Source organism: Hordeum vulgare, chromosome 3H (assembly GCF_904849725.1).
Source record: "Hordeum vulgare subsp. vulgare chromosome 3H, MorexV3_pseudomolecules_assembly, whole genome shotgun sequence".
Lineage (NCBI taxonomy): Eukaryota > Viridiplantae > Streptophyta > Magnoliopsida > Poales > Poaceae > Hordeum > Hordeum vulgare.
In genome coordinates, this window is record NC_058520.1 from 602,183,843 (window position 1) to 602,255,931 (window position 72,089).

The 72,089-nt window shown below is 45.7% G+C and overlaps 2 protein-coding genes and 3 pseudogenes across 2 annotated transcripts; 3 read left to right on the forward strand and 2 right to left on the reverse strand.

Annotated features, from left to right (window-relative positions):
- Positions 1–29,616: 29,616 nt before the first annotated feature.
- On the reverse strand, positions 29,617–31,026 carry LOC123442205 (60S ribosomal export protein NMD3-like). The gene has a single exon (XM_045118262.1). It carries the CDS (start codon positions 31,024–31,026, stop codon positions 29,617–29,619), a length of 1,410 nt encoding a protein of 469 aa, XP_044974197.1.
- A 776-nt stretch (positions 31,027–31,802) lies between these two features.
- On the forward strand, positions 31,803–33,983 carry LOC123442206 (annotated as a pseudogene).
- A 4,339-nt stretch (positions 33,984–38,322) lies between these two features.
- LOC123442207 (protein RETICULATA-RELATED 4, chloroplastic-like) lies at positions 38,323–42,405 on the forward strand. Its single transcript, XM_045118264.1, has 8 exons — positions 38,323–38,859; positions 39,034–39,102; positions 39,820–39,951; positions 40,043–40,096; positions 40,180–40,224; positions 41,543–41,682; positions 41,885–42,010; positions 42,095–42,405. The coding sequence occupies exons 1-8, from the start codon at positions 38,323–38,325 to the stop codon at positions 42,147–42,149; spliced, it is 1,158 nt and encodes a 385-aa protein (XP_044974199.1). The 3' UTR covers positions 42,150–42,405.
- Positions 42,406–42,607: 202 nt separating this feature from the next.
- LOC123442208 lies at positions 42,608–47,697 on the forward strand (annotated as a pseudogene).
- A 20,001-nt stretch (positions 47,698–67,698) lies between these two features.
- Positions 67,699–70,405, reverse strand: LOC123441008 (annotated as a pseudogene).
- Between the last annotated feature and the right edge of the window lie 1,684 nt (positions 70,406–72,089).

Genomic DNA, 72,089 nt, shown 5'->3' on the forward strand with positions numbered 1-72,089 from the left:
GACCCGATGCTCAGATCAACTTGATGTTAGCTTACATGAGATGTCATGTTGTGGTACTGATTTGTATCTAGGACAGTGTGTGAACCTTGCATTCATAATGAAATTTGAATAATTTTCCAAATTCCATTTAAAAGTAATCATAAGAATTGAATTATTCCTTATTACTCATTTTAGGGTTCTGTAACTTTTTCAGACATAGTTGAAAATAGCATAATCAGAATCCTTGAATTTTTCTGATACTTTTTCATATATAAATTATTTTCATTGGAGTTACAGATTAATTTCTATGATTTTTACAAGTTTTAGCAATTTCCTGGAATTAGTTTCATACTGGAAATTCTAATTATTGCATCAGACTGACGTCAGCAGGTCAGCCGACCTGTTCAGGTCAAACCTGACAGGGGGGCCCCACTGGTCAGCCTCTCTGGGACTAATCCCGCGCTGACCAGCCCTAATTGAGGTTTGACTTGGCCTTGGGCCCACTTGTCAGCGAGTGATTAAGCCCTGAGATGCTGGGTTAGCTTTGCCACGTCGACCCCCACCGGAGGGTGGTCGCCGGCGACCAAGCCCGCGGCGGAGGGATCGTCGGAGGCGACCTAAACGGCGCTGCACAACACCAAAACGCACGCGGTTGGCAGCTACAGCATGCTCGCGAAGTGGCCGATCTGGCAGGACCAACTGGGGAGGCTAGGGTCGCCGGAAGAGGCGTCGGCGACGAGCCGGAGCGGCGGCCGAAGCTCGGGCGTCATCGGGGGCTTTGAACGAGAGGGATCTACGCTCGGTTCTTAGCTGCTACGGCATCTACGCGTCGTCCTGGAGCTGCTGGTGCCCTCGGAAGGACGAGCTGGTCATCGGAGGGCTACCAGCGACGAGCGGCAGCGGCGGTCCTCGTCGGGCTCCGGTGAAACTAGGGCTAGAGGAGGGGATCGACGGGGAAAACTTAGGTGAAACGACCGCATGCTCACGGGGAGTGCAGAGCAGAGCTTAGACGGCTCGGGGAAGGCCTGGGGGCGACGAATCGACGGGAGAGGTCCGGCGGCCGGAGGTGGAAGACGACGGCGTTGCGGGCGTTGCAGGGCTCGAGGAAGCTTCGTCTTCTGCAGAGACGACCAGGGCGACGAGGCGGAGCTAATGGCGTTCTCTGGGAGGGGATCCTATGGCCAGGGGCACGGGCAGCTCGAGCTCGAGCTCGGCTCTAATGGCAGCAGCAAGGAGGAGGAGGAGATCCGGGAGGAGGAGGAGAACCGAGGCGGGGAATGGATAGGGGAGGCTCTGGGGAGCTTATCCCCGTCGTCGCCAGCGCGAGGCGGCGGCCAGGCAGGCACGCAGGTGTGTGGCCGCGCCGGAGGGGCCGGCGGCCACCTCCTGCTGCCTACTGGCGCGAGGGAGGGGACGAGCGGGGAGATGGCCCGGGCCAGGCTTGGGCGACAGGTAAGTTTTTTTCCATTTTCTCTGTTTTGTTTTTCTGTTTCGCTAATTATTGTTTTGCCAATTAATTCAGCTCCAAAACAAAAAGTAAAAACTATTTTAGACCTCCTGAAATATTTGTTATAATATCCCCACCCATTTCCAAGGTTTTCAACATTTTTGGAAAATTATAGTTTCTGATTTCAATTTTTAAATTTGAAACCAGTGGCTTTTGCATTTAATTAAAATGCTTAAAGTGTCAAGAAAATAGTTTTCTCCAATGCTCATTTACTTTCATGATTTATCATAAAGTTTGAACATTTCTTGAGGCCATTTTGGGTTCATTGATTTTGAACTAGGTTGAGATTTCCTTTAATTGAAATGGTGGCTAGGGTTTTGAGTTTTTCCTTTGCCACTTTGTTGTTTTTGTTGAAACTTCTTAGATGCAAATGCAAAGAAGACATGAGCACAATGCTATCTTGCTTAAGGGTTAGGGATGTGACAAGTCACCCCCACTCAAAAGAATCTCGTCCCGAGATTTAGAAGTCGTCGGGAATAACGCAGGATATTCAAGTCGGAGACGATCCTCTCTTTCCCAAGTTGCCTCCTTTTCAGAATGATTTGACCATTGAACTTTAAGAAACTTGAGGTTTCGACGTCGAGTGGTACGCTCAGCTTGATCAAGAATACGCACGGGGTATTCTCGGTATGAAAGGTTATCTTGTAGATCAAGCGTTTCGTGGTCCACTTCACGGATAGGATCCGAAAAGCAACGCCTGAGTTGCGAGACGTGGAAAACATCATGAACCTTGGAAAGATGCGGAGGAAGTTCCAACTGGTAGGCAACTTCTCCTCGTTTGGCAAGAATGCGAAAAGGACCAATGTAACGAGGAGCCAATTTGCCCTTGATACCGAATCGATGGGTACCCTTCAAAGGTGTAACCCGAAGGTAAGCCTTCTCGTCAACTTCAAAGGTCACAGCCTTATGATGACGATCATATTGGCTCTTTTGACAAGACTGGGCTATTTTCAACTTTTCACGAATAATGCGAATCTGCTCTTCTGCATCCTGGATCATATCCGGACCAAAGAGTTGCCTCTCTCCGGTTTCTGACCAATTAAGAGGTGTTCGACATCTTCGTCCATAGAGAACTTCAAAAGGGGCTTTGCCCAAGCTTGATTGATAACTATTGTTATAAGCGAATTCGGCGAATGGAAGGCACTTCTCCCAATTCATACCGAACGATATAACACAAGCTCGGAGCATATCTTCTAGGATTTGATTCACTCTTTCTACTTGACCACTTGATTGGGGATGGAAAGCAGTGCTAAAAGATAAGTGAGTCCCCATGGCATTCTGAAAACTTTCCCAGAAGCGAGAAGTAAAGATACTTCCACGGTCCGAGTTAATCTCCAGGGGAACACCATGAAGAGACACTATTCGAGAGATATATAACTCTGCTAGCTGGCTAGCTGTTATACTCTCTCGAACAGGAAGAAAATGAGCCACTTTGGAAAGACGGTCAATGACCACAAAGATAGCATTATTTCCTTTCTTGGTCTTGGGAAATCCGGTAATGAAATCCATGCTAACTTTATCCCATTTCCATTCAGGAATAGCTAAATGTTGAAGGGTGCCAGCAGGCCTTTGATGTTCTGCCTTAACTCGGCGACAAACGTCGCAGTTAGCAACAAACTCAGCAATTTCTCTCTTCATCCTAGTCCACCAGAACCTCTGGCGTAGGTCCTGATACATCTTAGTACTACCGGGATGAATGGTGAGAGGAGAATCATGAGCCTCCTTAAGGATTAACTGCCTTAGATGTGGGTTCTTAGGAACCACTAAACGATTCTGGAAGAACACAACACCTTGATCATTCATGGAAAATTCTTTAGCGTTTCCGCTAAGAATATTCTCCTTGATCCGTGATATACCCTTGTCACGCTTTTGGCCAGCTATAATTTGATCCTTAAGAGTAGGCTTCGCCACCAGGGTAGAAAGGAATCCTTGAGGAACAATATGAAGATTCAACTTCCGAAAGTCCTCATGGAGATGTGGTTGACCTGGTTGTAGCATCAAATTGTTACAATAAGATTTACGACTTAGTGCATCGGCCATAACATTGGCCTTCCCCAGGGTGTAAGTTATCCCTAAGTCGTAATCCGAGATCAACTCAACCCACCGTCTTTGCCTGAGATTCAAATCCGGCTGGGTGAAGATATATTTCAGACTTTGGTGATCAGTGAATATTTCGCAACGATTACCCAAAATATAATGTCGCCAGGTTTTTAGTGCATGGACCACAGCTGCAAGCTCAAGGTCATGTGTGGGATAATTATCCTCATGTGGACGCAACTGTCGAGATGCGTATACGATCACATGACGATCTTGCATGAGAATGCAACCTAATCCTTGTCGTGAGGCGTCGCAATAGATAACAAAGTCCTTAGAAAAATCTGGTGGTAGCAACACAGGTGCGGAAGTCAGGCGTCTTTTCAGTTCCTGAAAACTATGCTCACACTGTGGTGTCCACTCGAACTTTTTATCCTTCTTGAGGAGTTCAGTCAGAGGCTTTGCAACCTTGGAGAAATTCTCGACGAAGCGGCGACAATAGCTCGCTAGACCAAGAAAACTCCTAACTTGCTTAACCGATTCAGGTTGAGTCCAATCAAGGACAGCTTGAACTCTCTCGGGATTGACAGCAATACCCTTACCAGAGATTACGTGTCCTAGATAGGTCACTTCTGGTAACCAGAATTCACATTTTGAAAACTTGGCATAAAGGCGATGCTCTCGAAGTTTCATCAATACCAGCCTTAGATGCTCGGCATGTTCTTGTTCATTCTTCGAGTAGATGAGAATATCATCGAGGTATACCACGACGAATTTATCCAAATACTCCATGAAGATTGAATTCATCAGCCGAGAGAAGGTGGCTGGGGCATTGGTTAAACCGAAGGACATAACGGTGTACTCATATTGGCCATAACGAGTAACAAAAGCCGTTTTTGGAATGTCCCCGTTCTTAATCTTGATTTGATGGTATCCCAACCTCAAATCCATTTTGGAGAAGACTGAGGATCCAGCAAGCTGATCGTACAGATCGTTGATCCTGGGGAGCGGATACTTGTTCTTTATGGTGACCAGATTAACTGGTCGATAATCTACAACCATCCGATCCGTTCCGTCTTTCTTCTTGACGAAGAGGACGGGGCAAGCCCAAGGAGAAGAGCTAGGACGAATGAAACCCTTGTTCAAGGCCTCATCTAGTTGCTTCTTAAGTTCGGCTAGCTCCAGGGGTGCCATCTTATAAGGTCTTCTGGCTATTGGAACAGTTCCCGGAACAAGATCTATTACAAACTCTACATCTTTGTCAGGTGGAATTCCTGGCAGTTCCTCTGGAAAAACATCCGGGAAGTCACGGACTACCGGAATGTCTTCAAGTTTCGGAAGAGGGTTGGCATTTAGGGAATAGAGTTGGCATTTGGCAACTCGAGTGGAGACATTTATTATCCCACCCGAGGGATGGGTAAGCTGGACATTTCTAGAGTGAGTATCAATCTTGGCATAGTGAGCTGACATCCAGTCCATGCCCAAGATGGTATTAATATCCGAAGATTTCAAAGCTATCAAAGAGGCTAGAAAAACTAGCCTATCTACTAGAATTTCATTGTCATAGGTTATCCTAGAGGTTTGCCATTTACTACCAGGGGTTTGGATAACCAATGGGATTGGCATATCACAAAAAGACATGTTATGCAACTGTGCATAACTTTCTGAAATGAAGGAATGAGAAGACCCAGTGTCAAAGAGAACGGATGCTGGGTGATGATTAACAAGAAGCGTACCCAGCATGACGTCGGGATCCTCTGCGGCTTCTTCTGCTGACACATAGTTCACACGGCCACGTGCAGGAGTTGGCTTCACGTAGAAAGCTTTGCCCGACTTGGCTTGCCCGACGGACTTTCAGGGTTGCTTGGCACCCACATTCTGAGGACACTCACGGGAATAATGCTCTGGTTCTCCACACTTGTAGCATATCACCTGGTTGGCACGTGGTGCAGCATTGCTAGCTGGACCACCATAAGCTTTTGCTGGAGGGTTGGCCTGATTCGTCTGAGGCGCCACATAGGATGGCCTCGGAGTGTATCTTGGCGGCAGAGAACTGTTTGGAACCCACAGCCTGCGTTTTGGAAACGCGGAACCAGAAGACGAGCCAAAGTCACGGGAGTGCTTCCTTGTGGCTTCGAAGTCAGAATGACCAGTCTCCGCACTGATCACTTTGTTGACTAGGGCTTGAAAACTTGCACACTCATGGAGGCGCAGGTCACGACGGAGCTCAGGGCTCAGACCCTTACGGAATCTTGCTTGCTTCTTGGCGTCAGTAGACACCTCCTCTGTTGCATAGCGGGCGAGGTTATCGAACTCGCGGCTATAGGCATCCACAGACAACTTGCCCTGAGTGAAGGCACAGAACTCCTCTCTCTTTCTGTCCATCAGGCCCTCTGGAATATGGTGCAGACGAAAAGCTGCGCTGAAGTCTGCCCATGTGGCCACTGGTTCAGCGGGACGCATAGCTTCAAAATTCTCCCACCACAGATTGGCAGGTCCTTCCAGGAAATACGTCGTGAAGGTCACCTTGTCGTCCTCAGACACATTCGCAGAGCGAATCTTGCGTGAGATGTTGCACAGCCAGTCATCAGCGTCGAGGGGATCGACGGAATGATGAAACTTTGGAGGATTCAGCTTCACAAAGTCATTGAGGGACACTGCAGCATTCCTAGGCTGTCGAGCCGTATTCTGCTCAATACGCTCTAGCAGTCGGTTGGTCTCCCTTTTGTTTCTTTCTGCCTCAAGCATCACTTCTACCAGAGAAGGTGGGTGAGGCAGGTCTTCCTGCGATGCTTGACTACCCTCACCTTGCTCATGAGCAGGGGCACGGTTCAACCTGGTGAACACCATCCTGACAAACAAACTCATAGCTTAGACCAACATCATATCAATACTAGCTATGGATTAAGAATGTACTGAACACACGGAATGCGGAAATTAATATCCGAACAGCATGGTAACAAGCAACTGCTATATATACACCATGGTTCATACACACCCTTACATAGTTCAGTACACCCTTAACCGAAGAGCAAACTACTGAAATTGTGAAACTACTCATCAGAGGCTTACAAGCTTCCTATACATTATTTATCTAGGCCTCCGGAATTCATTTCACATTACAGGCATACTTCACAAATCACGCAGGACTGTGAACGTACGGCTACTACCATGCTATCCTTCCGCTCACAGCTCAGGCATCCGCATAGAACATCTCATAGAGATTACCTCCATGACCTGGAAGCTCAACCTGCGGATCAGGAAACACTCGAGCCTGAGATCCCTGGGATCCATAAGGACACGGATGTGGCCTTGGTCCCCTGACTGGTGGTAAGAGGGGTCCCCGAAGAGGTGTGACTCCTCCTATAGCTGGCCAGTCAACGTGGGCCGGAAGATGGGTCCTAACAGGGTTCAGCATCTCCATCTCTCCATACCCTGTCTGGACTACCGGTGCCAGCTGCGTCAAAGCTGTCCACAGACGGGCACGGGTAGCATAAAGCTCCATACGGAGAGCACGAGCATCCCTGTCTCTGTTCTCTAGCATCTCAACAATGGACTGCAGAAGTGGATCCTCCATAGAAGAATCAAAATAGACTCCACTGAGGTATCCCTCTTCACCAGGCTGAGAGGCCGGAACATAGCAGAACTCTGAATTCTGCAGCAGTGCATGTCTCGCTCTCATAATAGTCAGCATTGAATAGGCAGCATCTTGTACTGCCATGTCAACAGTGACTCCCAACCCATAGGACCAATGGATTGGTTTCTCAGCTCCAGGGTAATCTGGAAATACCCTAACAGTGCAGATGTACTGGCTCTGGTTGAAGTCTCGGTACTGTTCCTCCACTGTGTACTCGGGGTACCAGCGGTAACCGCACACCGACATCACCCTGACCAGCATGGCCGTATGACCCGGCACATCAATGCACCTGGTCAGACGTACCACCTGACGAGAAGGACGGCCAGGCATCTGTAAATAGAGAGTAATGCAAAAGCATTAGAGCTCTGAATGCAAAATTGGGCAGCATAACGGCTGTAAATGCTCAAAAATAAATTTTGAGACAACCCAAAATGGAATAGCGTAACCACTCAACTATCAAGTTCAACTCTCTGGTCACCAAACTTACTTCCTGCTTCCTAGGAATAAAAGAAACCCAATATCTCTCGATCCATAGTCCTATAAGCTACCGATCGGAAACACGAGCCTAGGAGAAGATGAGCAACCTAGTCCTTAATTCCCGCAGAAGAGACGAGGATGACCAGAATAGAATAACTTGAGAAGAGAACAAGAGTCTTCCGTTCCCTTCCACAAACAATTCCCTTATATATAACTAAAGCAATTCTAGACTCAACTTCGACCAGTTTGGCTTAGTAATCCTACAGTCAGTCAGGCTCTGATACCAACGTTGTCGGGACCCCGATCCTAAGCCATAGGAATCTAGCCTGTAACACATCGCATCCCTTTGTGGTCTCACGCACGGTTAACTCCACGGCTGCAGCCTTACCTTAGCCGGGACCGTTTGCGTCTTTTGACTCACGTATGCGATAGTGTCGCTAGCAATCCAATGTCAAAGAACCCGGATCGACATGTCTAGTCATGAATCAAAGTGGCAGTACCGCACAAGGACAGGCATACATGACCCAACAAAGCAGGTGTCGGTCATCGGCGAATGTAGACGAGTCGTAGCAAGCTACAAGGACTCCATTACATCACGTGACATTTCCCAAAGGGGACAGACACATCAGCTAAGAAGGACACATGCCGGTCAACCAATGTGTCCGGAGCAGTAGCGAACTACCAAGGCTCGTTGGATCACAAAGGGGCATTTCCTTGTAAGGAGTGCTACTAAAGTTCACGACTAGGTATTCGAACCCCATACATACCAAGTAAGACACACGTATGCATGGCATACCGATATGTATAGATACATCGATGGAATCACAACATAACCATAAACACACAAGCTTTATTTAAGAGGCTCGGAAGAGCCACACACATAATATTACACATTAAGGGTCTCACGACCCATAATAGCAGTCATACAAATACAAGCCAGCGGAAGAGTTATAAACTGTCTGGGTACAGACAGGGCAACTAGAGGGCACATGGCCTGACTATAATACAGAGCCGACGTAGGGCCAGATCGTAGCTGGGACACCAGCTACTCGTCGTCGTCGATGTCTACGAAGAACCCTCCATTAGGGTCATTAGCAACCTCTGCAACATTTATTAAGCAAACATGAGTACGAAGGTACTCAGCAAGACTTTAGGATGACTAACTACTCATGCAAGGTATCAAAAAGGTATTGTAGGGTTTCATGCGGAAAGTCAGCATTTGACTCGTGGCTAGACACTTGCATTTTTAAATAATTTTGACAACTTGATTTCTCGCACACGAGTCCACTAACACCACAACAATACACTATCGTGGAATCATTCCGTCTCCGTACGGAAATGCCGTCCACGACACTCACGCTTATCTTGGCAATTTTATGAGTACCATTGAAGTTATCTATGAACAACATATGTCTCCAAGTAGTCCATATCCGTGGACGCGGCTATTCGAATAGATCATAACCCTGCAGGGGTGTACTTCGTCACACATGCTCTCGCCACTTATCGCCATGTGCACGTCATGCACCTCGGCAACCTTCAAGCGGAAGCCCAGCGAGGGAGTCGGCCACGACCGTAACCACACTAGTACCTAGTCGAGGTTTATCGCCTATCTGAGAGTAACCCGTACGAAAGTCCCGCCGAGGTTTCCGCCACGGCCTCAAACGATGTGTGCAGGGTTCCCAAGCCCACCATCCGGGTGCCACTTGGTACACCGTGCCACTGCCTACCGCATCACGGTCCACCTCTCAGGTCAGCGCCATGCACGGCCTCCAGCATTACTATAAACACCAGAAACTACTTGCAACTCCTGGACCGAGTACTACGCGATTAATAGGCCGAGCGGGGTCATATTTCAGGGCCCAGCATGTGGTAGTATCTAGTCTTGGATTACATACACGGAACTCAGTTCCTATGGACGGTTCCAATGAAACAAACCGCCATGTACTCCTACACAGCCTTTCACCGGTACCTTTACCAAATCAAGTTCAACACACAACCTTTGCTCACCGAACACATTCCACATTTCTGTTCATCTCCCAGATGACAGACCATACACAACTCTAAGCATAGCATGCATAGCAGGATAAGGCACATCATAGCTCAAGCAACTACCAGGTATGCTAGGTTGCAAGGTTCGGCTATTTACTGTGACAAGGTTAGGTCATGCAAAGGAAGTGGGTTCAACTAACGTGGAAAAATAGTTGAAGCATTTGATCCTAATGCAATAAATAAGTGCAGGAGCAAAAACATGGGAATTATCGGGATGATCAAAGGGGTTGCTTGCCTTGTTGCTCAGAGGAGGAACGATATCCGTCGGACGAATATTCGGTCGAATCCGGGGGTGCGGAGCCTACTGAAATGAAAGGCAACATTCAATAACAATCATATGCAATCAAAATGATGCATGAGAATGCAAAGTGATAAGTTATTATTTCCAACATGTATTAGGTTTAGAGTTGATTTGAATCACGTTCGAATAGCAATTCAAACGGGGTATTCTCGGATACCGGTTTAATTGATTCGACCTGATGCTCAGATCAACTTGATGTTAGCTTACATGAGATGTCATGTTGTGATACTGATTTGTATCTAGGACAGTGTGTGAACCTTGCATTCATAATGAAATTTGAATAATTTTCCAAATTCCATTTAAAAGTAATCATAAGAATTGAATTATTCCTTATTACTCATTTTAGGGTTCTGTAACTTTTTCAGACATAGTTGAAAATAGCATAATCAGAATCCTTGAATTTTTCTGATACTTTTTCATATATAAATTATTTTCATTGGAGTTACAGATTAATTTCTATGATTTTTACAAGTTTTAGCAATTTCCTGGAATTAGTTTTATACTGGAAATTCTAATTATTGCATCAGACTAACGTCAGCAGGTCAGCCGACCTGTTCAGGTCAAACCTGACAGGGGGGCCCCACTGGTCAGCCTCTCTGGGACTAATCCCGCGCTGACCAGCCGTAATTGAGGTTTGACTTGGCCTTGGGCCCACTTGTCAGCGAGTGATTAAGCCCTGAGATGCTGGGTTAGCTTTGCCACGTCGACCCCCACCGGAGGGTGGTCGCCGGCGACCAAGCCCGCGGCGGAGGGATCGCCGGAGGCGACCTAAACGGCGCTGCACAGCACCAAAACGCACGCGGTTGGCAGCTGCAGCATGCTCGCGAAGTGACCGATCTGGCAGGACCAACTGGGGAGGCTAGGGTCGCCGGAAGAGGCGTCGGCGACGAGCCGGAGCGGCGGCCGAAGCTCGGGCGTCATCGGGGGCTTTGAACCAGAGGGATCTACGCTCGGTTCTTAGCTGCTACGGCATCTACGCGTCGTCCTGGAGCTGCTGGTGCCCTCGAAAGGACGAGCTGATCATCGGAGGGCTACCGGCGACGAGCGGCAGCGGCGGTCCTTGTCGGGCTCCGGTGAAACTAGGGCTAGAGGAGGGGATCGACGGGGAAAACTTAGGGGAAACGACTGCATGCTCACGGGGAGTGCAGAGCAGAGCTTAGACGGCTCGGGGAAGGCCTGGGGGCGACGAATCAACGGGAGAGGTCCGGCGGCCGGAGGTGGAAGATGACGGCGTTGCGGGCGTTGCAGGGCTCGAGGAAGCTTCGGCTTCTGCAGAGACGACCAGGGCGACGAGGCGGAGCTAATGGCGTGCTCTGGGAGGGGATCCTATGGCCAGGGGCACGGGCAGCTCGAGCTCGAGCTCGGCTCTAATGGCGGCAGCAAGGAGGAGGAGGAGATCCGGGAGGAGGAGGAGAACCGAGGCGGGGAATGGATAGGGGAGGCTCTGGGGAGCTTATCCCCATCGTCGCCAGCGCGAGGCGGCGGCCAGGCAGGCACACAGGTGCGTGGCCGCGCCGGAGGGGGCGGCGGCCACCTCCTGCTGCCTACTGGCGCGAGGGAGGGGACGAGCGGGGAGATGGCCCGGGCCAGGCTTGGGCGACAGGTAAGTTTTTTTCCATTTTCTCTGTTTTTGTTTTTCTGTTTTGCTAATTATTGTTTTCCAATTAATTCAGCTCCAAAACAAAAAGTAAAAACTATTTTAGACCTCCTCCCCACCCATTTCCAAGGTTTTCAACATTTTTGGAAAATTATAGTTTCTGATTTCAATTTTTAAATTTGAAACCAGTGGCTTTTGCATTTAATTAAAATGCTTAAAGTGTCAAGAAAATAGTTTTCTCCAATGCTCATTTACTTTCATGATTTATCATAAAGTTTGAACATTTCTTGAGGCCATTTTGGGTTCATTGATTTTGAACTAGTTTGAGATTTCCTTTAATTGAAATGGTGGCTAGGGTTTTGAGTTTTTCCTTTGCCACTTTGTTGTTTTTGTTGAAACTTCTTAGATGCAAATGCAAAGAAGACATGAGCACAATGCTATCTTGCTTAAGGGTTAGGGATGTGATACTCCACCCAGTACTTCTCCGAGTGTCCTCTCATCTTCGGGTCCAGCTATGTCGAGCTCCATATCATGAAACCCCGTCATGATTTCATCCACCCCGACTTTAGCAAAGCCAGCTGGAATCTCACGGCCATGCCAGCGTGCATCAGGGCCAGAAGGTAAAGCTTGTCCGACGACCACCTTCATGGATATGTTCTTGAATTTCTGATGGAGTTCACATGATGTTGACTCCTTGATTCCATCCACGGGATAGCCAGGACCGCCCTCTATCATTCTTCGTGCATCGTCGGGCGGGGCCTCAGATTCAGCCACGCTGCTTTTCCGCTTAGATGGGACGCCGGTAATATCAAGTGCAGGATCTTCCTGGCGCGGTACTCCTCTAAGCTCATCAATCTGCTTCTGTTGCTCGTTAATCCTGGCAAGCAACTGGTTGAACTTGTCATTCTCCTCATCCTGCTGCCGCTTCTTTGCTCTCTCTCGGCTTCTGTAAGTGTCTTGGTCTCTGGCAAACCCAAGCCACCACGGGTAAGAAGGACCGAAGCCTCGCGTTCGTCCTCCATGTTCGTCATTGCCGAGGACCAGTGTGAGCAAATCTTTATCTCTATCTCGAGTGAACTTTCTTTTTCCCTCCTTAATTTCTTTCACTATCCTTTTCCAATTCTCCCTAGGTATCCTAAGACCGTCACTTCAGATGAGGTCCCATGTTTCTTCGTCGTACGAACCACCATGCGCAAGGAACCAATTTCTTGCTCTCAATTCCCACTCATCACGGAGTGGTTCAGGTACGATGCCTTTATCTAGCAGATCTTGCTCTTTCTTATCCCACTTTGGGATGGCAGTCTCATAGCCCCCTGGCCCCAGCTTGTGGTGATATTTCTTCTTGTCGGCATTTATCTTGTTCTTTTCTGATAATGCCTGGGCATCTTCTGACTCCTTGTACTATTGAAATGCCTTCCAGTGATTCGCCTGCTTGGCTAGATACCCCTCGTATACTGGCACTTTCTTTGTCTTTAGATAGTTTTTCCATAGCTTCTTCTTCCAGCTACGGAACAGTCCGGCCATCTTCTTTAGAGTCCACTGCTTGACTTTGGCCCTCAGTTTGTCTGCGGCGTCTTCATTCTCACATTCTGTCAGGTTGAAATGTGACATGAGATCATTCCAAAGATTATCTTTGTACCTTTCGGCAACATAGTCACTATCGGCTGCCCCTTTGCGCTTGTTCCACTCCCGAACACTGATCGGGACGTGATCCCTAACGAGAACTCCCCATTGCTTCTTGAATGTGTCAGCAGCATTCTTAGGAAGCTTGGGTTCGCTCGTAGGCAATATCACCTCAAAGGTGTAATGCGTCCGTGCATCCAACTTTCTAGTCGGGCCTCGTTTCGTAGCTTTGCTCGATGTGGAGGCCTAAGAGGGAGAAACATTCGTCAAATGAATGTATATGTATACAATATAGAGTTATCTCCAATATTTTTCACATATTACAAGTGATTGTCGAACTTCATATGTATACCTCGCCGGACTTTATTATTTCTTCACCGGCTTCTCCACCGGCTTCTCCATCAGTGGAGTTATCACCTTCTCCGTCATTGGACCTATATCCTGCCCCATCGGCTTCATCTTCGTGTCGCTCGACCTCCATTCCATATCCGGAGGGGTTTAGATATGACGACGGACATTCAGCTGGTTCACCGTCGGGGCCGTCTTTGATTATATCTTCGAGAAGTTCTTCCTCTTCGAGGTTCCTGATATGTGGATCCATAGTTCTGCAAAAAACGGACATTTGATTAACTAATAAACTAACAAACTATATAAGAGGGGTTGGAAACTTCGAAGTGTCGTTTTATATAGGAGGACCTTTAGTCCCAGGTCTTGGCTAGAACCTAAACTCTAAAATACCAGCCGGGCGGAGCCCAGTCCCGGACACTTAAGCATATACAATAGCAAAATTAAACTAGTTCTATTAATTTTCTTGCTAAAAATAAACTATTAACACTTAGCATATACAATAGCAAAATTAAACTATTAACACTTAAGCATATACAATAGCAAAATTAAGCAATAATCTAAGAAACACTATTAACACTTAAGCATATACACTATACAATAGCAAAATTAAATGATAAAAAAAATATTTCTTCTTCTTGTAACCCTAAACTAATTTTCCTCTTCTTCTATTTCTCCTCTTCTTCTACTTCTTCTTCTACTTCTACTTCTCCTCTTGTTCGACTATTTCTCCTCTTCTCTTCTTCTATTTCTCCTCTCCTCCTCTTCTAATTTTTTCTCTTCTTCTACTTCTCCTCTTCTTCTATTTTTCCTCTTCTTCTACTCTCATCCTCTTCTTATTCTCCTTTTTCTTCTTTTCTTCTCCTCCTCTTCTTATTTTCCTTTTTCCTAATTCTACATATTACTAACCCTAATAATCTAGCACAAACCTAATAACAATAGGAATTAAATGACAAAAAAAAATATTTTTCTTCTTTTCTTCCCTTTTTCTTCCTTTCTTCTCCTTTTTCTTCCTTTCTTCACTTTTTCTTCTTTTCTTCTCCTTTTTCTTCTTTTCTTCTCCTTCCCTTTTTCTTCCTTTCTTCTCCTTTTTCTTCCTTTCTTCTCCTTTTTATTCCTTTCTTCTCCTTTTTCTTGTTTTCTTCTCCTTTTTCTTGCTTTCTTCTCCTTTTTCTTCTTTTCTTCTACTGGCCGGAGTGTTGGGGAGGAGGGGGCGGCGGGCTTACCGGCCGGAGGTGTCGACGGCGCGCGGCGAGGAGGACGGCGGCGTGCGGCGAGGAGGACGGCGGCGGCGAGGAGGACGGCAGGCGTCGGTGACCAGGACGGCGGGCAGCCTGACAGCGTCATCAAGTTCGTCGCTGTGCCACGCCGGGCAGGAGAACGAGGAAGAAGGAGAGAAGGAAATGCGATTTGGGTTGGAAATTTTCTAACTCCCGCTTATATAGGTGGATCTTTAGTCCCGGTTCGGGGCTCGATCCGGGACTAAAGACCCCCTTTAGTCCCGGGTGGAGCCACGACCCAGGACTAAAGGCCCTTTTTCGGCAGACCAAAAGGCGGGAAGCAGGGGCCTTTAGTCCCGGTGCGGGGCTCCAACCGGGACTAAAGGTTAGGCTATTAGTCCCGGTTTTAGACAAAAGCCGGGACTAAAGTGTTGCCTATATAAACCCTCGCCCCTGCCCACCCTCTCCCCTGTTTTTTGGTTGTTGAAGTGTGACCATGCCATGCTCTTGCCACTCTAGTTCATGCACATGACGTATTCGATGAAATGCCCGAGCCACTCTACTTAAGCTTTCTCCTCTCCAAGCTCGACCTCCAAGCTACATTTTCCTTAATATTTGTCTAGGTTTGGCCGTGCACCAACTGCACAAGTGTTTTAAAAGGTTAGCTACTTCATCCTTTCATTTGTCACTGCTAGTGTAGCTCATTTCAAATGCTCAAATTAACTTCTAAGAGTCTGCACATGCGTAGGGTGTCGTCCCGTGCCCGTCCTCACCATTGTCGATCGCCCCGCGCCGATCTCGTCGCGAGCACCACCGTGGTGAGCCTCTTGTTCTTATCTTCTTTTTAAAAGAAAAAAAAAATCTTACTTGTATGATTTAGATACATACTTGTATAAATTACTCACTTTCATTATTTTTTGTTATTATATAGTGCGATGGTTTTGGTATCCGCCTCCGTCACCCTCGTCATGTCTATGATTCGGATGTGGTATATATTATCTTTTATAACTATTTGTTTATTTAGTGTTTATGACAATTATGACGACCGATGTGACATATATTTTTGAATCTAGGAGGTATGTGAACCGGAAATTCCAACCCACATAGAAATTCTTGTCGAGAAGTTAAATTTGGTTGAAAAAGAAAACAAATACTTGAAGAAAAAATTGAAAATAATTAAGGATAAGAATATGGAACTGAAGTTGCATGTCGCCGATGTCATCGATGATCGCAAGATGAAGATCGATGCGATGCGGTTGAACATGGATGCAATGCGCTTGAAGATGGATGAAATGCGCTTGAAGATTTGGAATATTAGAAAATATGCCATTGGTAAAGAGGCTTGGTATCATTATGTTGTTGGGTCAATTGTTACCTTAGTTGCGATTTTGATCGCATTTTTTGTTTTATTTAAATGTTTTACATAGTTGTATGTTGTTTTATGAGAGAACTTTATGTATTTAAAGGCACATCACAAAATTTCAACAATTTCTGACTTCATTTGGTATTCTTCGTGCTTTTACTTTTATTTTCTTGAGCTAGTTGACCCTGAAATTGAAAAGCATTACAAATGAACTCTGAAAATGTTGAAAGTTGGCATGCTATCGTCATTTCACCCACATAGCATGTGTTAAAAAGTTGAGAGGGCTACGACAAAAACTGGATGCACTTCGTGTACAAAAGGGACAATCTCTCTCGAAGTATCAGGGTTTCGAATGAGAACTCATCTCTTACAAAAGGATTTCATTTTTTTTTGAACTTATTTGAACTCCATACTTTTTGTGTGTTCAAAATGCACCATCAAAGGCACATCACAAAATTTCAACAATTTCTGACTTCATTTGGTATTCTTCGTGCATTTACTTATATTTTTTTGAGCTAGTTGACCCTGAAATTGAAAAGCACTACAAATGAACTCTGAAAATGTTGAAAGTTGGCATGATATTACAATTTCACCCACATATCATGTGTTAAAAAGTTGAAAGGGCTACGACAAAAAATGGATGCACTTCGTGTACAAAACGGACAATCTCTCTCGAAGTATCAGGGTTTCGAACGAGAACTCATCTCTTACAAAGGGATTTCATTTTTTTGAACTTATTTGAACTCCATACTTTTTGTGTGTTCAAAATGCACCATTCAAAGGCACATCACAAAATTTCAACAATTTCTAACTTCATTTGGTATTCTTCGTGCATTTACTTATATTTTTTTGAGCTAGTTGACCCTGAAATTGAAAAGCACTACAAATGAACTCTGAAAATGTTGAAAGTTGGCATGCTATCATCATTTCACCCACATAGCATGTGTTAAAAAGTTGAGAGGGCTACGACAAAAACTGGATGCACTTCGTGTACAAAAGGGACAATCTCTCTCGAAGTATCAGGGTTTCGAACGAGAACTCATCTCTTACAAAGGGATTTCATTTTTTTGAACTTATTTGAACTCCATACTTTTTGTGTGTTCAAAATGCACCATTCAAAGGCACATCACAAAATTTCAACAATTTCTGACTTCATTTGGTATTCTTCGTGCATTTACTTATATTTTTTTGAGCTAGTTGACCCTGAAATTGAAAAGCACTACAAATGAACTCTAAAAATGTTGAAAGTTGGCATGATATTATCATTTCACCCACATAGCATGTGTTAAAAAGTTGATAGTGCTACGACAAAAAATGGATGCACTTCGTGTACAAAACGGACAATCTCTCTCGAAGTATCAGGGTTTCGAACGAGAACTCATCTCTTACAAAGGGATTTCATTTTTTTGAACTTATTTGAACTCCATACTTTTTGTGTGTTCAAAATGCACCATTCAAAGGCACATCACAAAATTTCAACAATTTCTAACTTCATTTGGTATTCTTCGTGCATTTACTTATATTTTTTTGAGCTAGTTGACCCTGAAATTGAAAAGCACTACAGATGAACTCTGAAAATGTTGAAAGTTGTCATGCTATAATCATTTCACCCACATAGCATGTGTTAAAAAGTTGAGATGGCTACGACAAAAACTGGATGCACTTCGTGTACAAAACGGACAATCTCTCTTGAAGTATCAGGGTTTCGAACGAGAACTCATCTCTTACAAAGGGATTTCATTTTTTTGAACTTATTTGAACTCCATACTTCTTGTGTGTTCAAAATGCACCATTCAAAGGCACATCACAAAATTTCAACAATTTTTGACTTCATTTGGTATTCTTCGTGCATTTACTTATATTTTTTTGAGCTAGTTGACCTTGAAATTGAATAGCACTACAAATGAACTCTGAAAATGTTGAAAGTTGGCATGCTATCATCATTTCACCCACATAGCATGTGTTAAAAAGTTGAGAGGGCTACGACAAAAACTGGATGCACTTCGTGTGCAAAACGGACAATCTCTCTCGAAGTATCAGCGTTTCGAACGAGAACTCATCTCTTACAAAGGGATTTCATTTTTTTGAACTTATTTGAACTCCATACTTTTTGTGTGTTCAAAATGCACCATTCAAAGGCACATCACAAAATTTCAACAATTTCTGACTTCATTTGGTATATTTCGTGCATTTACTTATTTATTTTTTGAGCTAGTTGACCCTGAAATTGAAAAGCACTACAAATGAACTCTGAAAATGTTTAAAGTTGGCGTGCTATCATCATTTCACCCACATAGCATGTGTTAAAAAGTTGAGAGGGCTACGACAAAAACTGGATGCACTTCGTGTACAAAACGGACAATCTCTCTCGAAGTATCAGGGTTTCGAACGAGAATTCATCTCTTACAAAGGGATTTCATTTTTTTGAACTTATTTGAACTCCGTACTTTTTGTGTGTTCAAAATGCACCATTCAAAGGCACATCACAAGATTTCAACAATTTCTGACTTCATTTGGTATATTTCGTGCATTTACTTATTTTTTTGAGCTAGTTGACCCTGAAATTGAAAAGCACTACAAATGAACTCTGGAAATGTTGAAAGTTGGCATGCTATCATCATTTCACCCACATAGCATGTGTTAAAAAGTTGAGAGGGCTACGACAAAAACAGGATGCACTTCGTGTACAAAACGGACAATCTCTCTCGAAGTATCAGGGTTTCGAACGAGAACTCATCTCTTACAAAGGGATTTCATTTTTTTGAACTTATTTGAACTCCATACTTTTTGTGTGTTGAAAATGAAAAGTGTTTGAAATTTAGTACATTCCATACATGCTTTACATAAAAGGTTTAATACATTATTACATTATTGCACCAATATTCATATCTATTATTTCTGTTTTCTTCTGGGTCGTAGCCATGGAGAATCTTCATCATTCAGTAGGATGCTTGGGTCTGTTTTCACTTTGAATGGCGGAATTTCATGAAACTTATTATAATCTTCTGACATGTCTGTCTTGTCATCTACTCCCACGATGTTTCTTTTCCCTGAAAGAACTATGTGGCGTTTTGGCTCATCGGACGATATCTTCTTTTGCTGATTTCTTTTTCTCATTTTTGTAGACACGTCCTTCACATAGAAAACCTGAGCGACGTCATTGGCTAGGACAAATGGTTCGTCCATGTACGCAAGATTGTTGAGATCCACTGTTGTCATGTCGTACTTTTGGTCTACAACTACCCCGCCTCCTGTCAGCTTCACCCATTTGCACCGAAACAAAGGGATCTTAAAAGTAGGTCCATAGTCAAGTTCCCATATCTCCTCTATGTACCCGTAATATGTTTCCAAACAGTGCCCATTCTCGTCTGTTGCATCAAAGCGGACACCACTATTTTGGTTGGTGTTCTTTTTATCTTGGGCAACCGTGTAAAATGTATTCCCATTTATCTCATACCCTTGGAAAGTACATATAGTCGAAGATGGTGGCCTGGCCAAACAGTACAGCTGATCTCCAACGATGTCGTCATTCATGAGATGTGTGTGCAACCAACTGCCGAAAGTCTTCTCGTGTTCCCCTTTAATCCAAGAGTCAGCCTTCCCCGGGTTTTCGGAGCGTAGAATATTCTTGTGTCTCACGATATACGGAGCCACCACGGTGGAATTGTGTAGAACTGTGTAGTGTGCTTGAGAGAAAGAATGCCCGTCCATACATACTTTTGCTTTCCTTCCTAGTGTGCCTTTTCCTGTCAGCCTACCCTCATACCGAGATTCAGGAACACCAATCGGCTTAAGGTCAGGAAGAAAGTCCACACAAAACTCAATGACCTCCTCTATTCCATAGCCCTTGGAGATGCTTCCTTGTGGCCTAGCACGGTTATGAACATATTTCTTTAAGACTCCCATGAACCTCTCGAAGGGGAACATATTGTGTAGAAACACAGGACCGAGAATTCTAATCTCTTCGACTAGGTGAACTAGGAGGTGTGTCATTTTATTGAAGAAGGATGGCGGGAACAGTTGGGGAACGTCGCATGGGAAACAAAAAATTTCCTACGCGCACGAAGACCTATCATGGTGATGTCCATCTACGAGAGGGGATGAGTGATCTACGTACCCTTGTAGATCGTACAGCAGAAGCGTTAGTGAACGCGGTTGATGTAGTGGAACGTCCTCACGTCCCTCGATCCGCCCCGCGAACAATCCCGCGATCAGTCCCACGATCTAGTACCGAACGGACGGCACCTCCGCGTTCAGCACACGTACAGCTCGACGATGATCTCGGCCTTCTTGATCCAGCAAGAGAGACAGAGAGGTAGAAGAGTTCTCCGGCAGCGTGACGGCGCTCCGGAGGTTGGTGATGACCTTGTCTCAGCAGGGCTCCGCCCGAGCTCCGCAGAAACGCGATCTAGAGGAAAAACCGTGGAGGTATGTGGTCGGGCTGCCGTGGAAAAATCGTCTCAAATCAGCCCTAAAACCTCCGTATATATAGGTGGGAGGGAGGGGACCTTGCCTTGGGGCTCAAGGAGCCCCAAGGGGGTCGGCCGAGTCCAAGGGGGGAGGACTCCCCCCCCCCAAACCGAGTTGGACTTGGTTTGGTGGGAGGGAGTCCCCCTTCCTTCCCACCTCCTCCTTTTTTTTCTTTTCTCTTGATTTTCTCTTCTTGGCGCATAGAGCCCTTTTGGGCTGTCCCACCAGCCCACTAAGGGCTGGTGTGCCACCCTCAAGGCCTATGGGCTTCCCCGGGGTGGGTTGCCCCCCCCCCCCCCCCCCGGTGAACTCCCGGAACCCATTCGTCATTCCCGGTAACTCCGAAAACCTTCCGGTAATCAAATGAGGTCATCCTATATATCAATCTTCGTTTCCGGACTATTTCGGAAACCCTCGTGACGTCCGTGATCTCATCCGGGACTCCGAACAACATTCGGTAACCAACCATATAACTCAAATACGCATAAAACAACGTCGAACCTTAAGTGTGCAGACCCTGCGGGTTCGAGAACTATGTAGACATGACCCGAGAGACTCCTCGGTCAATATCCAATAGCGGGACCTGGATGCCCATATTGGATCCTACATATTCTACGAAGATCTTATCGTTTGAACCTCAGTGCCAAGGATTCATACAATCCCGTATGTCATTCCCTTTGTCCTTCGGTATGTTACTTGCCCGAGATTCGATCGTCAGTATCCGTATACCTATTTCAATCTCGTTTACCGGCAAGTCTCTTTACTCGTTCCGTAATACAAGATCCCGCAACTTACACTAAGTTACATTGCTTGCAAGGCTTGTGTGTGATGTTGTATTACCAAGTGGGCCCCGAGATACCTCTCCGTTCACACGGAGGGACAAATCCCAGTCTTGATCCATACTAACTCAACTAACACCTTCGGAGATACCTGTAGAGCATCTTTATAGTCACCCAGTTACGTTGCGACGTTTGATACACACAAAGCATTCCTCCGGTGTCAGTGAGTTATATGATCTCATGGTCATAGGAATAAATACTTGACACGCAGAAAACAGTAGCAACAAAATGACACGATCAACATGCTACGTCTATTAGTTTGGGTCTAGTCCATCACGTGATTCTCCTAATGACGTGATCTAGTTATCAAGCAACAACACCTTGTTCATAATCAGAAGACACTGACTATCTTTGATCAACTGGCTAGCCAACTAGAGGCTTGCTAGGGACGGTGTTTTGTCTATGTATCCACACATGTAAATGAGTCTTCATTCAATACAATTATAGCATGGATAATAAACGATTATCTTGATACAGGAATTATAATAATAACTATATTTATTATTGCCTCTAGGGCATAATTCCAACAGGAACAACAACTCAAAGCTGACCAGATATTGGACCACATCAATCTGTAACCCTGATAGAATTTCTCCATCGATTACCTTCTGAGAAATTGCATTGAGGAATGCACATACCTTCACAATTGCCAGGCGAACATTTTCCGGTAGAATTCCCCTCAATGCAACCGGAAGCAATTGCGTCATAAGAACGTGGCAGTCATGAGACTTTAGGTTTTGGAATTTTTTGTCTTTCATATTTACGATTCCCTTTATATTCGACGAGAAGCCAGTCGGGACCTTGATACTGAAAAAGACTTCAAAGAAGATTTCCTTCTCTTCCTTAGTAAGAGTGTAGCTGTCATGCCCTTGAAACTGTCCTGGATGCATGCCATCTCTTCCTTTATGACGTTTCTGGTCCTCCCGTGCTTCCGGTGTATCTTTTGACTTCCCATACAAGCCCAGGAAGCCTAGAATATTCACGTAGAGATTCTTCGTCAGGTGCATCACGTCGATTGCCGAGCGGACCTCATGGACTTCCCAGTAGGGTAGCTCCCAAAATATAGATTTCTTCTTCCACATGGGTACGCGCTTATCAGGGCCGTTACGAACAGGTTGGCTGCCAGGACCCTTTCCAAAGATTACTTTTAAATCTTTGACCATATCAAATACTTCAGCACCAGTACGGATGACAGGCTTCCCCCGGGGTTCTGCCTTGCCATTGAAATGCTTGCCTTTTTTCTTTAAGGGATGCTTGGGCGGAAGAAAACGACGATTGTACGGGTACACATTCTTCCTACATTTGTCCAGATATATACTTTATGTCTGATCCGAACAGTGCGTGCATGCATTGTATCCCTTGTTTGACTGTCCTGAAATGTTACTAAGAGCAGGCCAATCATTGATGGTTACGAAAAGCAACGCTCGAAGGTCAAATTCCTCTTGTTTGTGCTCGTCCCACACACGTACACCTGGTTCGGCCCACAGCTGTAAAAGTTCATCAACTAATGGCCTTAGGTACACATCAATATGTTGCCGGGTTGCTTTGGACCTTGGATAAGCACTGGCATCATAATGAACTTCCGCTTCATGCACAACCAAGGAGGAAGGTTGTAGATACATAGAGTAACGGGCCAGGTGCTGTGACTGCAACTCTGCTCCCCAAAAGGATTCATGCCATCTGTACTCAGACCTAACCATAAGTTCCTTGCGTCAGCTGCAAATCTCGGGAACTCTCTCTCGATTTTTCTCCACTGCGGACCATCAGCGGTGTGCCTCAACTTATCGTCTTTCATACGATCTTCCATGTGCCATCGCAACAACTTCGCATGATCTTTATTTCTGAACAGACGTTTCAACCGTGGTATTATAGGAGCATACCACATCACCTTGGCAGGAACCCTCTTCCTGGGTGGCTCGCCCTCAATATCACCAGGGTCATCTTTTCTGATCTTATACCGCAATGCAGTGCATACCGGGCATTTATCCATATTCTCGTACTTATCACCGCGGTAGAGGATGCAGTCATTAGGGCATGCATGTATCTTCTGCACGTCTAATCCTAGAGGGCAGACAAGCTTCTTTGCTTCGTACGTGCTGGCGGGCAATTCGTTCTTTCTTGGAAGCATCTTCTTCATCAGTACCAGCAACTTTTCGAATGACGAGTCAGTTACACCGGTCTCTGCCTTCCACTTCAGCAATTCCAGTGTGCTACCCAGCTTCTTCTGGCCATCTTCACAAGTTGGGTACAACAATTTGTTGTGGTCCTGTAACATCTGCTCGAACTACAACCTCTCCTTTTCTGTGTCGCAACCTCGCCGTGCATCAGAAATGACCCGGCCAAGATCATCAGCGGGCTCATCTGGTTCCCGTTCTTCATCCTGATCTTCTTCTTCATTGTCTTCCATTGCGGTATCAGCATACTCAGGGAACATAGATCGGTAGTCGTCATCATCGTTCTCTTCTTCTTCATCGTCGTCTTCCATCATAACCCCTCTTTCTCCATGCTTGGTCCAAACATTATAGCCCGACATAAAACCGAACCGAAGCAGGTGGCTCTGAATGACTCTTGAGGAAGTGTAATCCTTCTCATTCCGACATTCAACACATGGACAAAACATATATCCACCACCATGCTTGTTCGCATCGGCTGCATCTCGAAAAGAATGCCCGCCTTCTCTGTAAGCGGCTGTGCGTCGATCACCGTACATCCATGGATGGATCATCTGTGTTATACGACAGTATATCAAATACAATCACGATCCTAAAAATTAGTACCGCACGGTCTAAACGAGGAAATATAGTTGCTAACCTTTTAGAATAAGTAGAAATAAAGAGGAAGAGGTTTAAGCGTGGCTCAGGCATCTCATATCGTAGTTGTGTTCGGTGAACTGAAGCGGCATCGCTCTAACACACATTTCAACAAACACCTCTAGTGCATCAAAAAAAAGTGGAGAGCTAGCACACACCCACAATCCTCCATCCAAGAAAAATGCAAGGAAGAGGGGAGAGGGGGGCTGTGCTATATATAGGCACATGACTTTAGTCCTGGTTTGAGACACAAACCGGGACTAAAGGTGGCGCACATGCGGGCTGCCCACCGCGTAGCCCTTTAGTCCCGGTTTGGGACACGAACCGGGACTAAAGGCTCCTTACGGGCCGGGACTAAAGCCTCGAGGGAGGCATTGAGAATTGGGGCGACGTGGCCGGGCCTTTAGTCCCGGCCCAGAGGCAGGCCGGGACTAAAGGGTCCCGGCCAAAGGCCAGTTTTCCACTAGTGTAAAAAAGAGATATTTCTATATAATAACAGAAAGTTGGATGACCTAGAAATGGTCGACTAGTTTAAGCTGGTGATATGCATCCGATGGACCTTCGTCGGCAGGGAAAAAACGGCCGTAAAATAAGGCATCTGCTTCCCGCCCTTTGGGCTGCTGAAAATGACCTTTAGTCTCGGTTACAGACATCAACCAGGACTAACTGTTATTTTCAGCGGCCCAAAAGGGTGAAAAGTAGAGGCCTTTAGTCCCCGGTTGGTGGTCTCAGCCGGAACTATAAGTGGGCCTTTAGTCCCGGTTGGTGGTCTCAACCGGGACTATAAGTGGGCCTTTAGTCCTGGTTTAGGCCACCAACCGGGACTAAAGTCCTGCGGCTGGCACGGCGTCGGACGAGTGGATGTTTAATCCCATCTCGCTAGCTGAGAGGCGACGAGAGTGGTTTGTAAGGGCAGTTGTGCCAACCCTCACGAGCTTCTCTCTAATGCAGGCCTACGGGCCTAAACGCACTCTCTTTGTCTGTGGGCCTACTGGGTCTTCTATGGGCCTGCATCTGGTCCAATTAACGTGTAGGGTTTCTAGTCGTATGCAGGCCGTGGTGGCCCATTAGGCGGCATTTTTTTTACATTAATACTTTTTAGTTCATTCTTTTTAACAATTAAATACTATTTTGATCATTTTAGTTAGTACTTTTTTGGTTCTTCTTAGTTCATTCTTTTTAACAAATCAATACTTTAATAAGTTTAGTTAATATTATTTTGATTCTTTATAGTTCATTTTTATATTAGTTTATTCTTTCACCTAAATGATCCTGAAATTAAAAAAGCACTATAAATGAACTCTGAAAAGGTTAAAAGTTGGCATGATATCATCATTTCACCCACATAGCATGTGCTAAAAAGTTGAGAGGGTTACGTAAAAAACTCCATTCACTTTGTGTACAAAATCGACAATCTCTTTCGAAGTATCACAGTTTCGGACGAAACCTCATGTGTTACAAAGGGATTTCGTTTTTTTTAACTTATTCCAACTCTAGACTTTTTTGTGCGTTCAACATGCACCATTCAAAGCCACATCATCAATTTTCAACCCTTTTTAACTTCATTTGGTATTTTTCATGCATTTACTCATATTTTTGAGCTAAATGACCTTGAAATTGAAAAACACTACAAATAAACTCTGAAAAGATTGAAAGTTGGCATGGTACCTTCATTTCACACACATAACATGTGTTAAAAAGTTGAGAGCTTACGGTAAAAACTGGATGCACTTCGTGTATAAAATGGACAATCTCTTTCGAAGTATCTCAGTTTCGGACGAAAACTCATATGTTACAAAGGGATTTCATGTTTTAACCTATTTCAAATTCAGACATTTTGTGCGTTCAACATGCACCATTAAAAGTCACATCATCAATTTTCAATCTTTTTTATTTAATTTGGTATTTTTCATGCATTTACTCATTTTTTGAGCTAAATGACCGTGAAATCGAAAATCACTACAAATGAACTCTGAAAAGGTTGAAAATTGGCATGGTATCATCATTTCACCCACATAATATGTGCTAAAAAGTTGAGAGGGTTACGGCAAAAATCCAAAAACTGAATACACTTCGTGTACAAAATGGACAATCTCTTTCGAAGTATCACGGTTTCACACGAAACTCATCTGTTACAAAGAGATTTCATTTTTTTTACTTATTTCAACTCCAGACTTTTTGTGTGTTCAACATTTACCATTCCAAGGCACGTCATCAATTTTCAACACTTTTTGACTTTATTAGGTATTTTTCATGCATCTACTCATTTATTTGAGCTAAATGACCCTGAAATTGAAAAACACTACAAAATAAACTATGAAAAAGTTGAAAGTTGACATGGTATCATCATTTCACACGCATATCATGTGCTAAAAAGTTGAGAGGGTTACGGTAAAAACTGGATGCACCTCGTGTACAAAATCGACAATCTTTTCCGAAGTATCACGGTTTCACACGAAAACTCATGTGTTACAAATAGATTTAATTTTTTTGAACTTATTTCAACTCTAGACTATTTGTGCCTTCAACATGCACCATTCAAAGTCGCATCATCAATTTTCAACCCTTTTTGTCTTCATTTGATATTTTTCTTGCATTTACTCATTTTTTGAGCTAAATGACCATGAAATTTAAAAGCACTACAAATGAACTCTGAAAAGGTTGAAAGTTGGCTTGGTATCATCATTTAATTGATTCTTTTTAGTTCATTCTTTTTAGTTAATATTTTAGGTGATTCTTTTTAGTTCATTATTTTTAACAAATAAATACTTTGATAATTTTCGTTAATAATATATTTTACTGCAGTGATATTGTAGATCAAAGCCATCATTAGAGTTTGTGGAAAGAAAGCCTTCACTTTTTCTTCGCGTGTGTCCCTTGCTTATTGCGCTTTAACCATGGACAATCTTCATCACATACATCACAATGCTTCAGAAAGCTTGCTCACATCAAACTAAATATTCTTACACACAAACCGTACTTAAATAGGGACATAATAGAAATAATAGTTCGGATATCCATTACAGAAAGTACTTTAATCCTACTCTTCTGGGTTGCAAACCTACTCGTCCGAATTAGGAGAGAACCCCAAGCATTACATAATAGAGATATGGCAAACACTACTCGTCGACCGTATCAAAATAGCCCGAAGCAGGAGATACTAGCGGTACGAGGTGACGCTGCCTATAATTGCATATTCAAATCCTGCGGTACAACTCGTATGCAACGTACCCATCTATTGTTGCATACTCAATGTTGATTGGGTCAAGTGGGGTATTCTCCCAAAGTTTGTGCCCTGAGTTGGGGAATTTTGTCTTCATATTAGCGTACTCCTCGTCGATCAGGGCGGCTGCCATATGAGCCATTCAAGTCTTGTCATGCTCAAGCCTGAATATGCCCTGAAGATCAATGTGGCATTCAGCCAGTATCTCAATACCCCAAGTGCGCATCATCTTGATCTTGTCATTCTTTATATCAACGCTAGCAAAATCATTATCCTCACCGCCAGCTCTACCGCCTTGCTCTCCCACATCATCACCTCCTTGAAACAGGAGTTTTCCATGGCTGATGTTGGTCCCCTTCACCACTTCTTGGGAATCAATGTCACTCACAACTCGTGTGGTCTCTTCCTCTGTCAGCAGCAATATACACTCGAGCTTCTTGATCGCGCTGACATGCTAAACTGTAAGCCAGCTCCAACACCAGTTGACACCAGCTCCAAACTATCCTCCACCGTTGGCCGGATACTGTCCAATCCCACTCACTACCGCAGTCTCATTGGAGCTCTTCAATACCTCACTCTCACTCGCCCTGACATTACCTACGCGGTTCAGCAGGCGTGCCTCTTCATGCAGGCCCCTCGCGACATCCACCTCACTCTTGTCAAGCGAATCCTTCGCTATCTCCAGGGAACATCCCACTATGGTCTCCAGCTTTACAAATCCACCACTCGGGACCTCATAGCCTACATTGATGCGGATTGGGCCGGCTGTCCGGACACCCGCAAGTCCACCTCTGGTTTTTGCGTTTTTCTCGGCTCAAACCTTGTCTCTTGGTCCTCCAAGCGTCAACCAACCATCTCCCGTTCCAGTGCCGAAGCGGAGTGTCGAGGTGTGGCCAACTGGGTCACCGAGTCCTGCTGGTTACGACAGCTTCTGTTCGAACTCCAGGTTCCACCGACTCGGGCCACTGTCGTCTATTGTGATAACGTCAGTGCATCCTATCTTGAGAGCAATCCAGTACAGCGCCAACGGACCAAGCACATTGAGATAGACCTGCATTTTGTTCGAGATCGTGTCTCTCTCGGTGATGTTCGTGTTCTGCATGTGCCCTCCAGCTCTCAGTATGCAAATATCTTCACCAAGGGCCTGCCATCGACGGTCTTCATCGATTTTCGCTCCAGCCTGAACACCCATCCCAACGGAGTTCCGGTTGAGGGGGGGGGGGGTTAGCGCATGTACATAACAGCTAGCTTAGCCGATCCTATTAGTCAGGATCACAACTGCCCCGCAGGCCTGCCACCCATTGCGGCCGGCCCTCTTCTCCCTAGTGCATATATATGCAGCTGTACTTTGTAACCAATTACACACAGTGAATACAAGATTCTAACTCTCCCCTCCTAAGAGCAATGACTAGGGCTTCAACATTCTACTCTAGCCGTTCGTGCGTTGTTTTCATGTGTTGTTTGAAGAATGCAAAATTAGTCTATTAAGAGCGTGTTCGGCAGGCCTTCACTCCTCACTTTTCAACTTGCAGCTTTATCTAGACACAGAACGCGCGAAGCGTCATTTTTACAACTCTCGAAAAATAGCCTACAAGATGCTCCCCTCCATTCCTGGAGAGCACTGAGCCAACGCGTTCGGCCCCACTCCGCAGCTCCTTCACCCGCTCCAGGAGCAGAGGCCTGCCGAACTTGCACTAACATTACTATACGGATGTATATAAACTTACTTTTTGCATGTAGTTTATAATAAAATCGTAAAATGTTTTATATTTAAAAATGGATGAAGTAGTATCAATTAAAAAAACACCGTTTCCCAGAAGAAGACACAAGTTTTACGGTAAGATATTACAACCTGTCCAAACAAATTATAGCCCACGTTGAACAATGGAATCTATCAGCTGAGCAAGTTCAGTGTTCCTGAGCGTCAGGCTCTATAACCAACAGGCAACGAGAAGTACTTATTTCTGATTAATTCAATGATACCAAGCATAGGATTTTAGATACAATTCAGCAAATTTGTATTGAAAGAAATTTTGACCGAGTGTGAATTACTTTGGGAGCCAAAAGAAAAAAAGAGCCAGGTACTAAACGTCGAGTGGTTGATACTGAAAATGCCAAGCCGTCAGAGAGTGACTCGTGCTCTCAAATTCTGAGGTCCTCGAGCAATTCGTCGAGCTCCACCTCGTCGCACGGGTCCAGGTCAATTCCTCCAATTCCCATGGCGATCTCGTCGATGCCGATCTCGTCCTGCTGCATTTTATCACTCCCGCTGCCGCCCTGATGCATTTTCTTCTCGTACATCTTCTTGACCAGCACCGCGTCCGGCAAGCAGTGGCTATCCACGCCGAGGGTGTTGGCACCACGGAGGTCGTAGCCGAGCGCGCGGTCGCCAGGGCCCAGGATGTGCCCAAGGTGCGTCCTCACGGTGACCATTGCATCGCTCCTGCCCAGCTCCGACGCCCGGACAACCTGCGCGTACGCTGTGCGGTACCCGAACCTGGCGGCCGTCGTGGCCGGCGAGGTGTCGACGTCCAGCACCACGTACTCCACGAGCTGGCGGCTGGTGAGGACGGGCTCCAACCTGTGCCGGTCATACTCCTTCATCCCGAGGTTGACAATGCGGTGGGTGGAGGCGTCGAGGAGGGCCAGCGTGTCGGTGACCCTGACGCAGAGCACGAGTGGCCCGAGCCCGCCGAGAGCGCGCGACGCCTCCCCCGGGTGGAAGACGAGGTCGTCGCGGCACACCGGGCAGAGCTCCACGGAGAAGGCGTGCCGGTGGCGGTACGTGTTGCTCTTGGTGTCGTGCGACACGAGCTGCCTCGCCGCGTCCGCCACGCGCGCCGGCGCGAGGGAGGCGATGAGCGCGACAAGGCTGGCAGCTTGGGACCGGGACGCGAAGAAGAAGTCGATCCCGCCGGCGCCGGTTACGTCGACGCGGGTGGCCGAGCCGGCCGCGCCGAGGGCGGCCAGCCGATGCTCGAGATGGAGCAGCGTGCGCCGGTGCGCCGCTCGCTGCCGCAGCTGCACGACGGCGCACCACTGGTCCTGTTCAGGGTCGGCGCGGGCGCGGGAGCAGCTGTCGCAGAGGCGGTCGTGGACGGTGAACTCGACGGCGTGGTCCCGCTCCAGCGCGACGCCGCAGCCGGGGAGGACCTCGCGGCGGAGGCGGAGGCGGAGCATGAGGCGCTTGGAGTGCGGCTCGGTGAAGACGAACTCGGCCGCGGAGAGGGACACGCCGAGGCGCTGGAGCGGGCGCTGCACGCGGCGGAGGAGCAGCTGCAAGAGCTCGGCTGACTCCGGCGCGGCGCGGGTCCAGCGCCGCGGGGGCTCGAGGTAGGAGGAGCACGAAGGGCAGTGCACCACGGCGGCGTGGCGCGGCGCGCCCTCGGTGACGTCGACGCGCGCGCGGAGGCAGGGTGCGCACATGTTTGCCGCATTGGGCGGCATCGCGACGCCGCACAAGCAACAGAGCGTCGTGCTCGCCGCTGCGGCGGACTGCGTCGGTGGAGGGAGGAACAGCGCGTCGCCGGCAGGCTGGTGCGCTGACGCCATTGGGATCGGTGTTGTGACGGTGATCAGATCTGTGGCGGCGACGATTACCGTAGAGATTGCGACTCGTAAAATAAAAATAAAAACTAGAAATTGCCCTTCGTTAGGGTTTCAGATTGGATTTTGTATTCACTAGGCAATTAAGCCCATTGACAAAAACATCCTCGTGCAAGGAGATTCTAAGCCCAGTTAAGCTACACGGACAAATACAGCCCGAATCCCATCTCATGAAATCGGGCTCACTCATCACACACACACAAAAAAAAAAAATGTTGAGCGGCACAAGCAAATTTTTTTTTAGACAACGTTGGGAGCTGGTATCTATACTACTAATAAAAGATCAAACGAAAACTTCTCTAGGTACACACAACTATTACCCCCACAAAAACAAACACCAATCACCACCACACAATTAGACAACAAATTACAGTCTAACGGCCTTCCACCATCCACGCAGCACCATCGTGTGCATTTATCAAATAAACTAAGGCTGACCGTGCTCCACCTCCTCGCTCAACCCGCTCGCCTCGCGCCCCCGTCGCCCCCGCTCAAGCCGCTAGCCCACCGCTTGCCTCGCGTCGCCGTCGTCGTCGCTCGACGCTCGCCTCGCGCAGCCGCCCCCGCTCAGCCCGCTCGCCTCGCGCCGCCGCCGCCCCCGCTCAGCCCGCTCGCCCACCGCTTGCCTCGCGTGGCCGTCGCCGTCGCTCGACGCTCGCCCCGCGCCGCCGCCGCAGGAAGCGGCCGAGCAGCCATAGGGGAACGACGGGCGGGCGGGCACCATGGAGCTCTGCTGCTCGGGAGTCGTAAGCGGTGGCGGCGGCGCGGCCGGTGCCGGGACACTTCGGGCCCAGAAGTCCAGGAATTCTCCCGGGTTCCTACTTTCCCCGCCCAGGAGGCGGCCGAGCAGCCGCGCGGGCTGCCGCCAGCTCGCATCGCCGTCCTACGACGAGCGGGTGGGCCGGCCCGGAGACGCGGGGAGCGTCGTCCACATGCTCAGGTCGGCCGCCGCAGCCGACCCAGCGGAGGCCCTCGAGCTGTTCCTGTACGTCGCGCGGCAGACCAGGGTCGTCGACACCACTGAGTCGTGCAACTACACGTTGGAGCTGATGCGCACCCATGGCCGGGTTGGGGACGTGGCCCACGTGTTAGACATAATGCAGAGGCAGATCGTCAAGGCCAATCTGGGAACCTTCTGCACCGCCTTCGGGCCGGTCGGCGTTGAGGGGGGCCTCCAGAGTGCGCCGGCGGCTTTGCCGGTGATGAAAGAGGCTAGGATTGCCCTGAACGCCTACACCTACAATGGCCTCATCTACTTTCTCGTCAAGTCTGGGTTCGACAGGGAGACCATGGAGGTGTACAACGCCATGGCGGCGGATGGTGTCGTGCCGACTGTCAGGACCTATTCCGTGCTGATGCTGACGTTTGGGAAGAGGAGGGACACTGAGACTGTTGTTGGGTTGTTGGGTGAGATGGACGCTCGCGGAGTGAGGCCAAATGTGTACAGCTACACTATCTGCATCCGGGTTCTTGGACAAGCTAGAAGATTAGAGGAGGCGTATAGAATTCTTTGCAAAATGAAGGAAGAGGGCTGCAAGCCGGATGTCGTCACCAATACTGTGCTTATACAGATTCTCTGTGATGCCGGTCAACTTGATGATGCCAAGGATGTATTTTGGAAGATGAAAGCGAGTGATCAGAAACCTGATAGAGTGACCTACACTACTCTCCTGGACAAGTGCGGCAACGATGGTGACTCGCGGTCAGTAAGTGAAATATGAAATGCATTCAAAGCTGATGGGTATAATGACAATGTCGTATCTTATACTACTGTTGTGGATGCATTGTGCCAAGTTGGAAGGGTCGATGAAGCCTTAGATGTTTTCGATGAGATGAAACAAAAGGGTATAGTAGCTCAGTAGTATTCATACAACTCCTTGATATCTGAATTTCTTAAAGCTGATAGGTTTAACGGTTCTCTAGAGCTGGTCAACCATATGAATATTCATGGTCCTACTCCAAATGGCTACACACATGTTCTGTTTATAAACTACCATGGAAAATCTGGCAAATCTCTGAAAGCACTTAAAAGGTACGAGCTTATGAAGAGCAAAGGGATTGTTCCAGATGTTGTTGCTGGTAATGCTGTTTTGTATGGTCTTGCTAAATCTGGGAGGCTGGGAATGGCAAAAAGGGTCTTCCATGAATTGAAAGCTATGGGAATTTCTTCAGATAATATCACCTACACGATGATGATCAGGTGTTGCAGCAAGGCATCGAATGTTGATGAGGCCATGAAGATCTTCGCTGAAATGATTGAAAACAAACGTCTTCCATGCTCTTTGATTGATATGATGTACAAGGCATGGGAAATGAAGCCTAGAATCTTCTATGAACTAAAAGAAATGAACCTTGAACCCATTGACTGTACTTACAACACACTTTTGGCAGGATTAGGAAGAGAAGGTAAAGTCAAGGAGGTAATACAACTGCTTGAAGGAATGAACTCTTATAGCTTTCCACCTAATATAATAACGTACAACAATGTTTCTGGATTGTCTCTGCAAAAATGGGGAGGTGAACTATACACTGGACATGCTATACAGTATGACAATGAACGGTTGCATGCCCGACCTTTCATCTTACAACACCGTGATGTATGGTCTTGTTAAAGAGGACAGATTGGATGAGGCATTCTGGACGTTTCGTCAGATGAAAAAGGTTCTTGCTCCAGATTACGCAACGTGTGTACTATCCTCCCGAGTTTTGTGAGGAGTGGGTTAATGAAGGAAGCTCTGCATACTGTTAAAGAATATATTCTTCAACCTGACTCTAAAGTGGATAGATTTTCGGTCCACTCACTAATGGAATGGGTGACCGCCCAAGCCCCCAAAATCAGGCCCCGACCTCGTCATGTGCTCCTTCCTTCAACTGCCCAAAGGCTGAACCCAGATCAGCTATAAGGATGTGTGTGAGATCGATCCATCAGTCTGTGTTAATTAGGATGGTAGTGCACACTGCCAGTCCGGGCCGGAGGTACTTGGTGACTCCGTGATGCACATGCGTCAAAGTAAATAATTTTGTTTAGTGCTAACTAGGAGGTATAATCCGCATCTGCATGAGGTAATACAAGTAGCGGTGCATCAAGGTGAAGCTAATTTGTTGCAGGCTAGCGATCGATACCTCAGGTTCTGCCAGAGCAGTGCACGTACATTGTTCACCACGCGAGCGCTGGCGTAGACGCACACGCACGGCTCCACGAATCCACTGACCAAAGTGCAGCTGAGGCATCCTGCAGTAGGCGGAAGCAACATACATCGTTTGTATGCTCTCTTGCTCTTATCCTTTTGACTTTAGAAATCAATCTAGATTTAGTTTGATTCTTTGTGTTAATTGGATCAGTTCTCAACATTTTAAACTCTACTGGGCTTGATGTGTCATACACGAGGGGTATAGAAGATATCTGCACAATATATGTGAGTTAGTGACCACTTGATTACATATAGTCCATATGCTAATTATATATATTGTTTCTCGGCCTATAAGAAATACAAATACAGTGCTACGGAGTTCTCAGCTTAAAGAAAGGGAATTATGGGAAGTTGGAGGAGAGAAGATATTGGACATTTTCTCACTTCGATGTAGATGATGTGAAAACTAGATTGAAAATTAATGCTAAATTTTGTTGGATTTTGATAGAGTTGAATACATAATGGTAGACAAAATTGAGGTGAAACATAACATGGTTCCTGTTGTATAAATAATATTTGACTATCTTTTACAGGTCAAGAATTTAGAGCACTTAATTTGGTTTATATATAGTGATACATTGTAATGATGTAGAAAGGCGTCCTATTTTCATGTTAACTTACATGTTCTTTGCTATTCGATATAATTTGTTATCTTCCTATTGTTCTGTTAATTGATTCATCTACAGTTGTGCTCTTCTTACAAGGTCGTCCACCAAGTCCTGAGAGAACCACTAAGAGCTGGAAAATTATTTTAGAGAATTTGTTTGGAGGTACATAATGAAACCTCATAAGTTCTACTTTGCTGATTCTTTCAGAAAATTGTTTCGTTACTAATGCGTTGCACCTCACATGTCCAACTTATTTATAAATGAATCATAAATTCTTTGAATGTTGTGTCCAGGTTTAGCTACAGATGCAGACAAAATCACTCTGAAATCCTTCTCCCTAATTGATTCTCAAACTACTCTTAGGGTGAGCTTTGAACCTTGAATGTCGTGGGCACATGAAGTTCTCGTGTAATTTTCCTAGAAACAAGTGATCCAGGCAACAAGGTATTGATTGATGCAACTCAGCTGTACTGTTTTGATATTGTTTCAGTGACTTTTAATAGGGTTTTATGAAGGATGACCAATTGAGACGATACCAAAGGGGTTTTGGATGGGAGATTTTGATTTCTTCGTCGTGCAATTGGTTATGGGGTTTCACCATGCCCCGCGGTCTTGTCATACCTGATTGGATGCAGTTGGACAAAATTATTCTTGGGGTCTGTGTCTAGGCGGGACGTCATCTTAAAGTATAAGCTGATAACATTGGCAAGCATTCTTCGTTTTGAAGGGCAAACAAGAAAGGATTTCTTCCAGCGGCATAACGAAGAACCCAATGGGTGTATGCAAGACCGGAATGCCTTTTTGACTTAATCCAACAAATATTATATTCATGAGAAACCCAAAGATGGTCATGCTAGATGGGGATTGCTTGGAAGCAAAAAAGTTTTATCTTGTGTGGATTTTCAAAGGAGACATAAACGTTATCATGCCTACTGGTAAAAAACATTAGATAGATCTAAATTTTAGTTGAGCAAATGGGCATGACTACAAATAAATTCAAACAGAAAGCAAAAGCTTTGCCGTTTCATTCATTAAGTGGAAGATTGTCCAATTAATGATGAAAGCCAGACAAAAACCAAACTAAAAGGGCCCAAGCTCACTCTAGATAGTGTGCCAAATGCCATGACAAAGGCCAACCACACAAACACACACTAGCTAGGGGATTCTCTCCGTTGAATAAACCACTCTTAACATCACTTCCGAAAAGAAGTCATGAGGCACTCTCCTGAGGTGATGAAGAGGGACGTATTCCACATGCCTGCAATAGTTATAACCCACATGACATGAGGCCCATGTCGTTGAAGTTACAAATCTCTCGGGACTGCCAACCAACGTCCACTGCTCCAACACACCTTGCACACTCAGCCGGTACCGCTTTGCGGTCGTTGTTCCGACATGTCACTGCAAAGACGTGCGTTGCACGTGCATGCTTCCTAGTTTGGGTTAAAACGTTGGGAGCAGTCTAGTTCCAAAAATGGAAAAAAGAGCGGTCTGCTTTGAGATTATCCTCAATATATTTTTGTTATAGAAAGCACCTCGATAAAATTTCGTTAATTACATTGTATTCAACATTTTTGACACACTTCGTAATAAAATGTTGACGGGATCCATAATTAGTAAATGATTGAAAATTCCAATTAAACACATATATTTTAAAAGGAAACACGATAGGAATATTTTCAAATGTGTGTTTTAAATGTTTCAGCGTAGTATATGGTTTAGTTTACCAGAATGCATTAGAAGTGCATTTTTAACAAATCAATAAAAATAAGTACATTTCACAAGAAAACAAGAAATTCTGGCATGATTTTAGAATTTCAACATATTTCATAACTACTGAAGGAAAAATGAAGTTCACATCCATTTCACCCAATTTCTAGAAAAAACATTATATAGCTATTCCAGTGATATTTCAAGGGAATCTAAATCAACTCGACACACTTGCTCACAACTTGTGAAAATGTTGCACAAGCAGTTCACATATATTTCAGAAATTAACAATACTATTTCACAATGAAAATGCAACTTGTTCCACAAATGTTGCCTTTGATTTCATACTAGGACGGAATTGCAAATTAAGTTCTTTTCTTCTGATCTCTATCCATAAATACGACCGTGGGCCCAAAAAGTTACCTTGCTAGTGACTAGTACTCCCTCCATTGCGGTTTAGAAGGCATGCTTGGAAAATATCTGGAACCAAGGTAGTCACCGATTGGTTGTGAGATGTAGTAGGTGTAGATGCTAATGCGCCTAATTAACTGAGAAAATACTAGTACTAATGCGTGAGCAGCAAATTAGGAGGACGGATGCATGAGTAGTACTAGTACTAATTAACGAGAGTAATTGGTTTCACGCCTTAAACCTTGTCTATTTTAGAAACGCCCGCAAGTTTAACTGTGCCTTCTAAACCGTGACGGAGGAAGTATATATGGTATATAATAGTGATTGCATACTGTTATTAAGGAGGGGGGGTATTAATGACATGATTAACATTAATGTTGACATTTCACATGGTGTTAATTACACGCTAAACACGTTGGGCATTCACCATCGGAGCAATCTGGATTGTTGGATTGAGGTTGTTTGGGTCTGTGTCTATTCAATGGATCATGATGTCGGAAATGAAAGAAGAAAATAAAAATCATACTCCCTCTGTTTCCTACATATAAGTATTTTAAAAGGTTTAATTGAAAGGAGTACATACGGATGTATATAGACATACTTTAAAGTATATATTCATTTATTTTGCTCCGTATGTAGCCTTCTAGTGAAATCTCTAAAAAGACTTATATTTTAGAATAGAGGAAGTACCTTATACCCCATCTGTTTCTAAATGTATGTGTTTTTAAAAATTTCATAAAATGAGTTAATCTACCCTCTGAACTATGTCTATATGCACTCATACGTATTCCTTTTTTTTTTTTGAGCGGGACTCATACGTATTCCTTTAATGAACTAATGATACGTTAAAAAGACTTACATTTTAAAATGAAGGAGTAGATGATGCATAGGTGTGAGCACACAAGATCGTAACCGTGCGATTCGCCTACAAAAGCGTCGCGTCGGCAACCGAAAGAAAAAGAAGAGGCGAAAGTGAAAGCATGCCGCTTCTCACCGGCCCGCACGGCGCGACGTACGGGCTGACGGACGGGAAGTCCACTTCCCACGGTACGGGGGACGGCACCCTGCTGATTGGATGGATGGCCCGGCCTCGCATCCCAGGAATCTCGTAGATTCCCAGGTCCAACGGACCCAGCCCCAGCCCCAGCCAGCCAGAATCTCTCGTTGACAGACACAGTTTTGACGACGGCCCCAACACGCAGACAGGCCCGCGGTCTCCGGCCTCGTTGCGTCCGCCCCCCCGCCCCACTATTCATAAACCCGCCGCCCCCCCACGCCTCCCCTGCCGCCGCCCTCCCCCCTCCCCTCGCCGCCAGCCAGCCATGGCCTCCCCCTCCCAATCCCCAATGCTGCCCTCCTCCCCCTCCGCCCACCGCCAGCCCTCCTCCCCCCACCACCTCGGCCAGCTCCACCTCCACGCGCCCTCCCGCATCTCCCTCCTCCGCTCCCTCCCGCTCCGCCTCCGCCTCGCCATTCCCCGCCCCCGCCTCCCCACCCTCCCCCTCGCCCTACCCTCCTACTCCGACGGTAACAACAACAACAACGACAACAACGGTGGCGGCGGCGCAGGGGATGACGAAGCAGGGGACAGCGGCGGCGAGTGGGGCGGGCAGCGGGGGGAGGCGCTGTTCGTGCTGGCGCAGGCGGGGAGGAAGCTCTCCAGCCTGCCGGCCGACCTGGCCGCGGCAGTCGAGGGCGGCCGCGTCACAGGCGACATCGTGCGGCGCTTCGCCGAGATGGACGCCTCGCCGCTGCTCCGCTGGCTGCTGCGCTTCAGAGGCTTCAGGGAGCGCCTCCTCGCCGACGACCTCTTCCTCGCCAAGCTCGCCATGGAGATGGGCGTCGGCATGATCGCAAAGGTCCGTGCTTCCCCATTTTTCTTATCTTATCCTCGTCTGATTTTCGAAAAACTGAAAATCACGTTTCTTTTGGGTTTTCTTGCCGTGGTTGGTTTTGGAATCGGATTGCACGATGCTGCCACTCTGACGCTTTCCCTTTGTGATGTGTGCTGCTTGCTCTGTTTGTTGTTGTAGACCGCTGCGGAGTATGAGAAGAGACGGGAGAACTTCGTCAAGGAGATTGACATCGTCATCGCTGATGTGGTATGCCTGCCTTTTCTTCGCTGCTACTGGAATACGGCCAATTTGTACACATGTGATAAATAATCCTAATCTTCCAAATCAAACTAGCAAACAAGCTTTGGGTGTGAAACTGTCTTTACATGATCATTCGTCTGTGGGTGTTAACTTCTGTTTGTCGTTAAATGGTAATGTTCGTCAGTGAGTGCAGTTATATTTCTAACACGGGGAAATAGGATCCACGGAGTACTGTATGTTTCTTGCCAAGTGTTCTGATGTCACCCTGTCAGGAGTTTAATTTGTGCTCTCGCTCTGTTATTTCGTTACCACGTATATTTCCTTCTAAGCTGGAGAATCCTCAATGAGATCCTAGGAGGAATTGCACAAAGTTGGGATTCATAGTATCGAAGCTTGAATCCTATATAATGTAATTCAATTATCTGTTTCCAGAATATCTAAAATATATCTACTTTATCTGCTTCCTTCGCTAGTTTCAGCCTTCAGTTCAGTACATCGTCTTGTAATATTAAACCATTTGATATCTTGGGGGAGCCTTTTTGTAGTTATGCTAGATCTTTCAAGAGAATAGCAATTTTGTCTCATGGAAATGTGTCTTGCTATCTTGTTAAATTTAAATGAATAATTAATTCACTAGCTTATTCTAAATGAAGTAATTATTGTGCTTCCAAGTTTCAACTATCTGTTACAAAATCTAATTCTGTTGCTTCTTGTACTACCCAGGTCATGGCAATAGTTGCAGATTTCATGCTTGTATATCTTCCAGCACCAACTGTCTCTCTGCAGCCACCACTTGCAAGAAATGCTGGACTTATCACTAGTTTTTTACACAACTGCCCAGACAATGCTTTCCAAGTAACCTGAACTTCACCCTTTTTTCTAGCTGATTACACCTTTGTAGTCTTTTTTCCTTTTTATCAAAACACTTATGCTAACTTTTTTACAGATTGCTTTGGCTGGGAGATCATTCTCGATTCTGCAGAGGCTAGGAGCTATTGTGGTAAAATACTAATTTTTTTTATACTCACATGGTGGCCTTACATTTGGGGATATTGGTCAACTAACAATTGTGACCCTCTGCAGAGAAATGGTGCAAAGCTTTTCGCAGTTGGAACTGGCGCTTCTCTGGTAAGCCTGCATTTCACCAAAGATGTATTGTGATGAACTGATAATCATCACTAATAACTTCCCTTACATTTTTTGTTAGCAAATATGTCAATCTCAGTTTTTTTCGAGCAGTAAACACTTGGAGAGGACCCTATTATGAAATTTTAGTGAAAATAATTTGAAAAAACGGACAAAGTCTACAAGAAACTAATGAAGTACTATCATTGTAAAAGATCTCTGCCATACTTTTTCTCATCAGGCTAAACTATTCATGTTTTAACCTTCCATTCTAGTGACTCCAATAAAGTAATGTGTTATCTCTGTTTTTGAGTCGCTCGACTAGTCGATGAGTAGCACTTCCAGGGTCGACTCAACCTCTCGACTCGACTCTTGGGATGAGTCTAGCGACTAGTCTCGAGTAGTCACGACTAGTCGTGGTTTCTGGGTCGAACGACTCATTTTTTTGAGCCCCACCTGTCATATGTTCTTTTTACTCTATTTGCTTGCCCATCCCCCCTGGAAACCTAGATCGAACCAGTCCCCCCGACCCAACCCTCTCCTTGGCAGCCGCCGCCACCCCTGGTTTGCTGCTCGTCCCCTCCTCCCCTGGCTGCTGCTGCTGCTGCTCGTCCCCTCCCCTGGTTGCTGCTGCTGCTCGTCCCCTCCTCCCCAGATTACTGCTGCTGCTGGTCTGCTCCTCCCCTCCTCTCCTGGTTGCTGCTTCTGTTGGTCTGCTCATCCCCTGGTTGCTGCTGCTTAACTCACCGTCGACTCATCGCATGTCGACTTGTCGACCATGAGTCTAGACTAGTCTAGAGTCGCCCCCCCTGAGCGACTCGTCGACTCATCGACTCAAAAACCTTGTGTGTTATATGTCCGACACAACATTGAGCTAACTTGCTTGAAGATCCAGATAATCTCTAACCTCTTCTCGAACTTTTGTTTGACGAGGTAAATGCATATGGACATGTATCGACTCAAAAACCTTGTGTGTTATATCGACTCAAAAACCTTGTGTGTTATATGTTCACAAAATCTCCAGAAAATTGTATGCTGGAGCTTTTACTTTGGAGTACGCAGGCTCACTAATAACTCAACCATAAGATATTTCTGCTGTTTTGTGTTTTTTGTAAGGCAATTTTTTTCTTACAGTAACTAAGGATGTATTTATTTTAACTCTATTTTTTATTTCTCTAGTACGGCCTCATTTAGAAGAAATAGTGTTGTAATTACAGACATGGGGTTTCTTTCTGTATCTGACCGTTTCTGTTGTGAAAACAAACAATCTAGCAGTCATGGTCACCAATGCTTGCTTTCCTGAACTTGTCATCTTTCCCAGGTTGGTACTGGTGTCACCAATGCACTGATCAAAGCAAGGAAGGCTGTTGACAAGGACCTTGACGACGAAATTGACGATATTCCAGTTGTGTCAACTAGTATTGCCTATGGTATATACATGGCTGTTTCTAGTAACCTCAGGTAAGCATATTCTCCATAATATTTAAAAGCTGAATCCATTCTCTTGTTTTCACCTTGAATGGGGCAATCATTGCAAAGCATAGCATATTTCTTGAGAAACCCAAAGCATCATATCTAATATCTAAAAAATAATGCACAGTTTCCTTGTTGTTAACGGCTTTATTGTTTTTTAATGAGAAATGAAAATCATATACTTCACCAGGTACCAGATTTTGTCTGGTGTAATCGAGCAGAGGATGCTGGAGCCCGTGCTACATAACCACAAGCTGCTGCTGAGTGCACTCTGCTTTGCCGTCCGGACAGGGAACACATTCTTGGGTTCTTTACTGTAAGTGCACGAGCAACGCAGATGTAACAAGTGGCGATCCTGTTTCGACAGCATTACTCACCGATGTTCTTTATGTATGAACAGATGGGTGGACTATGCGAGGATGGTAGGCGTTCAAAAGGCCGAAGAGGAGATCTGAAGTTCGAGCCTTTTTGTTACTGATATATACCGGAATTTAGATGCCGGCTACATATCTTGCCTGCGCCCTAGAATGTTATTCTTCTCTTCATAGGGAATTCTGCGCGGCAGAGTTCACTTTATTTTCAGGAAAGCAAGTAGAAAGATGGATATATCATCTGTCGAATTATTGCCAACGAACGTCACTGTACTTGTCTTACATATCTTGCAACTTGCAAGGCCATATAGAGTGAGATGTTGCTCCTTGGAGCATTTCAGTTGTCTCGTTCTGCCCACCTCTGAATGAAATTTCGATGTTCAGCAGCAGATAGATAACCTAGAAAAACAGGTTTTCTAGATGAAAAAAACACAACCTGATTCATATTACTGGGTTTGACTACATCCGCCGTACATGTATATCTATGCCATTGCCTAAGATTAAGTGATCAAAGATAGCACCGCGCTTTCCAAGTTAATGACATGTGGGACCTAACTTTTAGGGAAAAAGAATCTTCCAACAATTGTGGACCTCAAACCAAATGGGTGCTAAGTCGGTCAGTTAAATTTGAGCCTGTTTCAGGTTCCTGTTGTTTCGAAGTATTGTTTTCATCTATACCATTAATAAACATCTATACCATTAATAAAAGATCAAACGAAAACTTCTCTAAATACACACAACTATTACCCCAAAAAAACAAACACCAATTACCACCACACAATTAGTCAACAAATTACAATCTAACTGCCTTTCACCATCCATTCAGCCCGACGGTGTGTAGTTACCAAATTAACAAAGGCTGACCGTGCTCCACCTCCTCCTACAGCGAACAAGTGTTGCGAATTGGGCCGCTCGGTCCGCCCCGCCTCGCGCAACCGCCGCTGCCCCCGCCGCTCGCACCCGCCCGCAACTCCCGCCCGGCTCGTCGCCGCTTGCCTCCGCCCGCATCGCTCGCTCGCCCGCTCGGCCCTGCCCCTGCCTCGCGCAGCCGCCGCTCGGTGCTCTCCCCCGCACCGCCGGATCGGCCCATCCCCGCCAGTTCCGCCGCTCGCACCCGTCAGCGCCGCCACGCGCCAGCGCCCCCCGCTGTCCCCACCACCGTCGGCGCTGTCCGATCCCCCACTCTGGCGAGCCTGCCGCACTTCCCTGCTTACTCTTCGTAAGCAACGCCGGGCGCTCGTATCTGGTAACTGCGGCATCCCAGCTAGCCTCTCACGCCGCTTTCGCTGTCCGCCCTCCTCTGCAGGAACCCGAATCGCTGGCGACGCGGCGGCCGCAGCTCTCGCGGGAGGAAGAGCGGTGCGTACTCCTCGTGCTCTCCCGGGTAATCCTCTAGCTTGGATTTTAGAATTTTATTTACTGCTGCTTTACATTTTCCGTTCTCCCGTTCTTCCCATGATTTTTTTAGACTTTCCGTTCGTTATTAATTATATTATAGGTAAATAAGGCAATTCGAGGATGGGACCACGACAAGGTGGATGATGGGGAGCAAGGGTGTGCATCGGATCAGGTATTGCTTCGGATTTCAGTTGCTTATGTTTTGGTCCCTTTTGACCTCTTTCGAGTACTACACATTATTCTGAAGCTTCTGAAACTCAATGACTCTGAACTGAAAGATGAATTCATTTGCCTGTCCATTTATCATATTCAGAAGTTACATTGGGATCCTGGTTACCAATTCAATGCGGGGAAAGTTGTAAGCCTTGTCACGGATGACCGACATAGTTTGAGTAAAGATTCTGCACAATTTGGAATTGTGTCAGGCAGTCTCCTCAAGCTCTTGTGCTCTTTAGTTGAGCAAAGTGACATGGAAGACATGGACCGATGAGATGTATTTGTGAAACTTGCAGATGTCATTCTTAGATTAGCAACTTACTTACAAGAGCAACAGCATATCCCAAAAAGTATCTCTCAGTATTCAAAGCACAAAATATTGGTAGTTTTCATACATCCAACAATCTTTTGTTACGAAGTTGAAACAATCTGTAACCAAGTACTCATCAGCCATTGCTTTCTCAATGCAGATGTTAATGATAAGGCTTAAGCCTCACATACAGCAGAACTGCTCACATATTGTTTGTTTGCTGAAATTACTTCGACACCACTTTCAGAGTCTACTCCATGAACCTATGTTCCAACATAGCACTAAACTGGAGAATTGTTTAGAAGGATCCCCATTTTTGTTGAGTGGTGTAGGTTTGGGCGAGCTTCAGGATAAATCTACCCGGCACTTACAAAGACAGGCTATGTATTTGTTTCTTAGTTGTTCGATATTCTTGGCTTGCAGTGGAAATGATAGTAGACTGAATTGTTCATGTAAGAGCGATCACAAAGGGCAAGGCTGCACTGATAATTGCAACTATTTTGGCTTGTCAGAAATCTCGGTTTGGTTTCAGAGATGTTGCTTAGACGAGATTTTGGACTCAAAATCATCAACAGACATTGTTTTATGCTTTCTGCAGTTATATATGGAGGAGGTATGCTTATGCTCTAAATACCAGAAAGCTTGTTAACTTTGTTTATTGTTCAATGGAAAAACGAGCTTCTGTTTGAGTTGGTCGATTTTCATTATGTCTTTTAGGTACTAGATAATTTGGGTTTTATCTTCATACTCATGCATTTCTGCTTCTGTTTGTCTTCATAAGTGACTGTTGTCACCTTTTGCGGGTAGTTTGTTTCTTCACAGTAGATTATTTGGATCTATATTAGTGCACATTGCTAGGGAGTTGCTTTCTATGTTGAGTACATCTTGAGCATCAGTCAGATATCATGCTCATTATACCTCAGATTTGCTAATGTTTTTCTTTTCACATACAGTTCCTCTCCTCTCTTGTCCCCGTTTGTACAATGTAAATTGTACTTCAGGCCAAATGCTGAAGCCTTTATCTTCTTAATGCTTTGTTTTTTAGTGTTAACATGTATTCCTTGTGTTTGAGCAATTTTTATAGTATTGGGCATATGCTCCTTCATATTGCAGGAGGATATGTTATTCATCATTAATATCATCATTCTCTTGCAGCTTTTGGATGCTCCACTTATTTCGTTGGCAATGTAAGCAGAAGATATACCATGCAACATTTCATAATGGAAAGTTATCCAGACTGTAGGTATGTTTATATAGTTATGACCTTCTGTCCAAATTTGCAGAGATAATGGAAACTAAATGGACGTCTGAACTGATTGGTGCCAAACTGTTCTCCACCATTTTTGACCCAGTTTATATTTTTCATCAATGGCTTTCATTGCCGAGTCAGTCAACATGTTATACGTCTTATTCTGTTAGAGTTGCTAGATGCTTATTGATCTCTGCAAAGCAGTATTATGACAATCAGTTCTTGTTCATTTGATTGTGCAAATAGCTTCATACTGTCATGGTTTCTTGGTGTTGTGTTATCAAAGATGTAGCAACAAACTTCCAGTAGTTTATGCAGTACAGGATAGGAGATGCCATCCTATAATGATCTTTTGGCCGAGGAATTCTGGTTACTGCACTTCATAGAGTAAATTGGCAGTAATTCATTAGGGCTCTAATAACAATCAAGATAATAGGTCCGGGTAAGTGTACATCAGCTACCATAGCTAGAGGTAAATCATCTCTTGTTACTATCTCGTACCCAACTTAAGCATATTGGTTTTCCAAGTGAGTGTGAGACCGTAGGCATTGGTAAATTACAGATAGTCCGTAACTTCAGACTGTAGGAATGTGTTGCAATTTGCACGTAAGTACAAATAAATATATTTTTTATTAGATCTTTCAAGCATATGGATTGTTCGGCAATTTGTAAGAGACTTACCAAATGTGTTATTTAGGATTCCTGCCTTTGCTGACCCATTAGTCGTTTCTTTTCTATGGAACATCCAAATCCATTCTCCTGTTTGACTGTATAATATACCATTTGAGTCGTTAATAGTTTGTTATATTTATTTTGCAGCTACACTATGATGATCACTTGGTACTTGTTGATTATCTCATAGCTAAAGATGTAGGTGTGCATTGTGCCCAATATCTATTACGATCAGCTAGCTTCCATTTTCTTTCTGATACAGTCAAATGACAGACACGTGTAGGCTCCCCATTGTGATATCTATGTCTCTGTTCTCAGGTGCCTACGACTGGTATCCAGGTGTTGGGATGCTTTTGTTGACGACTCAGTTTACGAGGCGCAAATACAAAAACTCAACTGTAAAAGGCAAAGAATCTTCAAAAATATAAATAGTTTCACTGGTAGCTCAATGGAAGGCACCAAGTTAGGTTCCGCTCATGACAAGGAAAGTAAGAGGAAAGAACCACTTTTCGTGAGTGTTAAGTATGCCTCCTTTTGTTAAAGAGAACATTGGAAGATCTTCATAAGAAAGATTTATTCCCTTACAATCCAAAGCCTCTCCTTAAAAGGTCAGTGACCATGATGATCTTTTCCCCGTTTAGTTAAGTGATATATTGTTTTGCTTCTACTTTCCCCTTTTATCATTCAACTACATTTTACTCAAAATGAGCATACAGATAATGTTTTCTGCAGCTTGGCCAGATTTGAGGAGTTCTGTTTGCAGTACTGAAACAATTAAGTTGCGCCTGGGGACACGCTACTATTTCTGTGGTTGAATATTTGGTAATCAGATACTGTAATTTCCTTTGCTGGTTACATGTGTGTATATTGATTTGCACAATTCGTCCTCCTTTGGTTGTATAAGAATATAACCATAGGAACTGAGATGCATGGCATCTCAAATCCTATAGGGAAAGAGATGTCATTTGATTTATAGGATATGATTTTTTTTATCTGTACTATTAAAAGCACGAGAGGGCAGATCCAACTAGCAATCTAAGCCGTCTAATCACTTAATCAACGGACTTAATTATCTTGTTAACGAAATCCTTGTCGCTAACGAAAACTCCCTCGTCGTTAACAAAAACATACTGCCCCGATTGGCCGCAAACTGCTCCCGGAAGCCCCCTCTGGCCCCGCTCGCCCCGTGCACGACCGCAGCCGCCGCTCCGCTCGCCGATGCCGCCACCCCGCTCGCCCCGTGCACGGCCGTCGTCGCCGCTCCGCTCGCCGATGTCGCCGCCCCGCTCGCCCCGCACACGGCCGCCGACGCCCCCGCGCCGCTCGCCCCGCGCACGGCAGCCGCCGCCGCTCCGCTCGCTGATGCCCCCGCCCCGCGCACGGTCTGCGAGAAGAAGGTCAGGGCGAGGCTCTCATCGCCCTGCGACGTCGCCGAGGAGGATCACGGGCAAGGACAGCGGCGCGGGGAGGCGGCCTCGCGGAAGAGCGCGGCGTGGAGTGCGGCCCTCGAGGAGGCCATGGCCGGCGTCCCGGAGCACGGCGAGGGCCGCGTCAGGTACCTGGTGGACACGTTCGAGAGGCTCCTGTCTCTCTCCCGCGGCGACCGCGAGGCGCGGAGCGGAGGCGGCGCGGGGAGGAGGAGGAGGAAGAAGGAGTCGGCCTCGGTGTCGTCGTCGCCGCAGAAGGCCGAGGAGATCGACATGGCGTCGTACCCCTCCGTCGCGTCGTCGTCCGACCTCTCCTACTGCATCGTCGGCCTCCCCCATCACAACAGGTTCATCAACTGATCAATACTCTGATGTCTGATCCATCCATTGGCGTTCTGATTCTCTCTGCCTTCGTAACGTACTGACATATCTAAATCATCTTGTTATAAATCCAGCAGGAGCAGCAGCGGTGGTGGTGAATGAGACGAGCGTCAGGTCAGGATATAATTGTGATTTCTAACATGTACCATATAATTGTGATTTCTACTTGTTGTGCTCGAACTTCACATGACATCTACAAAAGATAATTGATAGGTTTGTATTCCCCCTTTCCTCTTTATATAGGAACTAGATGTGATGTGCTTTAGCAAAACTGCAAAAAAAAACATCCAAAATGCTTATTAGTGCAACTATACTAATTGGCTTTTTCGAGCCTTACGCAATAAAAAACTCACATAATACGGGATGCATCCGAACAGACCTACAATAAAAGGTAATTAGCATCACGTGTCATCATTACACTAAAAAAAGGAAAGTATCTGGTCCTCGTCCCTTCAAGCGCTCCTACTTTGTACAAGCAAAGAATGAAAATGTACGCGCATTTATTTAGGTTTTATAAAGTTTTAGAAGCCATAACTTTTGATTCGAATATCGTAATTTAGATTCCTTTTAATTGTTGGGTTTCTCGCGATGAGTTCTTTAAAACTAGATTCCATATAGTTATGTTTCGAGGAACCTTTTTTAGAGGATCTTTTGGGTTTTAGAGAGGCAACTTTAGTGCAATAAGAAAATAACTTCTTGTTAGTTACCTTCTATGATTGCCTATCAACGAAAAGTCCTTATAAGTTGCCTCACACGACTATCATGTTCACTAAATTCACATATAAGTTGTTTACCACACTATCGAGGATGCTAACAGTATGTTTCAGAGTATAGGCAACATGAGCTACACCGACAAACAACTTCTCCTAGTACCGTAGCCAACTAATTAGCGATGGCAATGCAACCAGACATCATTGTTAGGCAACTAATTATCATTTGTTAAGTTCTCGTGATTTGTTGGGGGCAGGAACAGGTTTTTGCATTTGTGTTATTTGTAATGCAGTTGCTTGGTTTTGCTAGATAGTTGCTTTGGATTTTTTTGCTAGAACATTTTTTTCTTTTGTGTTTTCTTTATAATTGAGTTATTTTGGATTTTTGGTAGAATAGATAAGTTGCATGGGGAGGGGGGCTAGATAGTTGTCCACAAAGGCTATTCTGCCTAAAGTAGACAATCTAAGTAGTAATGTTAGGGATAGTTGCTTGCTTTTGCTAGGACACTTTTTTACCTAGTTGTTTTTAATAATGCAGTTGTTTGGTTTTGTAGGATAGTTGTTTAGTTTTGCTAGAACAGTTTTGCATCATGGTTTGGTAATATGTTTGCTTAGTTTTGTTAGGAACTATTTTTCTTTATGTTTTGGTAATACAATTGCTTGCATATTTTGCTAGGGATAGTTGCTTTGGATCTTGCTAGAACAATTGCATGGATTTCTGCTAGGAGCGGAGGGGGGCGGGAGTTGCTTAGATTTTGCTAGGGTGGTAGTGTCACCAATGCATAGATCAAAGCAAGGAAGGCTTATGACAAGGGCCTCGACGACGAAGTTGAGGGCATTCCAGTTGTGTCAACTAATGTTTCCTACGGTATATATATGGTTGTTTTCTAGTAACCTCAGGTACACATATTCTCCATAATATTTGACACATGTAGCAAAAATCCTCTATTGAATCAATTCTCTTGTTTTCTCTTGAATGGGGCAACCCTTGCAGAGGGTAGTATCTAAAAATAATGTTGTCTCTTTGCTATTAACGACTTCATTGTTATTTAAAGAAAAATGAGAACCATATACCTCACCAGGTACCAGATTTTGTCAGTGTAATTAAGCAGAGGATGTTCGAGCCAGTATTGCATAGCCACAAGATGCTGCTGAGCGCACTCTGCTTCGCTGTTAGGACATGGAACACATTCTTGGATTCTTTACTGTAAGTATTAGCAACAGGTACACAAGTCTTGGCCCTGTTACGGCAATACTACTTACCAATGGACTTTCTGAACAGATGGGTGGACTATGCCAGGATGGTAGGTGTTCAAAAGGCCGAAGAGGAGATCTAAAGTTCCAGCCTTTTTGTTACTGAGCTATATACTGGAATTTTGGAAGTCACTACTATATCTTGACTGCACCCTACGAATATTGTTTTTCTCTTTATAGGGAATGCTTCAGGAGCGAGAAAGTTCGTTTATTTTCCTGAAAGCAAGAAGATAGATATATACCTATCGAATTATCGTTAACATCATTACACTTGTTGTTGTATTATCATATCTTGCAGCTTGCAAGACTTGTTCGGATATCCTCCTGATGTGAGTTGTGAGGAGATGAACATTTGAGGCCTTTTAAACAACCCAAAGAGGTGAAGAAGCCCACTACCCATTAGGGTTATGACGTAAGGTCATTTTGGTCTTTGCACGTGAGTGGATGGGGATGCTTTACCCTCCATCCAATAGCCACCATCTAGCAGGACAAAAATCAGTTTGTTCTCCATTAGAGAACAAGAGAGAAAAAACCAAGTGAGAAAGGAAAGAAGAGAAAGACTGAAGGAAGAAGCAAAGGGAGCTCCTCCCCAAGGTTGTGACGATCCAGATCCACTACCTTGTATCCTTCAAGTCGCGGTTCCACCATCCTTGGTGAGATTGTTCCAATCCCTAGATCTTGAGCCCCAAATCTTATTTGTGTTCATCCAAGATTCTGAAATCTTGATGTATGAGATCCTCTAGTGCTATCTAGAGAAGAAACTTGTTGTCTCCCACATTTGATAATAGTGGAAGAGGATTTGGGTGGCTTCAGCCCATGGTTTCCCCCTCAAGTTTAGGGGTTTTCCACGTAAAAATCGGGTGTCTCTTTTGTTGATGCTTGTTGCTGTCCAGAAAGCTACTCCTGCCACAAGACACTTGTCTGAGGAGCGTCTTGTCTGTTGAGTAACATTTTCTTCTCCATATATGCTGCTGCATATGTTTCCTTTCGTGCTAAGCAACGATGCTTGAGTTAGTACACGATGTGGTGCTGAGATTACTTTGTTTCCGCTACAGTTTTTAGTTAACCACAAATGCATTTGTGTGCTAATTCCCAACAAGACCATATAGTATGAATGAATTCATTAAAAGAAAAACACTTAGTTCTCACCGCACAATGCACGATTGTAGCAGGGTCATTTTATTTTTTGAAAGCAAGGAGATAGATATACCTGTCGAATTATCGTGAACGTCATTATAATTGTCGTTGTATTATCGTATCTTGCAGCTTGCAAGATGATATATACTATGGATATTTAAAAGAAAAACTTAGTTCTCATGGAACAATGCACGATCGTAGCACGATCACATACAAAAACAACAAAAAATCATACAAAATAGTATTCACAAACAACGAGTGAAGCAAGAAAAACAGATCAAACAATGAAAGTTTGTTGATCTCACATTTAGGTGAGATGGTGTGATCAACCCCAAAAATTCATATTTAGACATTTCAAAAAAATATGAAATTATTTGACAACATTCATGTAGGATATGTCTACAACACCGAAAAAATCAGCTAAAATATCGGCTTAGATTTAGAGATTCAGAAAAGTCAAATTCAAATATGAATAGTAGCAGCTGTGGGTGAATAGTAGTTTACCACTATTCACATCCGATTTTGTCTTCCTTGTTTCTATTCATGTAAGTTAAATTAGAAGATGATACTTTTTGAGATGTATATCAAATATTGATTAGTGTCTACAAATTTTTTGAGAACGTTTGAACATGTTTTTTGCTTTCAAAAAAACTTAATCTCAGAGATTTCACCTAATGTGAGATCTCACACAAGTCTCCCCCATATAAACCATGTTTTTTTAAGAAATCATATAAACCGAGCTTTCACTAAACACTTCGGGCGGTCGGGCCATTTTTTTTTGTAGGCAAGGGCGGTTGGGCCAATTGCCTGCAGTGAAGGGGAAATGAACAAGATGCTCGCTATGGGGTCGATCTCAAAAGAAAGAAAACACGAGTTTGACCAAGGTGAATCTCGTGGTTTATGGGCTTTATTGAACTGAATCTACGTGAGAATGAGAGATATCAGCCATTCAATTTTAGGTCGTAATACCCTCTCGTTTAGGGTTTAGGGTTTAGCGGCGTCGCTGGCGATTTTCCACAATCGCCACCGGGGGCTGCTGAATCTAGGACGTTTACCGGTCCGTCTTCCCGCAAGGGGGGCGAGAGTTGGTGTTCTTTGTGTCTCTAGGGGCTTCCCATGGAAGACCTTGGAGGATCCTCCTCGCGAAGGAGTAAGGAGAAGGCAGTTGATCTAGAGGAGATGTTGAAAAACATGGAACTCATGGAGGAGGAACTAGATGAGGTGATCATCGACAAAAAGGACGCCCAATCTTTCGCTGCTGAGGCAAGATGGATGGCAATTGCGAGGGTAAACACGGGTCGCTACTTTAGCCCTACAGCATTCCTGGAAAACATGAAATTCATATGGATTCTGGCTTGTACGCCAAAATTCAGAGAGGCCGGAGATAACTTGTTCATATTTCAGTTTTCTGCCTTGGGGATTGGAAGAAGGCTGTGCATGGAGGTCCATTGCTCTTTAGAGGCCTGGGTGTTATCATTGAGGATTATGATGGAAAAACTGACCCTGAATCAGTCGTTCTAGATGGTCTTTATGTGTGGGCTCAGATTCATAAGATACCGGTTATGTATCGGCGGGACACGATTGTTGATCAGTTAGCCCGCAGAATTGGCAAGGTGAGAGAGGTTCAGATGTAGCCTACCCTCTTCTATGAGGGTGAATATGTGTATGTGCGAGCGAAGGTTCTGACGGCTAAACCCCTGACTCGCTTTATACCGTTGACAATGGTAGGGGAGGGCACTAGGATGCTTATTGTTAAGTATGAGAAAATCCCTTTCTTCTACAAGGCTTGTGGGCTGATGTGGCACGACTACGAGGAATGTGGCAGTGGGGTTTGGAAAGAAGAGGATCAAAAGTGGGGACGCTAGATGATAGCACAGAGGAGGGAGATGCAGTTTTCTTCCAAGACTGGGGGTAGATTTCCCTCCCGTGGTGGTAGGGGAGGAGGAAGAGGAGTAAACCCAGGCCGCACTACGGAAAGACGACGTGGACATGCTGAGGAGCCCAAGGCATCGGAAGCTGAGGATATGGACTTCGGTCTAGATCCTAGTGCAGTGGAGACTAAAGGAAATGAGGGCGCGGTCAGTGCTGATCACGATTTAGCTGCGGGGGATTCAGGAACGGCTAGTGTTGTGGAACCAGAAGCTGACTCTATCTTCGAAGAGGCCAAAAATAACAGTAAAAGAGGGCTGCTAGACAGAGATCATGCGGTTTCATCCAACAATAATGCTATTGTGATCAATGGGGGGACGTCGGATGGCAAGAGCGACTCCGCTGGAGTTCCACCTCTTCCACCGGTTTATGTTTCACCTTGCAAGGACAAGAAGAGGCTGAAGAAGGGTATGAATATCGGAGACAATACTGCTCGATAGAACATTGCGTTATCGGCGGGCTCCCATGAGGAGTGCCGCCGGGCACAATGGATTACATTTGTTGGAACTGTCGAGGAGTGGGAAAGACCTCGACAGTTCGAGAACTTCGCGACCTAGCGAAGATTTATGACCCTACTCTGCTTTGTATCCTAGAAACCCAAATTTACAGAGCTAGAGTAGAAAATTTAGCGAGTACTATCGCATATGATAAAGCTTTTGCTATTGACAGTGTGGGGGAGAAGTGGTGGCATTGGTTTGTATTGGAAGAGCTCAATAAATAAAAGTATTTTGGGGTATTCAGTTTATCACATTGGCATGGAAGTTTTGGAGCCGGGAGGGGAACCGTGGAGATTGACTGTGTGTTGGGTAACATAGCATAAATTCAAAAAATTTCCTGCGCATATTCAGATCTTCCTATGGAGAGACCAACAACGAGAGAGGGGTGAGAGCATCTTCATACCTTTGAAGATCGCTAAGCGGAAGCGTTGCTAGAATGCGGTTGATGGAGTCGTACTCGGGGCGATTCATATCGCGGTGTGATTCCGATCTAGTGCCGAACCACGGCACCTCCGCGTTCAACACACGTGCAGCCCGGTGACGTCTCCCGCACCTTGATCCAGCAAGGAGGAGGGAGAGGTTGGGGAAGATCTCCAGCAGCATGACGGCGTGGTGTCGATGGAGAGACGAGGTCTCCCGGCAGGGCTTCCCCAAGCACCGACAGAGAGGAGGAGAAAGAAGAGCAGGGCTGCGCCAAGGGAGAGGGAAAACTGTGTGCAAAACAGCCCCGAAACCCCCACTATATATAGGAGGAGGGGAGGGGGGGTGCCACCGCTAGGGTTCCCACCCTAGGTGGTGCGGCAGCCCCCCCAGATGGGAGGTGTGGCGGCCAGGGCATGGGGAGGGGTTGGCGCACCCCTAGGTGGGCCTTAGGCCCACCAGCGCCTAGGGTTTCCCCCCTCTCCACCTCCTGCGCCTTGGGCTGACTGTGGGGGGCGCACCAGCCCACCTAGGGGCTGGTTCCCTCCCGCACTTGGCCCATCTAGCCTCCCGGGGTCGTGGCCCCCTTCCGGTGGACCCCCGGGGCCACTTCCGGTGGTCCCGGTACGTTACCGTTGACGCCCAAAACACTTCCGGTGTCCAAAACCATCCGTCATATATATCAATCTTTACCTCCGGACCATTCCGGAGCTCCTTGTGACGTTCGGGATCTCATCCGGGACCGCGAACAACTTTCGGTAACCTCGTATAACAATTCCCTATAACCATAGCGTCATCAAACCTTAAGTGTGTAGACCCTACGGGTTCGGGAGACACGCAGACATGACCGAGACACCTCTCCGGCCAATAACCATCAGCGAGGTCTGGATACCCATGGTGGCTCCCACTTGCTCCACGATGATCTCATCGGACGGACCACGATGTCAAGGATTCAATCAATCCCGTTACAATCCCCTTTGCCTGTCGGTATAGAACTTGCCCGAGATTCGATCATCGGTATACCTATACCTTGTTCAATCTCGTTACCGGTAAGTCTCTTTACTCGTTCCGTAGTACGTCATCGTGTGACTAACTCGTTAGTCACATTGAGCTCATGATGATGTTCTACCGAGTGGGCCCAGAGATACCTCTCCGTCACGCGGAGTGACAAATCCCGATCTCGATTCGTACCAACCCAAAAGACACTTTCAGAGGTACTCGTAGTGCACCTTTATAGTCACCCAGTTATGTTGTGACGTTTGATACACCCAAAGCACTCCTACGGTATCCGGGAGTTGCACAATCTCACGGTTGAAGGAAAAGACACTTGACATTAGAAAAGCTTTAGCATACGAACAACACGATCTAGTGCTACACTTAGGATTGGGTCTTGTCCATCACATCATTCTCCCAATGATGTGATCCCGTTATCAATGGCATCCAATGCCCATGATTAGGAAACCATGATCATCTATTGATCAACGAGTTAGCCAACTAGAGGCTTGCTAGGGACACATTGTGATCTTTTTATTCACACATGTATTACTGTTTCGTGTTAATACAATTATAGCATGAACAAGTAAATATGATAATAACCATTTTATTATTGCCTCTAGGGCATATTTCCAACAGTCTCCCACTTGCACTAGAGTCAATAACCTAGTTACATTGTGATGTATCGAACACCCATAGCATTATGGTGTTGATCATGTTTTGCTCGTGGAAGAGGTTTAGTCAACGGGTCTGCAACATTCAGATCCGTGTGTACTTTACAAATCTCTATTACTCCACTCTCGACATGGTCCTGGATGGAGTTGTAGCGGCGTTTGATGTGCTTCGTCTTCTGGTGAAACCTGGGCTCCTTGGCTATGGCAATGGCCCCAGTGTTATCACAGAAGAGCGTCATTGGACCCGACGCGCTTGGAACCACTCCAAGGTCGGTGATGAGCTCCTTCATCCAAATTCCTTCATGAGCCGCTTCTGAAGCAGCTATGTACTCTGCTTCACATGTAGATGCTGCCACGACTTCTTGCTTGCTGCTGCACCAGCTCACTGTCCCACCATTCAAAACATATACGTATCCGGTCTGTGACTTAGAGTCATCCGGATCTGTGTCGAAGCTAGCGTCGACGTAACCCTTTACGACGAGCTCTTCGTCACCTCCATAAACGAGAAACATCTCCTTAGTTCTTTTCAGGTACTTAAGGATATTCTTGACCGCCGTCCAATGTTCCATGCCGGGATCACTTTGGTACCTCCCTACTAAACTTATGGCAAGGTTTATATCAGGTCTGGTACACAGCATGGCATACATAAGAGAGCCTACGGCTGAAGCGTAGGGGACGTAACTCATCTTCTCTTTATCTGCTGCCGTGGTCGGCGACTGAGTCTTACTCAATCTCATACCTTGCAAAACTGGTAAGAACCCTTTCTTTGAGTTTTCCATGTTGAACTTCTTCAATATCTTGTCAAGGTATGTACTTTGCGAAAGACCTATGAGGCGTCTCGATCTATCTCTATAGATCTTGATGCCTAATATGTATGCAGCTTCTCCAAGGTCCTTCATTGAAAAACTCTTGTTCAAATAGGCCTTTATGCTCTCCAACATCTCTATATTATTCCCCATCAACAATATGTCATCCATATACAGTATGAGGAAAGCTACAGAGCTCCCACTCACTTTCTTGTACATACAGGCTTCTCCATAAACCTGTATGAACCCAAACGCTTTAATCACCTCATTAAAACGAATGTTCCAACTCCGAGATGCTTGCACCAGCCCATAGATGGAGCGCTGGAGCTTGCACACTTTGTTAGCACCCTTAGGGTCGACAAAACCTTCTGGTTGCATCATATACAACTCTTCCTTAAGGTTCCCGTTAAGGAACGCTGTTTTGACGTACATTTGCCAAATTTCATAATCATAAAAGGCGACAATTGCTAACATGATTCAGACTGATTTCAGCTTTGCTACGGGAGAGAAAGTCTCTTCGTAGTCAATTCCTTGAATTTGTCGAGAATCCTTTGCGACAAGTCGAGCTTTATAAACGGTTACATTACCGTTTGCATCAGTCTTCTTCTTGAAGATCCATTTTTTTTCTATGGCTCGCCGGTCATCGGGCAAGTCCACCAAAGTCCATACTTTGTTCTCATACATGGATCCTATCTCGGATTTCATAGCTTCAAGCCATTTGTTGGAATCCGGGCCCGCCATCGTTTCTTCATAGTTCGAAGGTTCACCATTATCTAACAACATGATTTCCATCACAAGGTTGCCGTACCACTCTGGTGCGGAGCGTGCCCTTGTGGACCTTCGCGGTTCAGTAGTAACTTGATCCGAAGCTTCATGATCATTATCATTAACTTCCTCTTCAGTTGGTGTAGGCGCCACAGGAACAACTTCCCAAGCTGCGCTCTATCCTGTTCGAGAGGGGGTGTAATTACCTTATCAAGTTCTACCTTCCTCCCACTTACTTCTTTCGAGAGAAACTCTTTCTCTATAAAGGATCCGTTCTTGGCAACAAATGTTTTACCATCGGATCTAAGATAGAAGGTATACCCAATAGTTTCCTTAGGGTATCCTATGAATACACATTTCTCCGCTTTGGGTTCGAGCTTTTCTGGTTGAAGTTTCTTCACATAAGCATCGCAGCCCCAAACTTTAAGAAATGACAACTTAGGTTTCTTGCCAAACCATAGTTCATACGGTGTCATCTCAATGGATTTAGACGGTGCCCTATTTAAAGTGAATGCTGCAGTTTCTAATGCATATCCCCAAAATGACAGCGGTAAGTCGGTAAGAGACATCATAGATCGTACCATATCTAATAAAGTGCGATTTCGACGTTCAGACACTCCGTTGCGTTGCGGTGTGCCAGGCGGCGTCAATTGTGAAACGATTCCACACTTCCTTAGGTGTGTGCCAAACTCGTGACTCAAATATTCTCCTCCACGATCAGATCGTACACACTTAATTTTTCTGTCACGTTGATTCTCGACCTCACTCTAAAATTCCTTGAACTTTTCAAATGTCTCAGATTTGTGCTTCATCAAGTAGATATACCCATACCTACTCAAATCGTCGGTGAGAGTGAGAACATAACAATAGCCACCACGAGCTTCAACGTTCATTGGACCACACACATCAGTATGTATATTTCCAATAAGTCGGTTGCTCTCTCCATTATTCCTGAGAATGGAGTCTTAGTCATCTTGCCCATGAGGCATGGTTCGCATGTGTCAAATGATTCAAAGTCAAGAGACTCTAATAGTCCATCAGTATGGAGCTTCTTCATGCGCTTAACACCGATATGACCAAGGCGGCAGTGCCACAAGTATGTGGGACTATCATTATCAACTTTACATCTTTTGGTACTCACACTATGAATATGTGTAACATCACGATCGAGATTCATCAAGAATAAACCATTCACCAGCGGAGCATGACCATAAAACATATCACTCATATAAATAGAACAGCCATTATTCTCTGACTTAAATGAGTAGCCGTCTCGCATCAAGCAAGACCCTGATACAATATTTATGCTCAAAGCTGGTACTAAATAACAATTATTAAGGTTTAAAACTAATCCCGACGGTAGATGTAGAGGTAGCGTGCCGACGGCGATCACATCGACCTTGGAGCCATTCCCGACGCGCATCGTCACCTCGTCCTTGGCCAGTCTCCGCTTATTCTGCAGTTCCTGCTTTGAGTTGCAAATGTGAGAAACATCACCGGTATCAAATACACAGGAGCTACTATGAGCGTTGGTAAGGTACACATCAATAACATGTATATCACATATACCTTTAACATTGCTGGCCTTCTTGTCCGCTAAGTATTTGGGGCAGTTCCGCTTCCAGTGACCTTTTCCCTTGCAATAGAAGCACTCAGTCTCAGGCTTGGGTCTATTCTTTTTCTTCTTCCCGGCATCTGGCTTACCGGGCGCGGCAACGACTTTGCCGTCTTTCTTGAAGTTCTTCTTACCCTTGCCCTTCTTGAAACTAGTGGTCTTGTTGACCATCAACACTTGATGCTCTTTCTTGATTTCTACTTCTGCAGACTTGAGCATCGAGTACAACTCGGGAATGGTCTTGTCCATCCCTTGCATGTTGTAGTTCAGCACAAAACCTTTGTAGCTTGGTGGGAGAGACTGGAGGATTCTGTCAATTATAGCATCATCCGGAAGTTCAACTCCAAGTGAAGTCAGACGACCGTGTAACCCAGACATTTTGAGTATGTGCTCACTGACAGAACTGTTCTCCTCCATCTTACAACTAAAGAACTTGTCGGAGACTTCATATCTCTCGACACGGGCATGAGCTTGAAAAACTAGTTTCAGCTCTTGGAACATCTCATATGCACCGTGTTGCTCAAAACGCCTTTGGAGCCCCGTTTCCAAACTGTATAACATGCCAGACCTAACTAGAGAGTAGTCATCACTCCGCATTTGCTAGACGTTCAGAATGTCCTTGGCTGCTGCGGGAGCGGGAGGGTCACCTAGCGGCGCATCAAGGACATAAGCCTTTTTAGCTGCTTCAAGGATGAGCTTCAAGTTGCGAACCCAGTCCGCATAGTTGCTACCATCATCTTTTAGCTTATTTTTCTCTAGGAATGCGTTGAAATTGATGTTGACGTTGGCCATCTACAATATTTATAAAGACAAATTTTAGACTAAGTTCATGACAATTAAGTTCATTTAATCAAATTAAGTATGAACTCCCACTTAAATCGACATCCCTCTAGTCTTCTAAGTGATACATGATCCATGTTGACTAACCCGTGTCCGATCATCACGTGAGACGGACTAGTCACCATGGTGAGCAACTTCATGTTGATCGTATTCAACCATACGACTCATGTTCGACCTTTCGGTCTCTTGTATTCGACGTCATGTCTGTACATGCTAAGCTCGTCGAGTCAACCTAGGTGTTTCGCGTGTGTAAATCTTGCTTACACCCGTTGTATGCGAACTTTAGAATCTATCACACCCGATCATCACGTGGTGCTTCGAGACAACGATCCTTCGCAACGGTGCACACTTAGGGGAATACATTTTCAAAATTTTAAGAGGGATCATCTTATTATGCTACCGTCGTTCTAAGCTATAAGATGAAAAACATGATAAACATCACAATGCAATCATATAGTGACATGATATGGCCATTATCATCTTTGCTCTTTCGATCTCCATCTTCAGGCATCGCATGATCATCATCGTCATCGACGTGACACCATGATCTCCATCATCGTGTCTCCATGAAGTCGTCACGCCAACTACTACTATCACTACTACTACAGCTAACCGTTAGCAATGAAGTAAAAGTAGTAAGCACATGGCATTGCATCTCATACAATAAATTAAGACAGCTCCTATGGCTCCTGTCGGTTGTCATACTCATCGACATGCAAGTCGTGAAACCTATTACAATAACATGATCATCTCATACATCATACATGCAACATCACAACTTTGGCCATATCACATCACATGTCAAACCCTGCAAAAACAAGTTAGACGTCCTCTAATTGTTGTTGCAAGTTTTACGTGGCTGATTTGGGTTTCTAGCAAGAACGCCTTCTTACCTACGTGACAGCCACAGCGATAATATGCCAAAGCTATTTACCCTTCATAAGGACCCTTTTCATCAAATCCAATCCGACTAGAGTGGGAGAGACAGACACCCGCTAGCCACCTTTATGCACGGTGTGCATGTCTGTCGGTGGAACCAGTCTCACGTAAGCGTATGTGTAAGGTCGGTCCAGGCCGCTTCATCCCACAATACCGCCGGAAAAGAATAAGACTAGTAGCGGCAAGCAATTGACAAATCATCACCCACAACCTTTTGTGTTCTACTCGTGCATAGAATCTACGCATAGAAAACCTCGCTCGGATGCCACTGTTGGGTAACGTAGCATAAATTCAAAAAATTTCCTACGCATATTCAGATCTTCCTATGGAGAGACCAGCAACGAGAGAGGGGTGAGAGCATCTTCATACCTTTCAAGATCGCTAAGTGGAAGCGTTGCTAGAACGCGGTTGATGGAGTCGTACTTGCGGCGATTTAGATCGCGGTGTGATTCCGATCTAGTGCCGAACCACGGCACCTCCGCGTTCAACACACGTGCAGCCCGGTGACGTCTCCCGCACCTTGATCTAGCAGGGAGGAGGGAGAGGTTGGGGAAGATCTCTAGCAGCACGACGGCGTGGTGTCGATGGAGAGACGAGGTCTCCCGGCAGGGCTTCGCCAAGCACCGGCAGAGAGGAGGACAAAGAAGAGCAGGGCTGTGCCAAGGGAGAGGGAAAACTGTGTGCAAAACAGCCCCGAAACCCCCACTATATATAGGAGGAGGGGAGGGGGGGTGCCACCCCTAGGGTTCCCACCCTAGGTGGTGCGGCAGCCCCCCCCCAGATGGGAGGTGCGGCGGCCAGGGCAGGGGGAGGGGTTGGCACACCCCTAGGTGGGCCTTAGGTCCACCAGCGCCTAGGGTTCCCCCCTCTCCACCTCCTGCGCCTTGGGCTGAGTGTGGGGGGTGCACCAGCCCACCTAGGGGCTGGTTCCCTCCCGCACTTGGCCCATCTAGCCTCCCGAGGTCGTGGCCCCCTACCGGTGGATCCCCGGGGCCACTTCCGGTGGTCCCGGTACGTTACCGGTGACGCCCGAAACACTTCCGGTGTCCAAAACCATCCGTCCTATATATCAATCTTTACCTCCGGACCATTCCGTAGCTCCTCGTGACTTCCGGGATCTCATCCGGTACCCCGAACCACTTTCGGTAACCTCGTATAACAATTCCCTATAACCCTAGCGTCATCAAACCTTAAGTGTGTACACCCTACGGGTTTGGGAGACAAGCACACATGACCGAGACACCTCTCCGGACAATAACCATCAGCGGGGTCTGGATACCCATGGTGGCTCCCACTTGCTCCATGATGATCTCATTGGATGAACCACGATGTCAAGGATTCAATCAATCCCGTATACAATCCCCTCTGTCTGTCGGTATACCTATACCTTGTTCAATCTCGTTACCGGTAAGTCTCTTTACTCGTTCCGTAGTACGTCATCGTGTGACTAACTCCTTAGTCACACTGAGCTCATGATGATGTCTACCAAGTGGGCTCAGAGATACCTCTCCGTCACGCGGAGTGACAAATCCCGATCTCGATTCGTACCAACCCAACAAACACTTTCAGAGGTACCCGTAGTGCACCTTTATAGTCACCCAGTTATGTTGTGACGTTTGATACACCGAAAGCACTCCTACGGTATCCGGGAGTTGCACAATCTCACGGTCGAAGGAAAAGACACTTGACATTAGAAAAGCTTTAGCATACGAACAACACGATCTAGTGCTACACTTAGGATTGGGTCTTGTCCATCACATCATTCTCCGAATGATGTGAACCCGTTATCAATGACATCCAATGCCCATGATTAGGAAACCATGATCATCTTTTGATCAACGAGTTAGCCAACTAGAGGCTTGCTAGGGACACATTGTGATCTATTTATTCACACATGTATTACTGTTTTCTGTTAATACAATTATAGCATGAACAATAGACGATTATCATGAACAAGGAAATATGATAATAACCATTTTATTATTGCCTCTAGGGCATATTTCCAACACTGTGGTCTATGGGGAAGCCCAAACTCACCTTCTTCATCAAACTTGGGATACGCTAAAGAACATTAGTGCCTCAAGTAGCCTTCCGTTGCTTTGTATTGGCGATTTTAATGAAGTTCTCAGCCCAGAAGAACACGATGATGTTGGACAACGAAGCAATGCTCAGATTCCATTCTTTAGGGAGGCAGTTGATGTGTGCTTGCTGATGGACCTGGGTTTTTCACGGAGGTTTTGGACCTTTGAGAAGAAAGTTGCGGGATGATCCTATACTAGGGTGAGACTTGATCGAGCGCTTGCAACAGTGGAGTGGATGACCCGCTTCCCTAATGCAGCTGTGAAACATTTGGAGGCGGCTACGTCTGTCCACTCTCCCCTTCTCCTTGAGATGGACGGAGATGCAAATCTAAGAAGATCTTCTAGCAAAATTTTCCGTTATGAAGTGGCTTGGGAGTCTCACAAAAATATAATGGCCAAGGTGAAGGAGGCATGGGCTGCTGATCAACCAAGCCTGCGTCTGGAAGAGACTAAGGAGAAGCTTCAGGCTCTGGCCCAAACACTCCAACGCTGGGACAAAACCACCTTCGGGTCTGTTAAAGGAGAAATAAAATACCTGAAATCTCAGCTGACGAGGTTGGGAGCTGACCCATTGCGGTCAGGTCCAAACCATCCTGAACAGAAAATTCATGAGAGACTGGTGGAGTTGTATCATCGGGAGGAGATCCTCTGGCGCCAACGCTGAATAATTGACTGGTTGTGAGCGCGAGATAAAAACACTAAGTTCTTCCATATGTGGGCAAGTATTAGACGGAAGAAAAAATTGATTAAATCACTATCCAACTCTCTGGGTTTGACGGTGGATGACCCGACCTCTTTGAAGATTATGGTCTTAGATTTCTACAAAAACCTGTATACATCGGAGGGGGTAAAAAATATGGAGGCGGTATTGCAACATGTACCAAGGAAAGTCACTCGTGATATGAATGATTTGCTTTGTGCTCCATATTCAAGAGAAGAAGTCAAAGTGCCTTTGTTTCATATGTTTCCTACAAAATCTCCTCGCCCAGATGGCTTTCCTGCGCACTTTTATCAGCGGCAGTGGGACGTGTGTGGGGGAAGAAATCACCAATTCTGTGTTGCAGATTATCAAGGGAGATGTCAACGCCAAGTGTATCAACGACACGTTTTTGGTTCTTATTCCTAAGGTATTGAACCCAACCTTGCTCTCTTAGTTTAGGCCAATCAATCTTTGTAATGTCTTGTACAAGATTGCTTCAAATGTTGTGGCAAATAGACTGAAGCTTATTCTACTGAAGATTATTTCAGAAGAACAATCTGCTTTTGTTCCAGGGAGGCTGATAACATACAAAATTGTTAGTGCCTATGAATCCCTGCATTTCATGAAGAAGAGCAAAGCAAAATCTAATAGCCACCGTGCTTTAAAGCTGGATATGATGAAAGCTTATGACAGGGTTGAATGGGTATACCTTGAGGCGATTATGCTCAAGCTCGGCTTTGCTAAACCCTGGGTTGATATTGTGATGAGCATGATAAAATCAGTATCCTTTTCAGTGTTGTTCAATGGAGAGAAACTAAAACAGTTCAAACCATCATGGGGTTAGACAGGGGGATCCTATCTCCCCTTACCTCTTTTTGATTGCAGCAGAGGGCCTCTCGTGCCTTTTGAAATCAGAATCTCAATCATCGCATTTTGTTGGAGTAAAGGTGGCGCCGACAGCCCCGGTTGTTAACCACCTTCGCTTTGCGGATGATAGCCTGTTGCTTTTCAAAGCGAGTATTGAAGGGGCGATGTTGGCATCAAACTTGCTGACTACCTATTGCAATGTGTTTGGTCAGAGAGTTAAGAACGCAAAATCATCAATTTTTCAGCAAATGATGTCCTCGAGCCTTGCGAGATTCTATTAAAAGGTCTCTGAATGTGCACAATGAAGAGCTCTGCGAAAGGTACTTGGGATTTCCTACCGATGTGGGACGAGAAAGTAATGGGACTTTTAAATATCTTCGGGACAGGGTTTGGGAGAAGATTAAAGGTTGGATGGAGAAGATGCTTTCTTATGGGGGAAAGGAGGTCTTGATTAAGGCTGTTGCTCAAGCTATACCAGTATTTTTGATGTCATGCTTTCGTTTACCACGTGGAATTTGTGAGAACATCACTTCAATGATTCGCCAGCTCTGGTGGGGGAGTAAGAGGAGCAAAATGAAGCCTTGTTGGTTCTCATGGGACGTATGCACGTCTCCAAAATCTATGGGGGTTGTCTTGGCTTCAAGGACATGGAGATATTCAACTTATCTCTCTTGGCTAGACAAGCTTGGAGGCTGATTCAAGGGCCTGAGACACTTAGTGCTAGGATCCTAAAGGCAGTGTACCACCCCACGGTCTCATTGTTAGAATCTGAACTTGGCGGGCATCCATCGCAAATCTGGCGGGCCATTTTGAATGGGAGGGATGTCGTGGTGCAAAGAATTATAAAGCGGACTGGAACGGGTGAAGACACCAATATTTGGTCACAAAACTGGTTACCCAGGCCGGGAATGATGAGGCCGATCATTCTCTGGTGGCCAATCCTCCCCAAAGGGTTTCTGATCTTATTGAGGCTTCGGCTGGTTCTTGGCGTGAGGTGGAACTCCGTAGAGTTTTTACTCCATGCAGGATCTTTTACCGCCACAAAGTTTCAGCCGATTGATGGTCACTCTATGGGCAATTTGGAGATCAAGAAGGAGAGCTATTCATGGAGAAATTTTTGATAGTCCGTTACAGACCCATCGGTTCATCGAGGCTTTTATACGAGACAACGAATTTTCTACAAAACCCTCACCTCTTAGCCCCTCATCGAGGGTGTTCAAAAGTAATGGCTGGATTCCTCTGCCCGGGGCTTTGCTAAGCTGAATGGAAATGCAGCAGCTGCTCATGGCTGTGGTGCGATTGGAGTGGTGTGCCGAGACGAAGAGGGAGCTTTCTTGGGTGCTTCGGCTATATCTTTTAAGCACACATATGATTCGTCCACCTTGAAAGTTCTGGCGGCGAGAGAAGCTTTGGCTCTTGCATGGGACGTCTATGTGCAGAAGATTTTTGTGGCTTTGGACTGCAAGACATCAGTGGACGAGATCAAGCAGAGACCGAGAGGGAAGAGTGGACGAGATCACCCATAGATCGAGAGGTATGGGAGGGTCGGGGCCCATACCTCCCACAGGCCCAGGGCGGTCGCCCCGTTGCCCCGCCCTGTGGGTCGGCCCTGCATTGATAGAGATGCATAAAGTCATGACGACTGTCATTGGAGGTCTTAAAACTTTTGCGGAAGTGTGTATTGTATGTGATGAAGACTGTGTGGTGTGTTGCACCAGCGGTCTCGACAACACAGGAGGACTCTATATTTGGTGTTGCTCCTCGAGTACCGAGTCTTGATTCCCAAGAAGAGAAGTCAAGTTCTGACATTTATTGGTTGATCTGACAATGGTCTTGTTGAACGCATTGTTTTTGGATGAACTTCGACTTTGTTTAGGGTCAAAACCCAAGATATTCGATCGGGGATCGACAACACTTGTGCATTGGTTTTTTCTTGAAGGTGTTTCTTTTAAAGAACCTTTTTTGTAATCCAGATGTAGTCTTTGTTGGTGGTTAGAATGTTGCGGATGCTAGTGATTGATCACCTTGCGAGAGTCTTATTTCTTCTGTTTTTTATTTTTTTTATTTTTTGGTTGTGTGTATCCTTGGTGCCTTGGGACGTCTTGTTGCTATCGAGACCGGGTGTAATTGGTATCTTCGTGATATTAATATATTTTTTTATCGAAAAAAGTGCGATATATATGTATGTTGTATTTCTTGAAACCCCATGATTTTTCTTAGTGTTCCATTCAGGTTAATTAGTTATATGATTAGTCCATCTTACCTCTAATTTTAGGATGTTTGTCTGTTTGATGATTGTTTTATATTATGACAATTAGGCCTAGTTTGGCAGCAAAGTTTTTAGAAAACGGTAGTAATTGAAAATCAAAGTATTTTTATGGGTGGGCAATGAATACCGTAGTTTCTTAAAACCATTATTTTTTCAGTTTTACATGTGTTTGGCTGGTGCTATTTACCAAATTTTTGACCAAGTATTTATCGTAGATAGCTGAGTAATTGGCGGCTCCTAACGGCGGTTGGCTGCATGCAGCCGTCATGTACACGTCCGGACCTAGATGCTAGGATTTGTAGAATATGTTTATCCCTGCTGCATCTGCATGCACATTAGCTAACCTAGAATCTATCTCATTGCCGAGAAAAGAGACGTGGGATTCACAAGTGAGGCTGGCTAGAAGAAGAAGCATCCCGAGAGACCAGGAGACATATTAGAATTATTTTACGAGATAACAGACTGAGGGAAAGTAGGAGGCGATATAATCCGATATAGTTATCTTATCTCGACATAGACAACGACGTGAAGTGCCCTTTGTTCTGTTTAAAAAAAAGAGGCCGGGGCCTCTTTTTTTGATACAACAAAAATACCATGGTTTCTAGGATACTATGGTTTACAAAACTTCAGTTTCTGCTGAAGCCAAACATATCTAAGTATTCAAAACCATGGGTTGTTTCAGAAACCGCGGTATTCTTGCTACCAAACGCAGCCTTAGTTAGGGACCACATGTACAACACTTAAGCGGATGGATTTGCTTCTTCATGCAGAATTCTTATTTCTTTTTGTGCTTTTGTATTAGGAGTGCCTAGAACTCATCTAGATGGGAAATAGTTTGGTCCCATTTTTTTGGGAAAAAAAACAGATACAAAGTAATACTATAACCCATGTCAGCAAACACGCATCTTATAGTATCACATCCAATGCTTATAAAGATGAATGCGACATAAGTAAAACTCAGCTAGATGAGTTTTAGCAAAACCGTTTGTATTAATGCTAATGTCATCCATCTCATGTGTTCCGTTCAAGGTTCGGTTCCAAACAAGTTAGCTAATAGACCTTGACTTAAGGTTGGCTGACAAGTTGCACAATTACTCAATTTGTCCATGTGTGTCAGCAGCCAACGTCTAGGGAAGAACAACTACTATACTAGATAGAGCTTATACATTAGGGAAGAACACATCAGATGGATGACATTAGCATTAATACGTTCAACAAGGTTCATGGATGACATTAGCATGGATCTCAAGGCTCATCAATGACATACATTTGACGGACGGACCATCGTAATATATTTCTCAAATATGTTGCACCGATTGGTTGCCTCCGGTGCTGTGGTAGTACTCTTTCCGTTTTTATTTACTTCACATATTAGGTTTGTCTAAAGTTAAACTTTATATACTTTCAACAAGTTTAGAAAAATATATCAACTTATACACCACAGAATATATATCATTGTATTCATCATTACAAATATGTTCACATCATATAAAATTGTTACTGGAAATGTTCATATTGTTCTTTTAACTTGGTCAAACTTTATAAGCTAATATGCGGAGTAAATAAAATATGAAGGGAGTAGTAGATTACAATATTTCCACCGGTATACCACATAGTGCTTGCTCCATTGGACACTGATTAATCTGTTGAACTCCACTTCCTAAGCACGATCTCACCGATCGACCACTATGCACCCGCTTTGCTCCATTTCTGGTAGCATTTGATAATGCCTTGAACGATGCGATCGAAGCGGGAGTCATACTTGGAGCCGTGGCTATAGTCTGCAAGAATCTGAAATGGGTTAACCAAGTTCTTGTCAATGTCATGTTCGTTGATCTCCTAGATGATACCCTTCTTGAAGAGAAGCTTAGCATCCTTCTTGTTCTTGATGAGCTCGGCCATGAACCTGACATAGCTACAGAAGAGGCGATTGTCCGGCGGCCAGCACCCAGACATCTCCATAACCACCAGATTTGTGAGCAGCCTAATGTGATATCGCCCCGACGAGAACGGCGGGATCTCTAGAACTCCCTTGTCGAACTTTACTTGGATGAACCAGGCCGTCTCTGCCCGCTTCAGCTTCACACCAACCCGGACGAGCTCCCGCAGTGGAGGGATCACCTTCCATCGTTTCCAACCAACTGGCAGTAGGTTTGAAGAGCATGATAAGGTGCGTTTATAAAACGCGCGGAGATCCTTGGCCTGCTGTGCCAACTTGTCCAAGGTCCAATTCACCGATAATAGCCGTGGTGCCGGATTCACCGCTTGAGCTGAAAAGCTGGAAAATGTCAAGTGTAAATGCACCAGATGCAGGATGTGATGTATTGGGCCTCGGTAGTTTGCTTCGGCCAGTGCGTCATCTGCATCGCCGATGAGATAATCAAGTATCATTTGTTTGAGCTGGGTGGGTTTATCCTCATGCTCTCCAAGCTCGGGGATGTTGGTCATGCAGAATAGCTTCTTGAGCACGAAGTAGGGGATCTGGTTTTGGACGACTATCAGGTCCAAACGAAGTGCTTTGGGCTCCCATCTGAGTGGCTGTGTGGTGAAGTTGATCAGCTCTAGCGAGGGTGGCCCTGGCTCTCTCTTCCCCATCCAGTGGATGACCAACACCTCGATGATGAAGAGGCTGTCGAGCACCATCGTCTCCACCAGACCAGTTCCATCAGATTTGTCTTCCAGTTCCACGGGGTCGTAGCGCTGCCGTATGAGGGCTTCCATCGAACCGATGGCTTCAAGGTATTCTGTCATTCTCCGCTCCACATGTTCGTCGGCTCTACGGATCAGGTTGTGCGTGTACTTCAACTTGGTATCCTCCACTGCCAACCTTTCTTTCTTCTTGAACAGCGGGCCAAGAACCACGATCAATGGGGTACACCCCTCGTGTGGTAAGGTTGCTTCGCCGTCCACCCGCCAGATGGAGCCATCTTGGCATCGCAGCCCGGCGACGCTGCGAATTTTAGTCGGCAGGGTCCATTCTCGCGCACTGCGGCGGGGGCCTGCGGTGACCGGGGATGTTGGCCGAGGGTAGGATGTTGGTCGACCGGGAGACGCTCGCCGAGTGTAGGGTGTTGGCCGAGCGGGGGGTGCTCGCCCACTGTAGGATGTTGGCTGAGCAGGGGACGCTCGCGTACTGTAGGATGTTGGCCGAGCGGGGGATGCTCGCGTACTGTAGGATGTTGGCTGAGCGTAGGTTGGTCGATCGGTGGATGCTCGCCCAGGAAATTGTGACGAAGCGGGGGATGCTGACCAAGCGGAGGATGCTGATCGTGGTCGAGGATTGGAAGGTGGCGGAGCGGAAGGTGCTCGCCGAGGGTAGAATTCTTGCGGAGGGGGTTCTCGCGGTGGCGGAGTGGGGATGCTCGCCCAGGGCAGGGATAGGATGCTGGATGCTGGCTGCCAATGAGAAGGATAGGTCGGCCGATGTGCTCTGGATTTGCACCAAACCATAATTCCCAGAAGTCTGGTGCCTGAGGCTCCTGCGCCTCGCAGTCCCAGAATGGAGCCGGCGCTGCAGGTGGTGAAGGCCAGCCGCTTATGGTGACGGCCGGCGGCAGTACTATCTGGTTCACGGCTGGTTCCGGCACCGGTGGCTGTGTTGCGAGTAGTGCTGCCGGCAGTACTGTTTGGTTGACGGTAGCCATTGGCTGTATTGGTATCGGCGGTTGTGTTGGGAGTACTGCCGGCATACCTTGGGTTGGTCGATGCGCCTCCAGAGTGTCCCCCGGCAAGGCCTGGATTGGTGATGGCCGCTCGGGAGTGTCCGCCGGCATGGCTCCTTCGATCGGTTGCGGTGGCTCAGGAGTGTTCGCCGGCATGGCTCCTTGGATCGGTAGCCGTGGCTCAGGAGTGTCCGCCAGCATGGCTCCTTGGATCGGTTGCGGTGGCTCAGGAGTGTCAGCCGGCATGGCTGCTTGGATCGGTAGCGGTGGTATAGGAGTGTCCGCCGGCATGGCTCCTTGGATCCGTAGCGGTGGCTCAGGAGTGTCCGCCGGCATGGCTTGGATCTGTAGTGGAGGCTCAGGAGTGTACGGGTTGGGAGTCACCGGCGGGGCTTGGATTGGTGGTTGTGGCTGCTCGGGAGTGTCCGGCATGGCCTGGATCGGTAATGTGAGTGGCTGCTCGGGAGTGTGTGTGGCCATGGATTAGCTTGAGTGGTGCAGCTAACAATCTCTTCCTTGGGAGGCTAACATAGTCGTCTACCGGCTAATGCCCTAAAAAGAATAGTTAGCCAGCGGAGCGAAATTCAGGATTATGCCTAAGCTCAGCGAACAAGGGTAGACACCGCTGGATAGTAGATCTAGATCTAGAGTTCTAGATGGACATTTTAGAGATAGATTGTTCATTTTTGTTTCAGACCATGACTACACCACGTACGTTGGATGAATAATTTTTTATTAGCGTTGAGATTTGTGCGTATCAATGAGCAACCGAGGTATTAATTAATTAGCATTAGTGGACAGTAAACACTAAGAATAAGTACAATAAAGGTGAGTCAGATAACTATAAAAAATAAAGTAGTATATTTTTGCTTAGTTAGAGGAAAGAGAACAGTGGAGAAAAGGTAGGCGGATTCTTAGTTAAGAGCCAACTCTAGCAAATGCTCTTAGTTGAGTGTCAGCCTGGACACAGTCCGATCCGAGCCGGCGTTTGGACCGGCCGCCGGCGGTCCGGTCCGGACCGGACCGAGCTGTCCGGCGAGCTCCTTTTCCAGGACCGGATCGAAATGAAGCTGGCTCGGTCAAGCTTTAGAGGACCCTGTGGACCGATGCCGTAACTTTTTCCAGCTGCAGTTTAGGTCTTATTTAGCTGCAGACTAGGTCCTAGTTAGCTGCGTTTTCTTAGTCACATGCAAATAAACTGACAGCTGAATCTTTGATGAAACTGACGGACTAAATTTTCTGAATCTGATGAAACTGGATTTACTGAAAGTTTGACAGCACCTATTTAACTGACAGTCTTCGCGCTCATCAAGCAACACATGTGCATGTCCACCTCTTGACTTAGTTTCAAGTTAGTTAGATCAGCCGCTGTGGGAGATCGTGGCTTGGCACGAATCCAGCTCATGCAGCGGCAACATAGCTGCGTACGGGTGAACGTGCGATGGCACTGCCGTAATACTCGTACTTGGCTGTTCTTTCGTTCCTTTCAGTTATAAGAAAAACGTCTTGATCTGCAGCTCCTGTCATGCCACGATTTCAGCTCATGCAACCGCAATACCCGCATGAATAGGGGCCACGGTTGGGGTCGAGGCCATGTGCGAGAACTCCAGATCGACGGCTGTGTATGCAGGACAACGATGGCGGCCGACGCCAAGAAGATGCGGCTCACGGGAAGAAGAGGAAGGAAGGAGAGGGGAGGCTCGGGGACAAGGTGGTTCACTCGGGGGCTGTCGGTGGCCACGAAGATGAGAAACGACGGCGGCCACGACTGCGATTTCTCGGTCCGACCGAGCGGCCCGGTTAAAGACCGGACCGGACCGACATATTTTCGGGCTATGACCGACCTTATTTCCCTACCGGTCCTGGACCGCACGGTCCGGTCCTGAACGGGACATGAGCGGGCCCAAAAGCCCGCTCGTTCTGTCTAGGCTGAGTTGAGTGCCAGTTCTAACACATGTTCCTATACACTTTGTGAGAGTGAAAGGTGGGTCATATAATAAAAAAATAGTATACTTTTCTAATGAACTATTATACATGTTGGCTATGAGATGGGCTATAGATGATATGGCAATGGCTCTATTAATCATGCTCTAAGACTATCTATAATGAAAGCAACATAGGTACTAACATAGATGCCACCTAAGCAAAAAATATGATGTGACAATTAATTAATTAGAAGAAAGAGAAATTAAGTAACTTAGCTAGTTACTCAT

Excerpts from the sequence above, each read along its gene's own strand:
- LOC123442205 (XM_045118262.1), bottom strand. The coding sequence starts at position 31,026 with ATGGCGTCAGCGCACCAGCCTGCCGGCGACGCGCTGTTCCTCCCTCCA.
- LOC123442207 (XM_045118264.1), top strand. The coding sequence starts at position 38,323 with ATGGCCTCCCCCTCCCAATCCCCAATGCTGCCCTCCTCCCCCTCCGCC. Across the intron at positions 39,103-39,819 it reads ACATCGTCATCGCTGATGTG|GTCATGGCAATAGTTGCAGA; the intron begins GTATGCCTGCCT and ends TGTACTACCCAG. Across the intron at positions 40,097-40,179 it reads AGAGGCTAGGAGCTATTGTG|AGAAATGGTGCAAAGCTTTT; the intron begins GTAAAATACTAA and ends GACCCTCTGCAG.